General features: G+C 46.3%; 2 protein-coding genes and 1 pseudogene across 7 annotated transcripts in view; 2 read left to right on the top strand and 1 right to left on the bottom strand.

Annotated features, from left to right (window-relative positions):
* The window catches only part of LOC308528457 (vacuolar protein sorting-associated protein 4A-like), a 1,309-nt pseudogene extending 692 nt beyond the window's left edge, over positions 1 to 617 (bottom strand). Inside the window, exon 1 of the transcript in view lies at positions 1 to 617. This exon is cut by the window's left edge and continues 692 nt beyond it. The product of the transcript in view is annotated as a vacuolar protein sorting-associated protein 4A-like (transcript).
* Positions 618 to 31,126: 30,509 nt separating this feature from the next.
* PRXL2C (peroxiredoxin like 2C) lies at positions 31,127 to 69,062 on the top strand. Of its 5 annotated transcripts, none has more exons than XM_081103521.1 (6): positions 31,127 to 31,415; positions 31,830 to 31,898; positions 33,446 to 33,499; positions 33,675 to 33,780; positions 39,226 to 39,357; positions 67,246 to 69,062. In XM_081103521.1, the coding sequence occupies exons 1-6, from the start codon at positions 31,188 to 31,190 to the stop codon at positions 67,266 to 67,268; spliced, it is 612 nt and encodes a 203-aa protein (XP_080959647.1). In that variant the 5' UTR covers positions 31,127 to 31,187; the 3' UTR covers positions 67,269 to 69,062. The 5 variants fall into 5 exon arrangements, with proteins under 5 accessions (XP_080959647.1, XP_080959643.1, XP_080959645.1 ...); XM_081103517.1 differs by lacking the exon at positions 67,246 to 69,062 and adding an exon at positions 45,268 to 46,842; XM_081103519.1 differs by lacking the exon at positions 67,246 to 69,062 and adding an exon at positions 42,169 to 43,171.
* LOC308528039 (uncharacterized protein) lies at positions 46,980 to 49,838 on the top strand. Its single transcript, XM_081103516.1, has 2 exons — positions 46,980 to 49,250; positions 49,562 to 49,838. Exon 1 carries the CDS (start codon positions 47,552 to 47,554, stop codon positions 48,353 to 48,355), a length of 804 nt encoding a protein of 267 aa, XP_080959642.1. The 5' UTR covers positions 46,980 to 47,551; the 3' UTR covers positions 48,356 to 49,250; positions 49,562 to 49,838.
* Positions 69,063 to 71,929: the final 2,867 nt, after the last annotated feature.

Below are 71,929 nucleotides of genomic sequence, written 5' to 3'. Positions count from 1 at the left end.
CTCTCCCCCAACCACTTAGACATCAAGTCTGAGGAGGACACAGAGAAGAAGGTGGAGTTGTTGCCCTCTGTTGCCACCGCTTTGGCCAGATAGGATTTCCTGGTACCTGGGGTCCAAAGAGCAGTATCCCTCGCCAAGGGTACGCTTGCCTGTGAACAAGTGTGGGAATTTAATTGGCAAAATGACAGCTTCTTCGAGGGCCTCCTTGGCCAACTCCAGCCTGGCCCTGTCACTCCACCGAATGTTGGGCTTCTCCATCATGATGGCACCTGTCAGTTGTTCTTGCAATTTCTTCTTCTCTGGATTACCCCCTGCACTGTCACTATCACTGCCCTTGCTCTCACTCTGGTTCTCTGTGACTGGCTTCTTGCTGTGCTTCTCTTTGTTCCATAGGTAACCCTTCAGCTTCTCTGCCCGGTCTAGGCACTGCTTGCACTTGGCTCGAATGCTCTCCTTGGCCTCGTCGCTGTGTGCCTCATATTTGATCGCGTATAGGAAACACTCCACCACGCGCTGGTGGGGCGGAGCGCCTCCTCGTAATTCTTGGCTTTATCCTCTTCTGTGGCTTTTGTCACCAGATCAATGGCTTTCTGGAGGGCTGACCTTGTCATTTCATCTCCTGGGTCCCCCTCACACCCCACAGCGCTGCTTGGGGCCTCAGTCTGGCCTGGGAGAGCCGAGGTGCTGGGTCCGGCGCAGGGAGCCCCATGGGTCCGCACTGGGCGCAGAGAAGGATGGGCACAGAGAAGGATGGCCGCTGGCAGCCCCAAGACATGGACTTTTATTCCAACAGGTGGATGCTTCATCTAGAGACTCTGCCCGCCTGCCCGCCTGCGAAGGGACTTCAAGCTAATAATGAAAAGTCTCCGTGAGGGCAGGGATTTTTATCTGTTTTGTTCATAATGTATCCCAAGTGTATGAAACGGTCCCTGTATATGCTGGGCACTCAGAAATATTTCTTAAAGATAGGATTATCAAAGTGATATCTGAACTCTTATTTTCCTTTTGATGCTGCAAATTCTCTTTTGAGATTATTCATCATTTATTGTAGTTAAAGAAAATTATTGCTGTAGCTCCCACTCAAAGACTTTTGTTTTGGACAATTTTCTAAAATTATTAAAAGATACTTAACTTGCTTTTAATATTCAGATGTGTACACTACTATCTTTCAGATCTTTGTCAGACAATTATTTTCAATAAACTGGTATACCCAATTCAAAATTTGATCTACATATCTGTCCATTTTTTATTAGCATTTTAAGAGTTCAGGCTTTCATTGTAAGCACCAAGTCAAGCAATATTGTAAACCAACAGTAATGGTAAATCAGATTTTCAATGTCAACCAAATGGAAGACAAAAGAATTGGTTTTCAGGACCATCCATTTAATCCACTGTACCAGTAGTTACATTCATTTTTTTACTTCCAAATCGTCATGCTGGCAACTCCAAGAAGTCTTTTATTTTTTCAGGTTCAAGAATCTATCTCCTGGGAGAGATTTCTGACCCCCAAAGGAGGGGCATAACACCTGTTCTGACCTGCCCCCTTGTTTGTCTTTCCTTGCCAGGTTCATAATATCTTCTCTCTCATAGGTCTCCCTGGAAGCCCAGCAGAAATCATATAGTCTGTCCTAGTAGGGAAGCTCCACACTGTAATGAGGGGGAAACACATTTGTTTTCTTGTTGGAGACTGGACAGTTTCCAGACACCGTTAAACTGCCTGGCCACATGGCTGTGTGAGTGATCTTCTGGTGTCTGTGGATCGCACTGCACAACTGACAGAAAAATGTAATTAGCTTAACTATCCGCTGACTGACTCTTGATACATAATTAATAAAATAAACTATGTGGCCTGACGTCGTGGCAATTCTCCTATACATATACCCAAAAGATTTGAAAACGAAGTAAAAAACTTGTACATGAATGTCACAGCAGCACTGTTCACAATATCCAAAAGATATAAACAATCCAAATTGTCCATCAACAGATTAATGGATAAATAAAATGTACTATATTTGTCAAATAAAATGTTATTCAGTTATAAAAAGAAAAGAAGTACTGATACATACTACAAAACAGACCAACCTCAAAACATACAAAAGTGAAAGAAGCCAAACGCTGAAGGCAGACTTCACAGCAAAGGATATTTCTAAGGTAGAAAGTGACATTACATGATAAAAAGCTCTATCCACCAAAAACACAACAATCCTCTGTGTATAAAACAAGATATCACCACATGTGAAACCAAACAGAACTAGACAAATCCATTATGGTTGTTAAATTCAACATTCCTCTTCCAGCAATTGGCAATACCACTAAATAGGAAATCAGCAAGGATAGAAAGGAATTGAACAGTACCTAAACCAAATGAATATAATTTCCATTATAGGACACCCAGCAATAGCAGAATACACATTTCAAGAACAAATGAAACATTCACTAAGATAGGCTATATATTACAATATAAAACAAATTGTAAATTTTTAAAAATATACAGATTATGTCCTGTGACTATAATGAAATCAAACTAGAAATGAATAACAAAAAGATAACAGGCAAATATAACATTTGGAAATGAGTCAAGACACTTATCAATATTACACGGGACAAAAAGAAAGTTATAAAGGAGAATGAAAAAATAATTTGAATTGAATGTGTGTGGTGAGGGAGCTTGTGCAGATTTGTGCCTTGGAGTTAAAGCAGTGCTGATGGGAAATTTATACCACCAAATGCTTACATTAGAAAAGAAGAAAGGTCAGTAAGTCTAAGAGCTCATCTAAGGAAACAAACAAACAAAAAGAGTAAAATAAACAAAGCAAGCAGAAGCAAAGAATAACATAAGAGCAAGATTCAATGATGCTGAAAACATAAAAAGAGAAAACCCGCCCTAGCCGGTTTGGCTCAGGGGATAGAGTGTCAGCCTATGGATTGAAGGTTCCCAGGTTCAATTCCAGCCAAGGGCACATGCCCGGGTTGCAGGCTTGATCCTAATAGGGGGCATGCAAGAGGCAGCCGATCAATGGTTCTCTCTCATCATTGATGTTTCTATCTCTCTCCCTCTCCCTTCCTCTCTGAAATCAATAAGGAAATATATTTATTTTAAAAAAAAAGAAAACCCATTAAACCTAAAATTGATCATTTGAAAATAAAATTAATAAAACTCTACTATGACAACAAAAAAAGAAGATACAAGTTACCAAATTCAGGAATAAAAATAATCATATAAAAATGTTACAATTGATACCACAGAAATACAAAGGCTCATGAGAGACACTATGAAATATTATATTCCAATATGTTGGATAACCTAGAAGAAATGTCTGAATTCCTAGAGACATACAACTTACTATGACTGAATTATGATAAAATAGAAAACCTGAAAACAATTACTAGTAAGGAAATTAAATCAGCAACAAAGTCCAGAACCAGACAGCTTCACTAGTAAATTCTACCAAACATTCAAAGAAAAATTAATACCTCTCACTAAACGGCCCCAGGCCTGACACTAGCAGCAGCTGGCCTCTCCTGGCACCTGCAAGACCAGCACAAGTAGCAACATCTGAAGATTTCTCTGTCACTCATGTGGGGTGGCCCTGGGCAGAACACAGGCTGACCTTGGCCTGCACCTCCTAGGAGGCCCTGGAGCCAGCACACCCTGTGAACAGCTTCAGACCACACTGAAGCATCACCACCCAACCACCTCCACAAGGGACACACTCAAGGGGTGGACTCAGCAGACTCCAGAGCCTCACTGAAGTAAGTCCTGCTCTGTGCGGTGGTCCCCTGCACAGCTGATCCTTCACCATGGTCAGAGGTTGGTGGTCAGTGGTTGCAGTCAGCCCTTGCAGCTGATCAGCCTGGGGGTAAATCCCTCCTGGGGATGTCCCAACAGCAATCAAGGCTCAACTCCAATAGGACGGTGTACACAGTCCACAAGGGGGAGGCAGGGAAAGGGGGTCCACCTCAAGTGCCCAGCTTGGGTGAGCGAGAGACTCTGCCACTGGAGCCTACAGATCACCTACTACAGGAGGCCACTCTACCAAGCCCAGGAAACATAAGAGCTCTACCTAATACATAGAAACAAACACAAGGAGGCTGCCCAAATGAGAAGACAAAGAAACATCTCCCAAATGAAAGAATAGAACAAAACTCCTGAAACAGAACTAGACAAAATGGAGACAAGCAATCTACTAGGTGCAGAGTTCAAAACACTGGTTATAAGGATGCTCAATGAACTTAGTGAGAACCTCAATAGCACATAAAAGGATCAGTCAGAAATGAAGGATACGCTAACTGACATGATGAGTAATTTACAGGGAATAATAATAATAGAGGAGATGAAGCTGAGAATCAAATCAGTGATTTGGAATATAAGGAAGTGAAAAACACCAAATCAGAATAGCAAAAAGAAAAAGAATTTAAAAAAATGGGGATAGTGTAAGGAGTCTCTGGGACAACTTCAAGTGTACCAACATTCAAATGGTGGGGGGCTGGATACCAACATTCAAATGGTGGGGGGCTGGAAGGAGAAGAGGGAGAGAGCAAGAACCCAAAGAAGCACTCACCAAGAAACATCATAACTAAAATGCCAAGGGTTCAAGACAAAGAGAGAATCTTAAAAGCAGCAAGAGAAAAGCGGTTAGTTACCTACAAGGGAGGGCCCATATGACTGTCAGCTGATTTCTCAACAGAAACTTTGCAGGCCAGAAGCGATTGGCAAGAAATATTCAAAGTGATGAAAAGCAAGGGCCTACAATCAAGATTCCTCTACCCAGCAAAGCTATCCAGAATAAAAAGGCAGATAAAGAGCTTCCCAGACAAGAAAAAGCTAAAGGAGTTAATCACCACCAAACTAGTATTACATGAAATGCTAAAGGGTCTTTCTTTTTAAAAATATGCTTTTATTGATTTCAGAGAGAAAAAAGGGAGAGCGATAGAAACATCAATCAGCTGCCTTCCGCATGCCCCCTGCTGGAGATAGAACCCACAACCCTGGCATGTGTCCAAACCGGAATCAACTGGCAGCCTCATGGGACGACACTCAACCAATGGAACAGCAGCAGTTGGGCTAAAGGGTCTCCTTTAAGAAGAGGAGGAAAAGGGTCCCACAGCGCACCAGAGGAGGAATTGGTGCTGTTACTCCCTCCCCTCCCTGGGCTGGCTCCCAGGGCACACAGGGCTGCAGTTCCTGGCTGCTTGGCACTGCCCTGCTGTTCTCTGTTTGCTTTGCACCCTTGCTCCCCTCCTGGGGCCGCCTCTTACTCTAGGTCTGAGGAAGGACTGGGACGACCCCTAACCTGCTCATCACCAGAGCAGATGAGAAGATCGTTTATTAGCCGCAGGGAAATACAAGGAGGCTATTTCTTGTCACAAAAAGTGCTGGAAGCCGGTCCATCCTTGCTGCTTGACACAGTTGCTGCAGGAAAGCAAGGGACCTGGCGTATATAGCATACTGTTCTTAATATGTTTGCTCCCCTTAGCGCTGTGTGTTTTAACCAAGGTCACCTCTCCGAGAAAGGTTGTTTCCCCAGGTAGGAATTTTTCCCTGAAGTCAGGGAGGGGATGCCTCTCCTAGGAAGGTTGTTTCCCCAGGTAGGAATTTTTCCCTGAAGTCAGGGAGGGGATGAAACTCCTTAACTAAGTGCCAGGCGGGTAGTTAATCATTACAAACAATCATGCTTAAGCTACATAATCTTTACTCCCTGGAATCGAGAAACGCCCTAACCTTTGTAATAGAGATTGACAAGATTAAAATCAACTGGGATAAATACGGATGTAACAAGACAATAAACAGCAGAACCTCTCTGGAGATCGAGACCAGAACTTGGCTGGAGATCCTGGCTAGGCTGCTGATCAACTGAACGCTGTCTCCGTGTCATTCCTTCTTCGCCGACTCAGTCTACGCCTTTGGGAACCCCTGGACCTGCTGGGGTTGGACCCCGGCAAAAAAGGCCACAGCACATCTCCATGAAGCCAGGAAGCTGACGCAGTCTGAGCAGCTCATTCACTAGTGGAGCTGCCATGAAACAGGCCCTCCTCATTCAGGAAGGTGACAGAGGGCACAGCAGGAGGAAGGGGGAAAGCCCCGCAGAGCACAGAGGGCTGCCGCCGCCCGGCTTCTCCCAGGCCTCTGCTGAGGGTGCAGAAGGCGGTCTTCTCTCCCTCGGAAGCACAGCCCTTCTGAGAAACACCTGCCGGGAACTCAGGGCGTCTTTGCCAGGGACCCCGCCACGCTGTGACTTTCCCTTCAGCTAAAGCGTGAGCCCCCAGAACCGTGCACTGAAGCAAAGCCCAGGGGACGATGGACAATTCTGGGGGCAGGCCTTCAGAACTCCGGTGGGAAGAGGCGCGTGGCCGTCCTGGTGGTGAGATGAGAGGTTAAGGAGAGAAAAGACACAGCGCAGGCTGAACAGGCCGGCCTCCGAAAGGGCCCAGAGGAAAGGCGCGAGCGGTAGGTGCTGATTTCGTGGAAAAGTCAGCATCATGGAGCCGCCACAGTCGGAACTGCCGGGCCTCTTCACCTGGCAGGAGTCTGCAGAGGCGCTGGGCCAGCCAGGGAGCGTCCAGCACCCAGTCTTCCTCCCGTGGGTCTCCCGTCTCCAGATCTCCCCTGTGGAGCGGCCTGAGGATATTCTGAAAGGAGCATGACCAAAGGAAATGGAAGGCCATAGGAGAGGCGAGAAGAGGAAATGACACGGCGAATCCAGAGGAAACGCAAAAGGGGAAGGCACCTGCCAGGGCCATCCCAGAGCCGCTCCAGCGCCCTGCGGAGAGGGGGTTCGGGGACTCCGGAAGTGGCCACACGGAGGACTTGCGTGTCTGACTCACTGACCGAGCTGGTGATCCCGACTCGGCAGACACTAAACTCTCGGAGGTTCCCTTTCTCCTGATACAAACCAAATGGCTACCTGGAGTCATGTTTTCAAGCAACAACTTCTTTTTTTATCTTCAGGGTTAAAACGTGTGCTGGTGTGTATGTGTCATGAACCTGTAATGCTAACCCTACACAATACGGCGGCCAGAGGGCGGCTTCCTGCCGTGCACTGCCCGCTGCACCTTGCTCTGCACATTTCACTTGTTGATCAGGTGTGTAGGCTCCACCTTTGTGGATGGAGCTCTGTGGGCCACACTTCACACTGCTCACAACACAGCAACAACCACAAGACTATCGGGGGAAATACTTACATTTCCATTTTATGAAGAACCAAGGTATTAGTTATGCTTTTGAAAAAAAAAGACACACACACACACACACAAACCCAGGTTACACAATTAGGGTGCATGCTATGCTGCCTGTTGATATTACTGTCTGTGGTCACTGTGATTAGATTGTGAGATGTGGAGACGAAGCTGGGTTGGCCGGGTGACCCCAATGCAGCCACAGAGGTCCTTACCAGGGAAGGCAGGAGGTCAGAGTGAGTGGGAATTTGAGGATGGACAGAGAGGTGCAGTGCTGTGTGGAAGGGGTCAAGAGCGGGGTGCAGGCGGCCGCGAGGAGCTGAAAAGGCACGGAGTGGATTCCCCCACAGAGCCCGCGGGGTGCAGAGCCCACCGGGAGGCTGAGCCCGTGGGGGTGGGGGTGGGGGGGCAGAGCCCGTGGAGGCAGCAGCCCGGCTGGCACCTGGGCTTCGGTCCAGGGACACGGGCGGTGAGCTTCTGACCCGCAGAACTAAAGGAATAAATGCGTGTTGTGTTAAGCCGCTGAGTGTGCAGTGCGTTGTCACCGCAGCAATAGGCCACGAGTACACCGTCTTCGGGAAAGGACAGAACTGACCTAAACTCCGCCACAACAGGAAGGGAGCCGAGGGCTGCGTGGGGCTTGGCCTAGAGCCAGGAGACTCCCCGGCAGGGATGGCAGTGCCAAGGGGCGAGCAGAGGGGCTCCGACAAAAGACAGCAGATCAGAAGACGCAGGTGCCCTGCTTTCCTGGCGGCCCACGCCTGGGATCCCAGCCTGCCAGGACCCACTCCGGAGCCTTCTGTCCCTGCGCAGCTGACAGGGCAAGGATGCCTTCATCAGTGAAAATGCAAACGTTTTGAGTGCAGGGCCCCCCCCCCCCCCCCCCCCCGTGCTCACCACAAGAGGGCGACGTTCCCGCTCGTGCACAGGAAGGCCTCTGCTTCCCACTGACCCGTGACATTGAAACAGGGGAACCTTCAAAGCGGGATTTACTACAGGCAGAGAGAAGGGAAGGGAAATAAATGGCTGGTGTCACAACCCATGATTCCCATGTCAATCTCCTCACCTTCAGCGAACACCACCGTAAACAGGGACGCCTCTGAGCCTGTCCTGGGGCTGCCCTGAGAGAGGGGGTGCTGTTACCCCACAAGCAGAGGCTTCCTGGTGGCCACTCTGCTCCCATCTTCTCCCCTCCCCGCTCAGGAGGTCACCTGTCCGAGGGGCAGACCGTTCAGGGGCAGCCTGAGCACGCTCCCCGGCAGCATCTCCCGCGTGGAAGGGCCCATGGTGTTCAGATGTGGCGAGCCACACTGTTCTGAGCAAATGTGGTTTCCAAGAGGAATGCACGTCTATCGGGGAGGTTTCTAACGACAATCGGGCCTGGAGTGACTGAGGTGCACGCGCATGTGTCAGAGGCATGATGCCTGGGAGTGATGGCTGACCGCCCCGCGCTCTCAAATATGGGGAAACTCTTACAGGCCGTTTTGCTCCCAGGCCTGAGTGAAGGTTTAGGTGGTCCATGTTTTCCAAAATGGGAATAATGAACAGAACGAAGAAGTAGATCTCCTCCAAGGTCCACTCTAGTCCACTCGTAGATTTCCTTCTGCTGAAAACGACATGCAAAGAAATGTACTGTTTTAGTGTATATAAGCAAACGGCACCATCCAGTTACTCCTCTGGTGACTTCATCGAACAAGATTATTACTTGCCAAATATGTATTGGCCTGCTCTTCTTGATCAGGGGTAGGGAAACCTTTTTTTCTGCCCAGAGCCATTTGGATATTTATATTCACTCATGGGCCATACAAAATTATCAACTTAAAAATTAGCCTGCTATATTTGGTCAAACATTTCATTAACTCACCCTTAGTGTCTTGGCAGGGCCAGGCCAAATGGTTTCGCGGGCATTATATGCCCCATGGCCAGACGTTCCTCACCCCTCTTCTAGATAAAGGTTGATTCTTTACCACTTTTCCCTTTTACTTTCTTGTCTAATTAACCAATCTGACACATAACACACAATAAGAATTCTAATTCATTTTTTCTTTTTTTTTCTTTTCTTAAATTAAATCTTTATTGTTCAGATTATTACATTTGTTCCTCTTTTTTCCCCCCCATAACTCCCCTCCTCCCAGTTCCCGCCCCACCCTCCGCCCTCACTCCCCACCCACTGTCCTCATCCATAGGTGCACGATTTTTGTCCAGTCTCTTCCCACATCTCCCACACGCCTTTCCCCCCCAAGAATAGTCAGTCCACTCCCTTTCTATGTCCCTGATTCTATTATAATCACCAGTTCATTCTGTTCATCGGATTATTTATTCACTTGATTCTTAGATTCACTTGTTGATAGATGCATATTTGTTGTTCATAATTTGTATCTTTACCTTTTTCTTCCTCTTCCTCTTCTTAAAGGATACCTTTCAGCATTTCATATAATCCTGGTTTGGTGGTGATGAACTCCTTTAGCTTTTCCTTATCTGTGAAGCTCTTTATCTGACCTTCAATTCTGAATGATAGCTTTGCTGGATAAAGTAATCTTGGTTGTAGGTTCTTGGTATTCATCACTTTGAATATTTCTTGCCACTCCCTTCTGGCCTGCAAAGTTTCTGTTGAGAAATCAGCTGACAGTCTTATGGGTATTCCCTTGTAGGTAACTGAGTTTCTTTCTCTTGCTGTTTTTAAGATTCTCTCTTTATCTTTTGCTCTTGGCATTTTAATTATGATGTGTCTTGGTGTGGTCCTCTTTGGATTCCTTTTGTTTGGGGTTCTCCGCGCTTCTTGGACCTGTAAGTCCATTTCTTTCACCAGGTGAGGGAAGTTTTCTGTCATTATTTCTTCAAATAGGTTTTCAATATCTTGCTCTCTCTCATTTTCTGGCACCCCTATAATTCTGATGTTGGTATGCTTGAAGCTGTCCCAGAGGCTCCTTACACTATCCTCGAATTTTTGGATTCTTTTTTCATTTTGCTTTTCCGGTTGGGTGTTTTTTGCTTCCTCGCATTTCAAATCATTGACTTGATTCTTGGGCTCCTCTGGTCTGCTGTCGGGAGTCTGTATAATATTCGTTATTTCAGTCCGTGTATGCTTAATTTCTAGTTGGTTCCCCAATATAACATCGAGGGTCTCATTAGTTTTCTTGTAGATCTCATTAAGTTTATCGGCGGCTTCTAAACAGTTCTTGAGAGACCTTAAAAGTGTGGTTCTGAACTCTATATCTTCCATTGACAATTTTGTCCTGTTTCTTTGTCTCCGCATTTTGTTATGCTTCCTTGGTGCACTCCCTAGTGGTCTTTGTTCACAGTCCTATAGTTAAATCTTGATTGTTGTAGCTAATTCCAGGGAGGGTTTGACCTCCAGGCCAAGTGGCTATGAGAATCAGCTGTGTCAGCAGTGAGAGAACTTCTGTCCTCTAGGGAGGTGCTAATCTAGCCTTTGCCTGAGGCTATCCGGCAAATGCCTCTGTGCAGGGCTTGGGCGGGGCAGGTCGCACAGGATCAACAGGGTGGGCCGGAGAGAGCAGTTATGGTGGCTCTCAGTCCTGTTCCCAGGGGCTCTGCCTCTCTGAGTCCCAGCAATGGCTGCAAACCTCGGAGAGAAAGCTGCACTCGCTCTGACCGAAGTCAGACAGTCCCGCTTCTCCCGTTTGAGTCTGGGTCCCTAAAGACTCGCCTGTATCTGGAGCTCAGAGTCTGCGACTCCCTCCCGATTGAAAACGCCAACCGCGCCCTAAGCCGCCAGCCCGCTCCACGCACTCCGCACCTCAGAATTTGACTTCAGCACTGCGCCTCCTCTGAGTGTCCGTATGTGTTTCTCTTTCCTCCTAGTTGAAGGACTTCCACTCAGCCAGCGTTCCTGTGGTTCTGGGTGATGTCCCTTCCGTCTTTTAGTTTCACTTTTGAAGTAGTTGTTCAAAGCAGCAAACTCCGGCGTTAACCTATGCCACCATCTTGGTTCTCTGAAATCATTGATGTTTCTATCTCTCTCCCTTCCTTTCATGTGCTGAACATTGTGTCCGACCTGCACAGGCTTCATCTGTAGGTGTCACCATTATTGTCTCTGTGATACAGCAATCAGCATTTCTCCTTTGCTTCAGCACATAAGCTTCTTCTGAAAGTGGTGGAACGGCTGAGGGCCTCAAGTGACCCGCGCGGCGCCCACGTGACTGGCGTCGCACCCGGTGAGCGTCACGTGACGGACTCAGCTTTCCTCCAATCGTTGTGCATGTTGTGGAGATTCCACCCAGGACCCGGCCCGAGATTTAAAACACCCGATTCTCCTGTCAGCCAAACGGGCCGTCCTCCTGCTCCCAGCTGGGCAGTGGGGTCTTTCAAAGGTCCTACTCTGGCTTGGCACCGGGAAGCCCGGGCCTCCATTTTTTCAATTCAGATAAATTCAACTTCAGAAAAGTTCATCAAAACTTAGGTTTGATTTTACTTTTGAGCAGTTTCCATTCTGTTTTCAACAACAAGCAAAAGTTGCCCTGGCCAGCATGCTCAGTGGTTAGAGCGTCAGCTTGTGCACTGAAGGGTCTTGGGTTTGGTTCCCGGTCAAGGGTATGTATCTGGGTTGCAGGTTCGGTCCCTGGCCCCACTAGGGCATGTGCAAGAGGCAACCAATTGATGTGTCTCTCTCACATCAGTTTCTCTCTGCCCCTCCATCTCTCTCCCCTTCCCCTTCCTTCCCACTCTCTGAAAATCAATGCAAAAAAATATCCTCAGGTGAGGATCAGAAACAACAACAAAAAAACAGGCAAAAGAGACAGTGAGTGGTAACTTCACTTCATCCTAACATATGTCAGGTGTCTCTGTTCCAGGCGCTGGGTTACAGAGAACGACATAAGCGCTGAATCTCCTTGAGAATTAGCTCTAGGCGACCACCGTCACCATCATCCGTAGAATCAGTATGATTTCTACATTTCTTACAGCACTTTTGATGACATGTAGGAAAACAGCATAAATGGAAATGTGTTATCAGCATTTAAAGGCAACTCACAGAATCTAGGGGCAGAGGCACCGCCCAAGCTCAGGAATGAACTGGAACCAAAGCCTCCGTTGCCCTCGGCAGCCGGAAGCCGTTCTCCCTCACGCTCTGCAGGTGTGCTCCACTGTCTCCCCCAGCAGCCTGGACTTCCGTGCGGCCGGGGACAGAGCAGAACGCGTCTTCTCAAAGGTGCATTCACATCTGCCCTGTTTAGGGACCAGCCAGGCTGAGGGAGAGCAGAAGAGCCGATAGTCCACAGCATGATGGAGCAACAGAAATAACAACACATTACCACCGACTGTTCCTAATCAAAAAGTAATGAGAGTCAGGGTCCGGTGAGACCTTGTATTTGGTGCCTTAGAGCAGCCTGTAGAACCAGTGAGTATAATGAGGTTGGCTGCTCGCTCCCCATTGCACTGGACAAAATGGGGAAAGAAAAGGAAGAGCAGAGATGTGAGGCCCCAGCTGAATAAACAACGTGAAGTGTTCTGTGTCTGCCCCGAAAAATCTTTGTGTCCTGAAGCTGCAGAGCTGAACTGCTGAAAAACAAGCCTAGAGTTTTGTCCTGAGATAGGACAATTACACACAAGTGGAGCCCCAGTCACTGCCATTAAAGGGAAACACTGATTGGAAAGAAAGATGATCCTGAAAATTGATATGGGGGTACATGGGACGATCCTGAGGAAATGGAACACTGACCCCTAAATTCTGCTGAGTCTGTTTTGCCAGTAGAAGCAGCCAGCGCCCCCCCCTTCCCACCCCTCTTACCCCCCTGTCACACACACACACCCTGGAGATGAACCCTGCTTTGCCTCCCTTGAGGTAGCTGCCTTGAAAGGCAATGCTGATTCTCCTGAAACCCACCACCACTTGTCTCTGCTTCTAGACATGATTGGACTCAAGTCCCCGTAGGCCTTAACATTGAAGTAAGAGGTCTGACGCATGAGGGCATGCACCACACTCCAAAAGGAGTACCGGAGTGTTCTAATCTACACAGACAGGAATTCAAGAAGATGTGTGGGGGAGATACTCAGAGGGAGGGATAATGGGGGAAGGAACACAGGTTGGACCAGGCTGAATTTATTGATGTGGACCCAGTAAGCGAAGATTCTGGATTTAATGTTGCAGCTCAAGGACTGAGAAATGCCTCTAATGACATGCTCAGTTGTTTGGACCAAAAGGGAGGTTGAAATGCAGGGTTGCCTTGGTAGATTCGGAGGAAGGGATCCAGGCCTGAGGAGATGGGAGGGTTGGAGTGGATTTGTCCCTTCAGACCTGCTCACCCACCTGGGAGCTCCCAGAGGACATGGCTCACCCATCTGGGAGCTCCCAGAGGACACGGCTCACCCACTGGGAGCTCCCAGAGGACATAGCTCACCCACCTGGGAGCTCCCAGAGGACACGGCTCACCCATCTGGGAGCTCCCAGAGGACACGGCTCACCCACCTGGGAGCTCCCAGAGGACACGGCTCACCCACCTGGGAGCTCCCAGAGGACACGGCTCACCCATCTGGGAGCATCCAGAGGACACGGCTCACCCACCTGGGAGCTCCCAGAGGACACGGCTCACCCACCTGGGAGCATCCAGAGGACACGCTCACCCACCTGGGAGCTCCCAGGGGACACCCACCGTGACTGTGAGAAATAAATCCTCGAGAGCGTTCTCCTCTCTGTGTTGGAAATTACAGTGGAACTGCTGCCGCCAAATGGGGCAAACTAAATGTGAGGGGATATTGGATCCTGCTGGGGGCAGGGGTCAAGTGCTGGCCCTTACTCACGGGCGGCCAGGTGGGCACAGTCACCGTGATGGACAGCAGAATCGAAGCAGCAATTAGAACAGGCTGACTCACAGAGACCACGACCTTAGCTAGTTGGTCATGAACTCTTTAGACATGAAACGGAGGGGCAATCTACTAAATGGTTCCTTGATCTGTAAAAGCGGAAGAGTTCTAGGTCAGTGAACAAAGGTCTAATGAATTTTTTTAAATGGCCCCTGAAACAATTCTGAGATGTGAGCCAGTTTCCAACCCAGTCCACTGAATGAAGGGGCCAAATCCCTTTGAGGAAGGACCCTGCTACATTGTCAACAGTGTGCACTCTTTATCTTCCTCCCAGTGTTCCCTAAGCTGCAGCCTATTACCAGGGTGACTGTGCACTAGGAAACAGAAAATAATAGACTTTTTGTGGATTACAGACACTGGCTCTGAACTTAAATTATTCCAAGGGACCCAAAATATCACGGCGGTCTACCATTAGTAGGGGCTACTGTAGGTCAGGTGAAAGTGGAGTTTTAGCTCAATTCCATCTAACAGTGGGTCTAGAGCAGTGGTTCTCAAGCTTGGCTGCACATTAGAATCACCTGGGAATCTTTTTAAATCCTGGTTTCTGGGCCTCATCCTCCGGAAATTCTGTTTCTTTGTTACTAAAGTTGTGGCCCCACCCCATAACAAACAGAATTTCCAGAGGATGGGGCCCAGAAATCAGGATTTTAAAAAGGTTCCCAAATTGATTCTAACGTGCAGCCAAGGTTGAGAGCCACTGATCTAGTGGGTCGCCAAACCCATCTTGTAGTGACTTCCCCATTTCTAAACTTCCTAATTGGAACAGGCATACTCAGTGGTGGCAGAATTCCCACATTGGCTCCCAGGTCTGTGGAATGGGGCCACTGTGGTAGGAAGGCGAGCAGAAGCTACTAGAACTTGTCTCTACCAAGGAAAACAGTGAACCAAAAGCAAAGCTGCATCCCTGGAGGGACTGCAGAGATTAGAGCCCCCATCGAGGACATGAAAGATGCGGGGGTGGCGATTCCTACCACATCATTGTTCATCTTACCTATTTGGCCTGGCAGAAAACATGTGGGTCTTAGAGAATGACAATGGATTGTCGTAAACTTAATTAAAGGGTGACTCTAATTGCAGATGTGGTTTCATTGCTGGAGCAAAGTAATACATCCCTGTTACTTAGGAGCAGCTACTAATCTGGCAAATGCTTTCTTCTGAGTACTTATGAGATAAAACCACCAGAAGTAGTTTGCTTTTGGCTGGCAGAACCAAGAACACAACTTCACTCTCTTACCTCAGGGGTATGATAACTCTTCAGCTCTATATCATAATTTAGGTCACAAAAACCACGATTGCCTTTCCCTTCCACAAGACATCACAGTGGTCCATTACACTGACATTATGTTGATTGGACCTAGTGAGTATGGAGTAGCAACTACTTCTAGAGTTAATGGTAAGACGGTCGCATGTTGGGGAGTGGGAAATAAATCCAATAAACATTCAAGGGCCTTCTACCTCCATGAAATTCCTAGGGGCACAGTGATGGGGGCATGCCATAATATCTCTTCTAAGGTGAAGGATAAGTTGCTGCATCTGGCCCATCCCATGACCACAAAAGAGGCACAATGCCTGTGGGACTCAATGGATTTCAGACACAACATATTCCTCATTCTGGTGTGCTACTCTGGCCCATTTACCAAGTAACCCGAAAGCTACTGTTGTGAAGAGGGCCTGGACAAGAGAAGGCTTTGCAACAGGTCCAGGCTCTTGTGCAAGCTGCTCTGCCAGTTGGGCAAATGGTCCAGGAGATCCACTGATGCTTGAAGTGGCAGTGGCAGAGAGAGGTGCTGTTTGGAGCCTTTGGCAGAACCTTAATATTCTGTAGCAAGGTCATACCTTCCTATTGCTTCCTATTCCTACTATGGATAATTATTCTCATTTTGAGAAACGGCCTTTGGCCTGCTACTGGGCCTTCATAAAGACCAAACACTTAATTATGGGCCATCAAGTTGTCATGCACCTGGGCTGCCAATCATGAATGGGTGTTGTCTTTACCCAGCAGATAAAGTTGGGCACTCCATCATCACATGGAAGCAGCACATATGAGATTGGGCTTGCATGAGGACGTCGCCCAAATGCCCGTAGTCCCCATTCCTTCTACATTATCTCTGCCTCCCACCCTGCACATATGGCCTCCTGGGAAATTCCTTCAATAAGGTGGCAGAGATAGAGACTGCACAATATGCAGGCACCACCGAAAAGTGGACAGCTGCAGCACCTCAGCACCTTTCTGGGGTGCTCCTGGAGGAGAGTGATGAAGGGAAATCCTCCAGGGGGCAGAACTTCAAGTGTACCCGGTTTTTCACTTTGCTTGGAAGAAGAAGTGACCAGATGAACAATTAGATACAGATTCATGAACTATGGTCAATGGTTTGGCCGGATGGTCAGAAACGTGGAAGGAATATGATTAGAAAATTGGTGTCTAAAGGTCTAAGAAAGAGTAAGTGTACCCAGCTCTCTAAATGAGTGAAAAGAAAGTTATTGTGTCCCATGTGAACCCTCACCAAAGGATGGCCTCAGCAGAGGACAATTTTAACTAACCAAGTGGATATGATGACCAGTCCTGTGCATACTAGTCAGCCTCTCTCCTGCCACCACTGTCATCACTCAATGGGCTCATGAAAAGAATGGCTATGGTGGCAGAGATGGAGGTTGTGCATGGACTCAGTAACACCAAGGCTGACCGGGCTCCAGCCACACTGAGTGCTCAGTGTGCCAGCACCAGAGCCCAGCACTGAGCCCCCAGATAGCACCATTTCCAGGGTGATCAGCCGCCGCCTGGGCAGGTTGGTTACGTTTGTACCGCTCCCTCATGGACACAGCAGCATTTTGTCCTTCCTGAAGTAGACACTCTGGATACAGATTTGCCTTCCCTGCATGCAATGCTTCTGCCAATCCCCCACCTATTGTTGTGGAGCGCGAGCGACAGAATGAGAAAAACTCCAGACTGATTACGATTAGAGAGCCTTTACTGACTGGCCAGTGTCCGCTCCTCCGCTCAGGAAGCCCAAGAGAGAAGCGGCCACGACCATCTGCAGAGTCCAATGTTTAAAGGGGACAACTACATCGTGTTCAGATTCCCATAGCAAGCAAAGCCAAGTAACAAAAGCTCATGCTCATTGCATAGTTTTAGCCAAGCTACTCGTCATCCTCTTGTTACTCATTTCTGGGTAACTTAAAGGTCAGGACTGGTCTTAATTTTGATCTGTCTGTGCTTTGTGGGCCGTGGCTCAGGTGTGTGAGCTCAGTTCCTAGAGACTTTTCACAGGCTGTCAAGCTGCTGAGGTGGCTAGGCAATAAGCAGGCCTAAACATGTTCTACTCTGTAACACTATGGCCTTACAGAATACCTCACCTACCATCGCGGTATTCCACAGAGTACTGCTTCTGATCACGGAACTTGCTTTACAGCAAATGAAGGGTGGTGTAGTGCACACCCCTCCCGTTACCTCTCCTGGCACATCGCTCTCCCAGCACCTCAAAGCTCTCCAAACCCAGTCAGTGAGGGGCTTGGGGAGGTTCCATTACATAGACATGATTGTTTAAACCATTGGCCATTGGTGATTACCTGTCTCCAATTCCTATCCCTTCCCCAGAGGTCAGGGGTGGGACCAAAAGTTCCAACCTTCTAAGCACATGGTTGGTTCCTCTGGTAACCAGCCCCCATCCTCCAAGAGTCACTTCATTAGCATAAACGCAGTTATGCCTCATTAGCATAAACTCGGTATGTTTGCAAGGGGCTTACTATGAACAAAAAAAATGCTCTTCTCACTTCCATCACTTGGAATTACAAGGGTCTTAGCATTCTGTGACAGGAACCGGGATGAAGACCAAATATATATTCTTTTCTTGTATCACAGTGTCTCTCAGTACTACCATGCCTGTGATTAAAGTTAATGGAAAAGTCTAACAATCCAATTCACATATGACTACTAATGGCCCAAACTATTCAGAATGAAGGTTTGGTTCATCCCCCGATGAAGAGCCACAAGGAGCTGAGGTGCTTGCTGAGCATAGAAGGAATATGGAATATGTGGTGGAAGGAGGTAGTCATCAATACCAGCTAGAGACATGGAACAAGCTGCAGAAATGAGGACGGGAATTGTCATGAATGTGTCTTCCTTATGTTATTATGACTGTGTATTTATGTATGCACATGAGTTTCTGTATTATCTTTGTTTTCTCTTTATCACCTTGTCATAGGGCATGGCCTGCATTAACCTTAGATCATTGTATTCCAGCCACAGGATATCAAGAAGCGTGGCCAAAACCGGTTTGGCTCAGTGGATGGAGCATCGACCTGCGGACTGAAAGGTCCCAGGTTCGATTCCGGTCAAGGGCATGTACCTGGGTTGCGGGCACATCCCCAGTAGGAGATGTGCTGGAGGCAGCTGATCGATGTTTCTCTCTCATCGATGTTTCTAACTCTCTATCTCTCTCCCTTCCTCTTTGTAAAAAATCAATAAAATATATTTAAAAAAAAAAAGAAGGGTGAACATCACCCAAGTACTTTGCATAATTTCTGGGACAAGGTTGTGGGTGTTGTTGCTTTTTCAGTTTCAGGGGTTATGTATAGGTGCCAAGCTGACAAGAGGTAAACTGTCAATTTGGGGAGGCTATGGTGCCCAACAATTGGGTCACACACCAGTCTCAATGTTGTTTTAAAGGTATTTTTTAGATGTGACTCACACTGAAATCAGTAGACTTCGAGGAAAGCAGACACCCTCAACTGATTGGCCTCATCCAATCAGTTGAAGGTCTTAAGAGCCAAGGTTGGCTTTCTGAAGATGAAGAACTTCCCCTCAAGACTGCAGTATTGACACTCTGCCTGTGCTTCCAGCCTCCCATCCTGCGAAATTCTAGTTCAAATCTTACCTGCTAGCCTGACCTACAGATTTCAGACTTGTCAGCCCCACAATCATATGAGTGAATTCCTTACAATTGATTTTCTCCTCTCTCTCTCCCTCTCGCTCTCTCCCAATTTATAACATGTTGAGACTAATACAACATTAAAAAAAAATAATGGACTATACACCTATGTTCATAGCTGCATTATTTGTAATAACCAAAAAGTGGAAACAACCCAAATGTCCATCAACAGAGGAGTGGAAAATTATCATTCAGCCTTAAAAAGGCAGGAAATCAGTTATATGCTAGAAGAGGGATGAACCTTGAGGACATTATGCTAAGGGTAACAAGCCAGTCACAAAAGGACAAATACTGTGCGATTCCACTCACCTGAGGAACCTAGAGTAGTCAAATTCATAGAGACAGAAAGCAGAGTGGTCAGGGGGCTGGAGGTGGGGGGTTAGGGGGGGATTACTGATGCATGAGTATAGAACTTTGGTTTGGAAATATGAAAAGAAATCTGGACATGGATGCTGGTTATGGTGCACAGCAATGCAAGTATACTTAATGCCATTGAACCATACACTTAGAATAGCTAAAATGGTAAATTTTATATTAAGTATATTTTACCACAATTTTTTAAATGGGAAAGAAAGATTTTTAAAAATTCAGGAACTAAGAAATAACTTACACATCCTCTTTCTCATCCACTCAGGGCTTTATTCTTGGCAGTTGAATCTACTGTTGAACTTGTCAGAAGATATTTCGGGGCCGGAGGCTTTTCTTGGGCAACAAGGTGGTTCCTATAGGCAACTGCACTCCAGGTAGAGCTGTCTCTGTGTGCACATGGCTTTCAAAGCCTATCCTTTGTTTTTATTTTAAATCATGGACATAGGAGGAGCATTTTCCCTGGATAAACCACCAAATAGTAGCATGTCATCATCATAATAAAAGGCTAATATGCAAATAGTTGTCACTCCATCATGCCATCACAGCAGGGACCTGAGGCTGCGTGGTGCCAGGCTGGGGTGGGTGACATGAGGCTGCACCCCCCACCCTGGTGTTGGCCAGGGGACCTGAGTCTCTGCCCCCCTCCCGGTGTTAGCCGGGGGACCTGAGGCCATGCCCCCCACCCTGGTGCCAGGGCTGGGGGATCTGAGGCTGCGCCCCCTCCCCAGCACCTGGATGTGAGGCTGCATGCCCTGCCTGGCAGGGCTTGACGGGGGTGGGGCCGGCCGGGTCTTGGTGTCGCCCAATGGGGGTGGAGCCGGCCGGGCATTTCTATTATAAAGGGCACATAGCAATATTAAAATATTTCCTCTAATTAATTCCCTTTTAATGTGCATGAATTTCGTGCCACTAGTTGTTAAATAATAGCAGAATGGAAACAATAGTTCACATGGACACTCCCTTTAGCAGAGTCTCTAAGGCACTGTATTAGTCTGGGCCCAATATGGAGATTGAAAGTACAATTTAGATTAAATGGGGGAAGTTTAATATAAAGATTTATTAAACTTGGACTAAAGTATGGCTAGAAAATATAAGGAAACTAAGACTGAGGGAGTGTACTCAAGGAAGGCAACCTTAAATGGGTCCCTTCCCCAAAAGGTCTGGGGGGCAGACCTCATTGGAGAAGACGCAGTTAGACCTACTGGATAGCAGAGAAGTTTGCTGGCTCTCCCAAGATGGTCAATGTAAAAGGCATGCCATCAGCGTGCAAGCGGGAAGCAGCCCTCCAGAGTGCAGGTGAGGCACAGGGGGTCCGCCACCAGAGGCCTGAGTATGCAGGAGCAGCCAGGGTGCTGGGGAGCTGCTCAGAGTGCCACACAGGCCTGCAGAGAGAGTGCTGGATGGGTGGGAGCCCCTGTGGTGCAGGTACCACGGTGGAAGCAGGAGGGCTTCAGGACGCAAGAAAGTTACTGCTAGATCAGGTCCTGGCTGCAAGGTTGCTGAGGAAAAGTGTGTCCTGAGCACATGGCTGGGGAAGAGCTCCACCCAGGGAACCAACAGGCTTCAACTGGGAACAGGGGCGACCCCTTCCTCGTGCAGGCCCCCCAGGCATCCACCCCTGAAAATGCTTGAGCATCATGCTTACTGGAAAGGAGAGTCGCTTAAAGGAAATCTGTTTAGTAGCACAGAGTACATGCTGAAGGTTAATGTGAGCTGAGAGGCAATAAACTGATAACTGTTGCAGGCATTTACCTCTCAGATCCCCTCCCTGGCTCCGTCACATGCTGAGGCTCCCTACACAATCCCTCTAATTCCTGTGTTTGTAGTGGCTTCCATCCCTCCCACAAAATTGCTGTCTCATGATGTATGAGTTTATTGCTCTGCTAAAATTGCAATGAATAAGTTATATGGCTCTTTATATTTGAAAATGAAATAGTCTCATCTGTAATTTGTATTTCACGTGAAATATAGCTCTGAGAGCAGTAATATCAAAGGAAAGTTCATTCATTGATATTAACAATTAATTAGAGCTGTCAAAATACAAGCAGCTGTTTTCTTTTTTTAAATTTTATTTTCTTGTTGACAGTATTACAGATGTCTCCCATTTTCTCCCTTTTTTCCCCCCTCCACACAACTATTCAAAAAATTCAAAAAGAAGGAACACTTCCAAGCTCTTTGTATGAGGCCAATATTAGCCTAAACCCAATTCCAGATAAAGACACTAGAAAAAAAAAAAAAAAGAGAATTACAGGCCAATATCCCTGATGAACATAGACGCTAAAATCCTCAACAAAATTCTAGCATATCAGATCCAGCAATACATTAGAACAGTGGTTCTCAACCTTGGCTGCACATTAGAGTCACCTGAGAATCACGATTTTTAAAAGATTCCCAGGTGATTCTAACGTGCAGCCAAGGTTGAAAACCACTGCATTAGAAAGATCAGACACCATGACCAAGTAGGATTTATTCCAGGGATGCAAGGCTGGTACAATATCTGCAAATCAATAAATGTGATACATCACATAAGCAAACTGAAAAGTAAAAACCACATGATCATATCAATAGATACAGAAAATGCACTCAACAAAATCTAACACCCATTTTTGATAAAAACTCTCAACAAAGTGGGAATGGAGGGATCATATTTCAACATAATAAAAGCCTTATATGACAAACCTACACCCAACATCATACTCAAAGGGCTAAAACTAAAACCATTTTCCATAAGAACAGGAGCAAGACAGGGGTGCCCACCTTCACAACTCTAGTTCAACATGGTACTAGAAGTGTTAGCTGTAGCAATCAGGCAAGAAGAAGAAATAAAAGGCATCCAAATTGGAAAGGAGGAAATAAAACTGTCACTATTCGCAGACAACACAATACTGTACATAGAAAATCCTAAAGGCTCCATCAAAAAACTACTAGATTTAATAAATGAATTAGGCAATGTAGCAGGATATAAAATTAATACCTAGAAATCTATGGCATTTTTATACACCAATAATGAATTCTCTGAAAGAGAAACTAAACAAACAACCCATTTACCACTGCAACACAAAAATTAAGATACTTAGGAATAAACTTAACCAAGGAGGCAAAAGACTGTACTTGGAAAACTACAGGACATTGAAAAAGAGATAGAGGAAGATATATGCAAGTGGAAAATATACTGTGTTCATGGTTTGGTAGAATCAACATCATTAAAATGGCCATACTACCCAAAGCAATCTATAGATTCAATGTATTCCCTATCAAAATACCAACTACTTATTTCACAAACGTAGAACAAATATTCCAAAACTGTACATGGAATATCTACATTTAAAAAGACCCCAAATAATTGCAGCAATCTTGAGAAAGAAAAACAAAGTTAGAGGGATCACAATACCAGGCATCAAGTTATACTACAAAGCCACTGTACTCAAAACAGCCTGGTACAGGCCCAAGAACAGTCATATATATCAATGGAACAGAACAGAGAATCCAGAAATTGACCCAAGTCATTATGCTCAATTAATATTTTACAAAGAAGGCAAGAGCATACAATGGAGTCAAGACAGTCTCTTCAATAAATGGTGTTGGGAAAATTGGACAGATACATGCAAAAGAGTGAAATTAGAACACCAACTTACATCATACACAAAAATAAACTCAAATGGATAAAGGACTTAAACGTAAGATGTGAAACTATAAAAATCCTAGAAGAAACCATAGGCAGCAAAATCTCAGACATCTCTCGTAGCAATATGTTTACAGATACATCTCATAGGGCAAAGGAAACTAAGGGGAAAATGAACAAATGAGACGACATCAAAATAAAAAGCTTCTGCACAGCAAAAGCAACCATCAACGAAATAACATGAGCGCTCACTGCATGGGAGAACATATTTGCCAATGATAGATCCGATAAGGAATGAACCTCCAAAATTTATAGGGAACTCATAAAACTCAACAAAAGGAAGACAAACAATCCAATTTAAAAATGGGCAAAGGCAGTGGTGTGAGCAGCCCATACGAAGAACAGCATCGCCGCAAGCAGCCTGCTCCCATTCAAGAAGCAGTTGCAGCCCGAGCAGTCTCCCCAAGTCCGAAGAGCAGCAGCTACACGAGCAGACCACCCACGTCTGAGGAGCAGCAGCCCTGCACAGTCCACACTGGTCCGAGGAGCAGCAGCCACATGCAGCCTGCACCTGTCTGATGAGCAACAGCTGGGTGAGCGGCCTGCCCCCATCCAAGGAGCAGCAGCCACACGTGCAGCTCGCTCCCACCCGAAGAGAAGCAGCCACACAAGCAGGCCATCCCCCATCCGAGGAGCAGCAGCCACGTGAGCAGACAGCCCCCGTATGAGGAGCAGCAGCTGCACGTGCAGCTCGCCCCTGTCCGAGAAGTAGCAGCCACACGAACAGATAGACCGACCACATCTGAGGAGCGGCAGCCCTGTGCAGCCCACACTGGACCAAGGAGCAGCAGCCACATGTAGCCTGCACCTGTCCGATGAGCAACAGCTGGGTGAGCACCCCGCCCCCATCTGAGGAGCAGCAGCCACACGTGCAGCTCATTCCTGCCCGAGGAGCAACAGTCACGCAAGCAACCTGCCCCTGTCCAAAGAGCAGTAGCCTCACGAGCAGCCCGCCCCATCTGAGGAACAGCAGCAGCATGTAGCCATCCCTGATCCAAGGAGCAGCAGCCACGTGAGAAGTCCATGCCCATCCAACGAGCAGAAGCCACGTGAACAACCCACTCCTGTCCAAGGAGCAGCAGCCGTGCTCAACCCGCCCCCACCTGAAGAGCAGCAGCCTTGTGACCAGCCCACCCATGTCCAAGGAACAGCAGGTGGGTGAGCAGCCTCACCTACCAGCCAGAGGAGAAACCACTGCTGCAAACAGCACCCACCAGAGGAGCCGCTGCCAACTGAGGAGCAGCCACTACTGCGACAACTAGAGGGGCAACTGCAGCCCGATGAACCACTGCCACCCAAGGAGCAGCACCTGCACGACTCGACATCTAGATCAGTTGGTGAGACCAAAAGTGGTAGACAAAAACAACCCCCAAAGGAAAGAAAAGGATAAATGGCCAGAAGAGTGGCTAAGTGAAACAGAGGCATGCAATATGTCAGAAAAAGAATTCAGACTAAGGGTCCTAGAGTGCATAAACCAGATGGAGAAAAAATCAACAACTTATGCAAGAATCAAGAAGAAATGAAGAGTGGTATAGCTGCAATAAAAAACACCATGGAAAGTTTCAAAAGTAGAGTAGAAGAAGCGGAGGACCAAATTAGCGAATTAGAAGACAGCAAAGCAAAACACACCCAAACGGAACTGCAATTGGAGAAAAATTAAAAGACAGGAGGAGAGTCTAAGGGGGCTATGGGACAACATAAAACGAAGCAACATATGAATAACAGGTGTTTCAGAACAACAGGAAGAGGAACAAGGCTTAGAAAACCTATTCGAAGAAATATTGTCTGACTACTTCTCTGATGTGGGGAAGAAAAAACTCACATAAGCACAGAGAGTACCAAACAGGATGAACCCAAAAAGACCCACACCAAGACACATCATAATTATGATGGCAGATGTTCAGGACAAAGAGAGAATCTTAAAGGCTGCAAGAGAGAGACGGAAAGGTACGTACAAGGGATCTCCCATTACATTATCAAATGATTTTGCAACAGAAACACATCAGGCCAGAAAAGAATGGAAGGAAATTTACAAAGTGATGCAAAGCAAGGGACTGAATCCAAGAATACTCTATCCAGCAAGGCTATCATTCAAAATTGAATGGGAAATAAGGAGCTTCACAGACACAAAAAAGGCTAAGGGAGTTTATCACTACCAAACCAGCAATGCAAGAAATGCTAAAGGCATAATATTAGAAATGAACTACAATAAAAACAACCCAAAATACTCAAACACTTGGAAGCTGAATAAGATGTTATTAAATATTGATTGGTGTAAAAAGAAGAAATAAAGACGTAAGAAAGAACACAGGCACAAAAAATAAAAATGGCTACAAACAAATACTTTTCAATAATAACTTTAAACATAAATGGACTAAGTGCTCCAATCAAAAGACATCGAGTGGCTGAACAGATAAAAAAAAAAAAAAACAATATGACCCATACATTTGCTGTCTACAAGAGACCCACCTCAGAAGAAGGGACTCACACAGACTGAAAGTAAAGGGATGGAAAAATATCTTTCAGGCAAATGGAAATGAAAAAAAAAGCTGGGGTAGCAATACTTATATCAGACAAAATAGACCTCAAAGTGAAGGCCATAACAAGAGATAAGCAAGGCCACTTCATAGTACTAAAGGGATCAATACAACAAGAGAATATAACCCTGATAAACATATATGCACCCAATGTAGGAGCACCCAAATACATTAAAAAAAAACTCCTGGAAGATATCAAGGGAGAGATTGACAACAATACAATCATACTAGGGGACTTTAATACACCACTGACATCACTGGATAAATCCTCTAGACAAAAACTCAGCAAAGAAACAGCAATCCTAAATGACTCACTAGATCAGATGGACTTAATTGACATCTTCAGAACATTTCACACCAAAGCCCCAGAATATACGTTCTTCTCAAGTACACATGGGACATTTTCAAAAATAGACCACATATTGGGTCACAAACAAAGTCTCCCCAAATTCAAGAAGACTGAAATCATACCAAGCATCTTCTCAAGCCACAATGGCATAATATTAGAAATGAACTACAATAAAAAAAAAAACCCAAAATACTCAAAAACTTGGAAGCTGAATAACATGTTATTAAATATTGATTGGGTTACCAATGAGATCAAAGAAGAAATTAAAAACATCCTGGAAACTAATGACAATGAAAACACAACAATCCAAAACCTATGGGACACAATGAAAGCAGTCTTGAGAGGGAAGTTTATAGTTCTACAGGCCTACCTCAAAAAGCAAGAAAAAATGGTAGTAAATCATCTAACTCTACAACTCAAAGAATTAGAAAGAGAACAACAAGAAAATCCCAGAGTGAGGAGTGAGCAGAAGGAAGGAGATTATTAATAAAGATCAGAGCAGAAATAAATGACATAGAGACCAAAAAACAACAACACATGAGATCAATGAAACCAAGAGCTGGTTCTTTGAAAGGATAAACAAGACTGATGAACCTCTAGCCAGGCTCAGCAAGATGCAAAGAGAGAGGACCAAAATAAACAAAATCAGAAATGACAGAGGTGAAATAACAACAGACCCCACAGAAATACAAATGATTGTTAAAAAAAATACTATGAACAACTCTACTCCAACAAACTAGACAACCTGGAGGAAATGGACATATTCCTAGAAAAATACAACCTTCCAAAACTCAATCAGGAACAATCTACAAATCTCGATAGGCCAATAACTATGGAAGAAATTGAAGCAGTCATCAAAAGCTTCCAGCAAACAAAAGCCAGGGCTAGACGGCTTCATGGGGGAGTTTTACCAAACATTCAAGGAAGAACTAAAACCTATCCTTCCCAGACTATTCCAAAAAATTCAAGAGGAAGGAACACTTCCAAGCTCATTCTATGAAGCCAGCATCACCCTAATACCAAAACCAGATAAAGACAACACAATGAAAGAGAATTACAGGCCAATATCCCTCATGAACATAGATGCGAAAATCCTCAACAAAATCTTAGCAAATCAGAAATAGCAGTACATCAGAAAGATCACACACCATGACCAAGTAGGATTTATCCCAGGGATGCAAGGATGGTACAATATTCGCAAATCAATAAACGTGATTCATCACAAAACAAATTGAGAGAAAAAATCCACATAGTAGTATCAATTGATGCAGAAAAAGCATTTGACAAAATCCAACACCCATTTTTGATAAAAACTCTCAGCAAGGTGGGAATAGAAGGATCATACCTCAACATAATAAAAGCCATATATAACAAACCCACAGCCAACATCATACTCAATGGACAAAAACTAAAACCATTTCCCCTAAGAACAGGAACAAGACAGGGATGGCCACTCTCACCACGCCTGTTAGACATAGTACTAGAAGTATTAGCCATTGTGATTAGACAAGAAGAAGAAATAAAGGGCATTCAAATTGGAAAAGAAGAAGTAAAACTGTCCTTATTTGCAAATGACATGATATTGTATATAAAAAACCCTAAAGACTCCTTCAAAAAGCTATTAGACTTAATAAATGAATTCAGCAATGTAGCAGGATACAAAATCAACACCAAGAAATCTATGGCATTTCTATACACCAATAGTGAACTTAAAGAAAAAGAGACTAAAAAAGCAATCCCATTTACCATCACACCAAAAAAATTAAGATACCTAGGAATAAACCTAACTAAAGAGGTAAAAGACCTCTACTCAGAAAACTACAGGACGTTGAAAAAAGAGATAGAGGAAGACATAAACAGATGGAAGAACATACCATGTTCATGGATTGGTAGAATCAACATCATTAAAATGTCCATACTACCCAAAGCAATCTATAAATTCAACACACTTCCCATTAAAATACCAACGGCATATTTCACAGGCCTAGAACAAACTCTCCAAAAATTCATCTGGAATAAAAAAAGACCCCGAATAGCTGCAGCAATCCTGAGAAAGAAGGACAAAGTAGGTGGGATCTCAATACCAGATATCAAGCTGTATTACAAAGCCACTGTTCTCAAAACTGCCTGGTACTGGCACAAGAACGGACATATAGATCAATAGAACAGAATAGAGAGCCCAGAAATCGACCTGAACCAATATGCTAAATTAATATTTGACAAAGGCAAGAACATACAATGGAGTCAAGACAGTCTCTTCACAATAAATGGTGTTGGGAAAATTAGACAGATACATGCAAGAAAATGAAACTAGACCACCAACTTACACCATACACAAAAATAAACTCAAAATGGATAAAGGACTTAAATGTATGACAGGAAACCATAAAAATACTAGAAGAATCCAAAGGCAACAAAATCTCAGACATATGCCAAAGCAATTTCTTCACCGATACAGCTCCTGGGGCATTGGAAACTAAAGAGAAAGTAAACAAATGGGACTACATAAAAATAAAAAGCTTCTGCACAGCAAAAGAAACCATCAAGAACACAACAAGAAGACCCACTGCGTGGGAAAACATATTTGCCAATGTCATATCTGATAAGGGCCTAATCTCCAAAATTTATAGGGAACTCATACAACTTAACGAAAGGAAGATAAACAATCCAATCAAAAAATGGGCAAAGGACCTAAATAGACACCTTTCAAAAGAGGACATTCAGAAAGCCAAGAGACATATGAAAACTTGCTCAAAGTCACTAATCATCTGAGAGATGCAAATCAAAACAACAATGAGGTACCATCTCACACCTGTCAGAATGGCTATCATCAACAAATCCACAAACGACAAGTGCTGGAGAGGATGTGGAGAAAAAGGAACACTGGTGCACTGCTGGTGGGAATGCAGACTGGTGCAGCCACTATGGAAGACAGTATGGAGTTTCCTCAAAAAACTAAAAATGGAACTCCCATTTGACCCTGTGACCTCACTTCTAGGAATATATCCCAAGAAACTAGAAACACCAATCAGAAAGGATATATGCACCCCTATGTTCATAGCAGCACAATTCACCATAGCTAAGATCTGGAAACAGCCTAAGTGCCCATCAGTAGATGAATGAATTAGAAAACTGTGGTACATCTTCACGAGGGAATACTATGCTGCTATAAAAAAGAAGGAACTCTTACCATTTGCAACGGCATGGATGGAGCTGGAGAGCATTATGCTAAGTGAAATAAGCCAGTCAATGAAGGAAAAACACCACATGATCTCACTCACTCATGCATAATAAAGACCATTATAAACTTTTGAACAAAAATAGATACAGAGGCAGAGCTTCCTCGAACAGACTGTCAAACTACAGCGGAAAAGCCCGGGAGGATTGAGGGGCCAGGGGCGGGGCGGGGGCTGGGGGGCGTTTAAGAGATCAACCGAAGGACTTGTATGCATGCATATAACCAATGGACATAAGACACTGGGGGGTAGGGGAGGCTGGGGGATTGTTAAGGGCGGGAAAAAAGGAGACATATGTAATACTCTTTGTAATACTTTAAGCAATAAAACAATTTAAAAAAAGATTTCTTGGAGTTCTTTTTTTTTATTGAAATACCCTTCTAGGGATGTAGAGTAAAACATGCTATGTTTTAGAGTCATTTGAAATAGTTCTTCAATATGTGGATATGCCATCAGCTTGGAATACAGGTATGTTCATTTATGTTTATTTTTTCAATTAAGGGATTACATTACAATTGAACTAGCCAACAACAAGGCTCATACTAGAGTCAAAACTTACTTGCCTACTTAACTCTGTGGTTTTCTCTCAGTCCATCCAGTTTTTTTCAAACCGGAGAGTTCACTGCACCTAGGACATAGTAGGCGCTCAATAAATGCGTGCTGATTATTAAGTGGATGAATGAGTAAACAAATAGACTCACCATCATGACTTCTTTTCAGTGATGGCGTTTCCAACAACCCAAACAAGTAGATTGCAATTCAACATGAAATTAGAATGTTTCCTAAATCCAAGAATTCCTGCATCTCAAACTGGCTTTTACATAACGGGTGAAACATTATTTCTTCATCTGTTTACTAAGTTATTGTTTACTACTTACTAATTTCATAAAGAAACACTCAGTGACCTGGACTGGCAAGTTTTACAGAAAGAATAAAAAGGTTCTCTTTGCCCGGCTGATATGGCTCAGTGGTTGAGAGTCAAACTATAAACCCGGATGTCAAGATAGATTCTCCCTCAGGGTTGCTGGCTCAGATCCCCAGTAGGGGGCGTGCAGGAGGCAGCTGATCAATGATTCTCATCATTGATGTTTCTATGTCTCTTCCTCTCCCATTCTCTCTGAAATTATATATATATATATATATAAATGTAACTCTACACTTAAGTGTATATTACCCCGTTAATGATTACTTGGAAAAGAAAGTGACAGGGGCTGGGTTAGAAACGGAATATAAGCTAACACAATAGCAATGCTATTGGATCCCAGATATGTTGTCCTGGGTAAGAAAATCCTGGGCAACTGGTTCTCCTGAGTAAGAACTCAGGTCGGTCTGCCCAAGAGACTGCTTTCTTCCTAAATAACACTTTCCTCGCTCAGACCCATCCCACTTCCTATCAGGACTTTCTGTCAGCAACGCACACGCATCCAGACCTGCGGCCCCCACCCCGCCCCGCTGCGCCCTGCGCCTCCCGCGCCCCACTCCCCGCTGAGCCCCGCCTCCCCGGGTCCTGCGCCTCGCTGCGACCCGCCTCCCACGCACCGCCCCCCGCTGAGCCCCACCTCCCGTGCCCCGCGCCTCTGGCTGCACCCCGTGCCTCCCGCGCCCAGTCTCCCGCTGAGCCCCGCCTCCCGCGCCCCGTCTCCCGCTGAACCCCGCCTCCCGCTGAGTCCTGCGCCCCGCGCCCTGTCTCCCGCTGAACCCCGCCTCCCGCTGAGCCCCGCGCCCCGCGCCCCGCGCCTCTCGCTGCGCCCCGCGCCTCCCCACGCACCGCCCCCGGTAAGCCCCGCCTCCCGCGCACCGCCCCCGGTAAGCCCCGCCTCCCACGCACCGCCCACCTCCCGCGCCCTGCGCCTCTGGCTGCGCCCAGCGCCTCCCGCCCCCCACCCCCCACCCCCCCACCCCCCCACCCCGGTAAGCCCCGCCTCTCGCGCCCGCACCTCCCCGCGCACCGCCCCCGGTAAGCCCCGCCTCCCACGCACCGCCCCCCCCCCCCGCTTAGCCCCGCCTCCCGTGACCCTGGCGCCCACCTCGGGCCTATTTGTCCCACCCACTCGGGGCAAGAACGCGGGCCCTCAGACTCAGGACGCGATGGCCGCCCCGCCCCTGGCCCCGATCACGCGGCAGGTCAGCGGCCGCACCGCCGCAGTCCCTGTTCCGAGCGACCCCACCGCTGCCGCCCCGGTCCCGAACGGCCCCGAGCGCGGGCAGCCACTGGCCGCCTCCGTGGCCGAGCTCCCCGTGCTGGACGCGAATGGAAGGCCGGTGCCGTTCGGCGCGCTGTTCCGGGAGCGCCGAGCCATCGTGGTCTTCGTGCGGGTGAGCGCGGGCGGCGGGGCGACCGGAGCAGGGACCTCGCCAGCAGCCCGGGTGGAGGTGGCTTCCCCAGCCGCGGCGGGGAGACCCTTCAGGGCAGAGGGTCGGGTCGGAGGCGGCATCCGCCCGCCCTTCCCAGGGCCGCCCACTGGGGGCGTCGGGAGCGCGGGGGGGGGGGGGGGGGCCCTGGCTTCCCAGACGGGAAGGACCAGGAGCCGCCAGGCCCAGGCCCTTCCTCCGCCAGGGAGGAGGCCTCGCGGGGACGGGGCGCCCCGTTTTCAAGCCGATTGGGCGCCGCGATACCCTTTTCTACCCAACCTCGGTGCTGCTTAGCGTCCTGCGGACCGACGTGCTGTGTCCCGCTGCCCCCGGAGGGTGTGGGCTGCTGACTTGTTCTCTTTGCCGGTGGGGTTGCAGCATTTCCTGTGTTACACCTGTCAGGAGTACGTGGAAGATCTGGCCAAAATCCCCAGGAGTTTCTTACAAGTAAGTTTCCGAGAACAGCAGCGCGCCCTGCTCCCGGGCTGGGGCACATCCCCACATTTATCAGCAGGCGGTGGGGTGGGGGCGGGGGGAGCTCCTTACCCGGTTCTCACCTCCCGCCTCTCCAGCTCCTCCTAAGGGGCGCTTTAGAGACCATTCCGGCTCCATGTGTTGGTGCTGCGGCTTATGAACATGCCAACCACACTAATACTTTTGACGCTACCCAGTAACCTGCCTACTCACAAATGTTGGGTGATGAAGACCAAAAACACAAATGCTGGCAATTACTGATATTTCTTTCCTTAATTTTATAATAAAAACACTCCAGATAGTTGCTCATTACAGGGAAATACATATATCTTAAAGGTGAAAAATTGTGTGTGTAATGGGGTGCACATTCCACCTCCCTGTGACAACCAAACACATGTGTTTTTCGTCAGGCACATGCATAGAGATTTGTCCCCAGGTGAGCTTTCCAGTGAAGGCATTGGGCAGCCTTGGTAAAACTCAGGTCTGTTTTCCCCAGACCTTACCATTGGGATGTGAAAAATAAAACTGATAAAATAATACTACTTTAATCATTTTTTAAAAATATATTTTATTGATTTTTTACAGAGAGGAAGGGAGAGAGATAGAGAGTTAGAAACATCGATGAGAGAGAAACATCGATCAGCTGCCTCCTGCACATCTCCTACTGGGGACGTGCCCGCAACCCAGGTACATGCCCTTGACCGGAATCGAACCTGGGACCCCCGAGTCTGCAGGCCGACGCTCTATCCACTGAGCCAAACCGGTTTCGGCTGCTGAAGTATTTTTATTGATTCGTTTTTAGAGAGAGGACAAGGGAGAGGGAGAGAGAGAAACATCAGTGTGAGAGTGAAACATCAATCGGCTGCCTCCTGCCCACCCCCTAGTGGGGACTGAACCCACAGCCTTCTGTTGCACAGGACACCACCCTGCTCACTGGGCCACATCAGCCAGGGCTATTCTTCTTTAAAGTACACTTGGGGTGAGTGTAGAGAATTACTGACTACTAGAGGCCTGGTGCACGAAATTTGTGCACAGCTGGGGGGGGGGGGTTTGTCCCTCAGCCCGGCCTGCACCCTCTCCAATCCAGGACCCCTGCCCGCCTGATTGCCCCTAACCATCTCTGCCTGCCAGCCTGATCCCCCTTACTGCTCTCCCCTGCCGGCCTGATCCCCCTAACTGCTCTCCCCTGCCAGCCTGATTGCTCCTAACCACCTCTGCCTTGGCCCCCGCCACCATGGCTTTATCCGGAAGGATGTCTGGAAGGATATCCGGAAGATGTCTGGTCTAATTAGCATATTACCCTTTTTTTAGTATGGATATAAAAGTTCTTACTTAGCAAAAGATCATCAGACTGAAACATTTTACCGTACATTTCTTTGCTGTAACTCACATTTCCCATTTATTCCATTCTTCTAGAAGCCTATAATTAGCTTTGGAATGGAACAAAAGAGTTGCATAAGGGGAAGTTGTAGGGAACATAATTTCTAATAGTATGTACATGTGTGTTTTTTCTCCTGAAGGAGGCAAATGTCACCCTTATAGTGATTGGACAGTCATCCTACCATCATATTGAGGTAAATGTATAACAAATTGAAAAATTAACAGATTAAAACTAACAGACATAGCAAGTATATGATTTGAACCAATAAGTATAGGTTGTATTTACTGAAATTAAGTTAGATTATAATTACTTTTCTCTCTTATATAATTTTTTTTCTTGTAAAGGTCTCACATATTCTCTTTTTGCAGCCTTTTTGCAAACTGACTGGGTATTGTCATGAAATCTACGTTGATCCTGAGAGAGAAATTTATAAAAGATTGGGAATGAAAAGAGGTGAAGAAGTTACCTCCTCAGGTAACTTACACATGACATGTCTCAAATAGAAAACACTGATGATGTATTTTTACATTTGAATCTATATGCTTAGGGGAAGAAATGGTAAGTTAATAACTCAGACTGTTTCTTATGATTCCTGTAAGCATTCCATATCCACCAGACCCTAAAAGGTTCCTTTCTGGGGGTGTAATGACATGGAAAGCTGCAAAGTACTAAACATACTTCGTGTGTGTGTGTGTGTGTGTGTGTGTGTGTGTGTGTGTAATGGAAAAGATTTTAAAAGATATTGCAGTGCTAACCCCAATGAATAGAAGTGAGAAAAATGGCTTTTATGTGTTTTTAAAATGAGTACATTTTACCTTTATGATTAAAAGAAAATAATTGCTTAAGCTAATATACTAGTACTTTTACTAGGAGCCTAGTACACGAATTCATGCACCCTGAAAAGAACTGTGGGCCGCGAGGCTGCAGTGGGCACAGGGGCGGGTCTCGGCCCATCCTCCGCACCCCTGCCCAGCCCCTCCTGCCGCGGCCCCATTCCCTGTCTGCCAGCAGCCCTGCTCTCACCGCCACGCTCCTACATGCTGACAGCACCGGCTCCACTCGAACCTGCTGACTGTGCGGAGCCATTGGGGCTGGTGCCAGCAGTGGGTGCGAGTGGGGCTGGTGCCAGCAGTGGGTGTGAGTGGAGGCTGCTTCCCCAATCGCCCCTCAGGACCAGGGGGAGGTGGAGAAGCCCTTAGGGGCAATCGGGGTCAGCAGCCACCACACGCACCTGCTGACGATGCTGAGTGATTGGGGCCGGCGCTGGGTGCCGGCTGCGGATGCGAACAATGGCTCCGGTGCCAGTAGCCAGTGCAGGCGGAGCTGGCGCTGACAGCAGGTGCAAGCACCCAGTGGGACCATGGTGCGTAGAAGCAAAGAAATTTCAGTAACCACCAGAGGCTCACCCCAATGATAGCGACCAGCGCCCTATCTTGGTCTGGTGCCCCCACTCACCTACTCCACCATCCCGCCGCAGCCGATGCCTGCCATGTTCTGTGCGCACCCCCTGGTGGTCAGAGCATGTCATAGCGACTGGTTGTTTGGTTGTTCAATTGTTCTGCCGTCCAGTCTATTTGCATATTAGGGTTTTATATACTATACTAGAGGCCCGTTGCACGAAGTGATTCGTGCAATAGGCCTTCCCTTCCCCTGGCTGCCAGTACCGGTTTTCCTCCGGCACCCGGGACCCAGGCCTTTGCTGCTCCGGCCAGAGCCTTCAGTCTTTGCTCCGCTGCTTCATGCCTATGTATGCAAATTAACCACCATCTTTCTTAGGTTAATTTGCATACTCTCCTGATTGGCTGGTAAGCATAGCGGAGAGACGGTCAATTTACATGTTTGTCTATTATTAGGTAAGACTAGGGGCCTGGTGCACGAAATTTGTGTATTGGGGGGTGGAGGAGTGTCCCTCAGCCCAGCCTGCCCCCTCTCACATACTGGGAGCCCTCAGGGGATGTCCTATTGACGGCTTAGGCCCGCTCCCTGCTCCCCCTGGGGAGCGGGCCTAAGCCACAGTCTGGCCTCCCTTTGTGGGAGGTGACCGGGCTGATCAGGGGAAGGCACCAGCCCCATCACCCCGCTGCTGCAGCCACTGCCAGTCACCGCAGCCAGCAAGGTTTTTTCATCAACATGGACTCCAGTCCCGTCACCATGAAAAAATGACAACTTTCTTTAGGCATTTTCAAGATGTGTCTTTCATATAATAATGATTTCTTTATTATTTTTTTATCCTCACCTGAGGATATGTTTCCATGGATATTTAGAGAATGTGAAAGAGAAAGGGAAAGACAGAGAGAAACATCAAAATGAGAGGAACACTTTGATTGGTTGCCGCCTGCATGAGCCCTGACCTGGGCCCCGGCCAGGGAGGAGCCTGCAACCTAGGTACATGCCCTTGGTCAGAATTGAATCCAGACCCTGCCATCAGCAGGCCAAGGCATTATCCACTGAGCCAAACCGGCTAGGGCAGGATATGACATTTCTTAGCCCTCCAGCAGCGCACCTTCGTTTTTTTCACAGGGAGTGTGGTGAAAAACCCTAGATTACCATTTTGAATTCTTATTACCCAAGTTACTAAGAATATTACCAGTGGCATACAGGGAGCTTAACCAATAAGCAGTCAGAAAAGGTGCTTCCTCTGTAGTTCTCACCAATCAGTGGCTTGGCACCCCACCCACCCCTGCCCCAGGCTTGATGCCTCTGGCCCAGGCTTCAGGCCAGAGGCGTCGACCCCCATCACCCTCCAATCACCAGATTGGCCCCTTGCCCATCCCTGATGCCTCCGCCAGAGGTGTAAGGCCTGGGCAGGGGACCCCCATCTCCCTCCCATAGCTGGCTCCGCCCCCCGCCCAGGCCTGACGCCTCAGCCAAAGGCGTTGACCCCCATCACCCTCCAATTGCAGGATCAGCCCCTTTCCCAGGCCTGACGCCTCTCCCAGAGGCGTCAGGCCTGGGCAGGGGACCCTCATTTCCCCCCGATCACTGGCTCTGCCCCCTGCCCAGGCCTGATGCCTCTGGCCCAGGCATCAGGCCTGGACAGGGGACCCCCATCTCCCTCTGATCACCGGCTCCGCCCCCACCCAGGCCTGATGCCTCTGGCCCAGGCGTCAGGCCTGGGCATGGGACCCCCAGCCCCCTCCAATTGCTGGCTCCACCCCCTGCCCAGGCCTGACGCCTCGGCCAGAGGAGTCGACCGTCATCACCCTCTGATCACCGGATCGGCCCCTTGCCCAGGCCTGAGGCCTCCAGCAGAGCTGTCAGGCCTGGGCAGGGGACCCCCAGCTCCCACCATCCCCGACTCTGCCCCTGGTACCCACGATTTCTGGCACTTCCCCTGCCCAGACCTAAGGCCTCTGGTGGAGGCATTAGTCCTGGGCAGGAGACCCCCAGCTCCCCGCGATCTCCCGCTCTGCCCCTGCCCAGGCCTAATGCCTCTGGCCAAGGCATTAGGCCTGGGCAGGGGACCCCCAGCTGCCCAGGATTGCTGACTCCGCCCATGCTCCCCGCGATGGCTGGTTACGCCCCTGCCCAGGCCTAACTCCTCTGGCCTAACCCCCAGCTCCCTATGATTGCTGACTCCGCCCCTGCCTAGACCTAACGCCTCTGGCCAAGGCTAGGCCTGGGCAGGGGACCCCCAGCTGCCCAGGATCGCTGACTCCACCCCTGCTCCCCGCGATGGCTGGTTACGCCCCTGCCCAGGCCTAACGCCTCTGGCCTAACCCCCAGCTCCCTATGATTGCTGACTCCACCCCTGCCCAGGCCTAATACCTGTGGCCAAGGCGTTAGGCCTGGGCTGGGGACCCCCAGATGCTCACAATCACTGACTCCACCAATGCCTAGACCTAATGCCTCTGGCAAAGGCGTTAGGCCTGGGCAGGGGACCCCCAGCTCCCCACAGTTGCAGGCTCTGCCCCTGCCCAGGCCTAATGCCTCTGGCTGAGGCATTAGGCCTGGGCAGGGGACCCCTAGCTCCCCGCAATCTCACGCTCTGCCTCTGCCTAAACCTAATGCCTCTGACCGAGGCGTTAGGTCTGTTCAGGGGACCCCCAGATCCCCGCGATTGCAGGCTCCACCCCTGCCCAGGCCTAACGTCTTTGGCCAAGGCTTTAGGCCTGGGTAAGGGACCCCTAGCTCCCAGGACTGCCGGCTCCGCCCCTGCTTCCCGCTATCACTGTCCGGGGCAGCAAAGGCGCCCGGTTCTCCGATCACGGCTAGGGGGCAGGGCAAAGGCGGCCCCCAGGGCTGCCTTTGCCCTGCCCCCCGGCTCTTAGCTCCCCCCTGGGTTTCCGATCACCATCAGTGGCAGGGGGCTTCTTCCGTCCTTTCCCTTTTGCCTCCCAGCATTGTGCCTACATATGCAAATTAACCGCCATCTTTGTTGGCGGTTAACCGCCATCTTAGTTGGCAGTTAATTTGCATATCACCCTGATTAGCCAATGGGAAGGGTAGCAAAGTTACGGTTAATTACCATGTTTATTATTAGATAGGATAAATTCCTCATCTTCATGACTTAAAATACTTAATGTCCTTTCATTGATGAAATCTTGGTTTCATTTGAAGCCCAACTCAAAGGGGCTCTTAATAGTTCTTCAAGCAACTGCTTCCCTCGCTCTATTTTAACAGCACCTTGTACTTCCCTATATACTTAGTTACTGCGTGTGAAGTGGCTGGGAGTGTAGTTAGTTGAAGAGTTTGATGTTTTATTCACCATTATGTGGTCCACATTCCTGGCCCTTAGCACAATTCTTTATAAGTAATAGAGCTAAGTAAGCTTCAGGTGAACTGTTAAGATGTGTTTTAGGTAGGAAGAACTTGGCTTCTGAAATGCCAAGTAAGAAAACTCAGATCATTCATCTCAACAAACATTACTGAGCTCTCGTTAGTGACAGCCACTGTGTTGGGCGCTCCAGGAGGTGGTGATAGAAGACAACCTGCAACTTTGGCATATGGGGACGATGCCCCATCACATCATCTACTCTGAGAGCCAGAAGCAAAGAGCTCATTATGATCCAGTATAAGGGTTTGTAAGAGAGGAAAGCATGTGCTGGGAATGCCTGTGCCAGAAAAGTGAGGAGAGAGAGTCTGGGAAGGCTTCTCAGAGGAGGTGGCACTCTAAGTTCACTTTTTAAATACATTTTTATTGATTTTTTTTTTCTTTTAGAGATAGAGAGGAAAAGAGAGGGAGTGAGATATAGAATCCTATAAAACAGTAAAATTTAGTCTTTTCCCCATGTCTCCAAGCTAATGAGCCTGTGTTTTTTCTTGGTAAGATGACTGTCTATTCTCATGTAAACATGAAAGAAATAGAGGAGTTCAAGAGATGGGGGAAAATAACAGGTTTCTGGGAATATTAAGAAATCAGGCAGGTCACCCTGGCCAGGTAGCTCAGCTGGTGAGAGCATCGTCCCCATATGCCAAAGTTGCAGGTTCAATCTCCAGTCAAGGCACATACAAGAATCAACCAATGAATGCATAAATAAGTGGAACAATCTCTCTCGCTCGCTCTCTTGCTCTCTCGCTCCCCCTCCCTTTTCCTCTTCCTCCCTCCCTTCCTCTCCAAAATCAACAAATAAAAATTTTTTAAAAGATATCCTCAACCTGGGACAATTTTGCCCCCAGGGGACATTTGACATTGTCTGGAGAATGCTTAGTCCCTCATTTTGGTGGGTAGTGGGTGCCGTGTCATCTCATGGGTGTAGAGGGCAAGGGTGCTGCTCAGCACCTACATTGCACAGGACAAAGAATGCTCTCATCTAAAGCATCAGCAGTAGAGGCTGAGAAACCGTTCCTTGAAAGAAAAATAGACAAGTCGAAAGTTCGGATGACACACAAGAAAGAGAAGGCGTAACATCATCTTTTTAATATCTACTCATTGGAATATACAATGATAGCATCTAAAGACGCTTTTTAATATTGCAGGACCGAGCCCCCATGTAAAGTCAAACATCCTCTCAGGAAGCATGTGGAGCCTGTGGCGGGCGGTGACCGGCCCTCCTTTTGATTTTCAAGGAGACCCAGGTCAGCAAGGTGGGACCCTCATTGTAGGTCCAGGTAAGCATCCAGCCCAGACCCAAAGGACACTTGGTGCACTTCCGAAGTCCAGGGGCTACCTGCTTCTTCATAAAATAGTGGCCACGTGAAAGTGGGCAGCTGGGCATTGCGGCAGTCAGGATCTGTGCTTTCTCGGGGCACCTTGTGTTTTCAAAGGCGTGTGTGTATTTTGATGTCTGTCTATTGGATGTAATGTGCCCATCATTCCATGCCCGAGGGTTTTCAGGTATTTGGGACCGGAAAGGTCAGCGGTCGTTTGGTGAACTGTATGTGGCTGTAACACTTGGAAAAATTCAATGGAAGCCCTGGCCAGGTGGCTCAGTTGGTTGGAGCGTCATCCTGTACACCAACCAAAGGGTTGTGGGTTAGATATCTGGACAGGGCACATACCTAGTTGCAGGGTCAATCCCTCGTCTGTGAGTGTATGGGAGGCAACTGATGGATGTTTCCCTCTCACATTGATATTTCTCTCTCTCTCTCTCTCTCTCTCTCTCTCTCTCTCTCTCTCTCTCCTTCCTTCTCTCCCTCTCCCTCTCCCTCTCTCTCAAACCAATAAAAAAATATCCTTGGTCTCACCGATGTGGCTCAGTGGTTGAGCGTGGACCCATCCAGGAGGTCGTGGTTTGATTCCAGGTCATGGCACATGCCTGGGTTTTGAGCTCTATCCGCAGTGGGGGGTGTGCAGGAAGCAGCTGATTGATAATTTTCTCTCATCATTGCTGTTCCTATTTCTCTCCCTCTCCCTTCCTCTCTCTGAAAAATCAATAAAAACATTTTAAAAACATGTCCTTGAGTGAGGATTAAAAAAAAAAAAGGAAGTTCACTGGAGGTGAACATTCCAAATCAGAGAGTCATCAAGCACTGTTTTTGGGTCAATGGATGAGTCAATCTAGGTAGTTCTACCTACAAAACTAGGAGATGTGCTCAGTTCAGGAGGCAAGGCAGCCCCAGGGACCGCTCCTCCAATAACAGTTACTAAAGCCACATGCTTGCAATGGCTTTGTTGGTCAGTTTGGAAAACCTGGAATTCCTTGGCCCCACTCTGCTAAGTGGTTGAGTGTTGAATCTCTACCACCTTCAAGTACTGCAGTCAGGGACAAACACCCAACCTGACAGTGCCAAAAAGCAGTTGTAAACTGTCTTTCTTGGTTCTTCTTCCTTTTAAAATTGTCCACGTGAGTGAGTGTAGCTTCTAAGGGTTCTAAAATTTACATTTACTTTAATAAATTCCAGATAGCTAGAAGGCATTTAGAGAGAGGACTTTGAGCAAGCATTATGACGTTGGGGCTTTTTGCGTGTGGAACACTACAACAAGCTAAACCGTTATTTAAGCTCCCTTTCCCTCTCATGAGTTCACACCAGTTAGACCCGCGGAGAAGGAGCCATGTTTTATGACTGAGTCCTATGATTCGCCCAGAACAACATTAGCCACATTTCCCGTGGACTCGTTCCCATCCTCAGAGGGGACGGTGTTTTCTGAGCCCCTCAGCTCCACGTCGGGGTGTCACTGGGCCACATGTGCAGTTGTGTGAGGATGAAGAGCGCAGGGAGAGGGTCATTTGTGTCCAAGTTGGGAACATACTTTATAGGAGATTTTGATACACCTCCTGGGAGAAATAGAGCTCCTCTAAGGAGAAAGCGAGGTGTGCGTATTTACACAAATCTATCTCATGGCAAAACCAGTGTTTCATTTGCCTTATTTGTATTATTTGATAATAAGCCAGTTTGATATTAAATCTATAGTGATGACTAGAGACAGCAGATAAGTACAATGCAAAAAACATGCCTCTAATAATTTTTCCTTAATCTACTGTTTTAAGTTAAAATTCTCATCCTGAGCCCAAGAATATAAGTAAACAGAACTGGACTATAAATTATGACTTATTTATATTTGAGCAGTAAAAGAATTGTGGACATCTAAGTGTATCCTAAGTGATCGTCTTAATGTCCTTATTTTCAGCTTCTTTTGGTCTACAGTTATACTAGTAATGCAGATAGCCTTTTTTAAAAGATTTTTTTATTGGGGGGTGGGTGAAGATGTACAAAGGAGGGGAACACTTACGATAATGTCAACATTAAAAAATTTTAATAAATAAAAATAACAAAAAAAATGCTTGCAAAGTGAAAAGAAAAAAATCTTTCTTTTTTCTTTTTAGAGAGAGAGGAAGGGGGGAGAGAGAGAGAGAGAGAGAGAGAGAGAGAGAGAGAGAGAGAGAGAGAGAGATGTGATTGCAAAACATCCACGTGAGAGTGAAACATGAATGGCTACCTCCTGCACACCCACTACTGAGCTTGGGACCCTGGCATGTGCCCTGACCGGGAATAGTATGGGCAATCTTTCAGTGCACAGGACAACGCCCAACCAATTGAGCTACACCGGCCAGCGGGCAGATAGCCTATTAAATCAGTATCTAGGAGTGAATTTTTTTAAGCGAGTGATTTATTCCATTATTACATTTAAGAAACAGATGTGATTTTCCAGCTTGCTATCTATGTTAGTTCCACTTTCTGCCTGTGTGACAGGATATTTTATTTAATTATAACCTAATAGAAGGTCATCATTTAAGAATCATGCCCCTTGGACCTCATAAACATTAAGCATCACTCTTATTTAACCATGTCCTTGTCATGCTTTATTACCTTAATTTAGAATTACTATGGCGCTACACCAGAATATAATGTACTCTGAGTGAGTAATTTTTTCCTGGGGACTAATTAAAAGTTGACAAGCGTCCTTGATTCTAGGAAGCAATAAATCCAATAGGGAATAATAGATGCCAACCTCTGCCTTTTATTCTTATTGCCTTCTAGGCCACTACATCCATTTTATACACCATGACAGGAATAGACTGGATCACAAACCCATCAACTCTGTTTTACAGCTTGTAGGAGTCCAGCAGGTGGACTTCACAGGCAGACCTTCAGTCATCCATGTGTGACAGACAGACTGTCACTTTCCGATGGACCCTGAGACATGGCGCGAAATGTCAGAGTATATCCTTGTGCAGTGTCTACTCTGTCAGCCCTTGAGGAGTTCTGAAAACATAGAGACATGTACCCGTTGAACCGCATGCTGAGAGGCATTGATTGTCAAAAAATATGATGTATATTTATAATTTTATGGCTTTTAAAGTTTTAAACAAAATTTTATTTATACAAAGTAAACCTTTTGTGTGTTTTTTCTTTGTTACTCCTCACTCGAGAATATTTTCTCCATTCATTTACACAGAGTGGAATGGAGGAGGAAAGACAGAGAGAGAGAGAGACATCAATTGAGAGAGACACATCGATTGGTTTCTCCCGCATGGATCCTGACCCAGAGCTGGGATCAAGCCTGCAACTGAAGTATGTGCCCTTGACTGGAATTGAACCTGCAACCCTTCAATCTATGGGCCAGTTCTCTATCCATGGAGCCAAACTGGCTAGGGCCAAAATAAAACTTTAAAACCCATAAAATTGTAAATACTATTCTTATATTATGGTATATCCATTCAATATAAGGTTTTGGGGGGCCATAAAAAGCATAAATCCTTATGAAGAACATATAAGGGGAAAGTTAAGCAACTCGACATAATTTTATCCAGTGGAAAACAAGTTTAAAAAAGGATATTAAATTCTTATCTATTATTATATAATCACAGTTTTGTATGTATTTGTTTATATTTTTGTGTGTTTAGAAAAAAAGAAACAGAATCTTTTTTAAATTTATTATTTGTTTTAAGCCTGACCCAAGGGTATTTTTCCATTGCTTTTTTAGCTAGAGTGAAAGAAAGGGAGGAGGGGGAGAGAGAGAGAGAGAGAGAGAGAGAGAGAGAGAGAGAGAGAGAGAGAGAGAGAGAGAAAGATCAATGTGAGATAGACACATCGATTGGCCTGGGGAACAAACCTACAACACAGGATGTGTCCTTGCTTGGGAATCAAACCCAAGACCCTCTGGTGCCTGGGATGGCGCTCTAACCACTGAGCTATGCCAGCTAGGGCAACACCCCAGAATCTTGCTTGTAGGTATCTCTGTATGGCAGCATTTATTTTCTTTTTCACGCTGTTCTATATTTCCCAACTATTACATAGTAACCATTATTCATTTTTTGGTCAGGAAAAGGTCTTTAAAAATTATGTGAAGAATATATTCCTGTGCAACAAGCTCCAGGCCCTCAACAGTGCCATTATAGAGGCTGCACGGCCATATATTTCTATCGCAGTTGCTCTACTCGGAGGAAATGAGGCAAACCACACCTTCCTATAGTCTGTTCAAAGCACCCTGTCACCCACACCCACTATCCATTTCACTAGGACCTTTTTTGGGGGGTGGGGGGCAATTCTCTGATTATCAGTGGAGTTGAGCGTCTGTCCATAAGCTTTTGGATATCCAGGTCATTTCACTGTGAATCACCCATTCACATCCATTGCCAATTTTCTACTGGGTTGTACTGGGTTGTTTGATTTTTCCTTACTGGTCTGTAAATCTGTGCACATCCTGGACCCTAACTGTGTCAGTTACATGCACTGCAGACATCTCCACTCAGTCTACAGCTTGTCTTCTCACTTGGTTATAATGTGTTTTAGTATTTGCCAGGTTTAATTTTAATATCATGAAATTTTCCTTTATGATTTATGGGTATTTTTGTTTTATGTGAGAACTCTCTATGAACAAATATTCTTCTGTGTTCTTTTTAAAATTTTACACTTTTCTTCCACATTTGGTCTTTAATGCATATGAGATTTACTTTGTGTGTGCTATAAGATAGGGATTTAATTTTATTTTCTCTATTGTGAGCATTGGTCCAGAATACTTATTGAATAGTTCATTGTTCCCTATTATTCATAGTGCCTTGCCATTAAATTCAAGTTCCTATATATGAATGGAGACCTCAGAAATTCATTCCTCAGGATTTTTTGGGGGGAGGGCGGAGGAGAAAAATGTATTTTAGATATTTATGATACATATTTAAAATATGGTGGACATACTTTTTTTTTTTTAAGGGAATTTTAAGAATTGCTTAGCCCTGGCTGGTTTGAAGTGGTTAGAGCACAGAGGGTGACATGTTTGATTCCTGGTCAAGGGCACATACCTGGTATGCAGGTTCAATCCTTGGCCCCAGTCGGAATGCAAGAGGGAGGCAACCAACCAATGTGTGTCTCTCACATCGATGTCTCTCTCTCCCCCTCTCCCTCCCTTCCTCTCTCTCTTTCTCTCTAAAGCAAGGGAAAAAAGATCCTCGGGTAAGAATTAACAACAATGGGAAAAAAAAAACAGGAAAAAATTGTTTAAACTAAAAATACTTTATAACTTAAATTTATACTGTGATTTGTTTACTTTCTAGACAGCTTCCATTTCTTACCCCCAAATTGCTTTTATTTAGTGGATTGTCATCTTTTATTTTTTTCTAGAACCTTAATATGAAATATCCCAAAAATTTTGATAAAAATTATCTCAAAGTCAAAATGCAGGGTGGAGCAAAAGTAGGAGTTTATAGTTGTTCATATGGAAAAAATACAATAATTAACAAATAACAAACTCTGTTTTGTATACTCACAACTGTAAACCTACCTTGCCCAGCCCTGTATTGGTAATTATTAGCAAGTATAATACTGTCTTGAATTTACAATTTTTTAATATAAAGCATATGAAGTCAAACAAAAATATATATTTAAAGTATCTAAATATTTGAATGTATTGTCATGTACATATACATGCACAATCATGTTCTTAATAAAAAAATTGCTCATAAAATTGAATATTAAGCAATTTTGTGCTATGTTTTATAGTAAGGAAAGACCGATGGTAACACAGATCCCTTTGCTGATTTTAGACTTAAAACTGCTGAGTCATAGCTTACACAAAATTTATACACTTAGAAATGTACACATTTTTTCTAAAATATATAAATGTTCTTTATGTGACTGCAGGGAGGTACAGTTACATTTACAAGACAGTGGTAGAAAGAAACCAAGATGGCGGCATAGGTAAACACCAGAAATTGCTGCCTCGCACAACCACTTCAAAAATACAACTAAAAGACAAAACGGACATCATCCAGAACCACAGGAAGGCTGGCTGAGTGGAAATTCTACAACTAGAAGGAAAGAGAAAAGCACTGAGACTCAGAGGAGGTGCAGAAGTAAAGTGCAGAGGTACAGGGGCACACGCCTAAAGGGCTGGTGGCTGAGGACACAGTTGTCTTTTTCAATCGGGAGCGAGTCTCAAGCTCCTGACTGCTCTGAACTCCAGTTCCAGGTGAGTCTCTGGGGACCCAGACTCATATGGGGAGAAACTGGACTGTCTGGTATTGGGCAGAACTTGAGGGCAACTTTCTCTCAGAGGTGCTTACAGCGATTACTGGGACACTGAGACACAGGGCCTCTTAGGGTAGGACTGGGGAGCAGATGTAGCTGCTTGCTCCGAACTGTTGATCCCCTGAGATCCCGCCCCACCCAAGCTGTGCACAGAGGCTTTTGCATATGAATGCCCTGGCCCTTTACAACCTGAAAATTACCTAACAAACTGCAGCTGGGTCAGAGAGACCCAGAACTTCCAAAAGAAGGTCCAAGGCCCCACAGCAGCTTACATTGCTTCACAGCTGGGCCTCATCTGGGCACCTCCAAACCCCAAACAAAGAAGAGGAATCTCTCCATAGCTCCTGCTGGGTAGCCTCAGGCAGAGGCTAAATTAGCATCTCCTTAGAGATCCAAGTGCCAGTGTACCCAGTGGTCAGAGTGGGACCATCCAGATTACAACTCCTCAGATCCATAAGGGACACACTCAGGGGGCAGACTCAGTGAGCACCAAAGCCCCACTGAAGCAAGTCTTGCCCCAGAAAAGTGTCTCCAGCTCAGAAGTTCTCCCACTGCAGACAGCTGATTCTCACAGCCAGTTGGCCTGGAGGTCAATTCCTCCCAGTGATACCTACAACTATCAAGACTTAACTACAGCAAGACTGTGCACACAGCCCACAAAGGGGTGCACCAAGAGTGTCCACCTCAGGTAATTGGGGAGGCTGAGCCACTGGGCCCTAGAGGACACCTAGCATAGAAAGCCCCTCTATCAACACAGGGAAGCATAAAAAATGCAGAGACAAAGAAACAAGTCACAAATGACAGAAATGGAGGAAAGCAAACTACTGGATACAGAGTTCAAAACCACACTTTTAAGGTTTTTCAAGAATTTTCTAGAAACTGCCAATAAATTTAGTGAGACCCTCAAGAAATCTAATGAGACCCTCGAGGTTATGAAAAAGGACCAACTAGAAATTAAGCATACACTGACTGAAATAAAGGATATTATGCAGAGCTCCAACAGCAGACTAGAGGATCGTAAGAATCAAGTCAAAGATTTGAAATATGAAGAAGCAAAAATCACCCAACCGGAAAAACAAAAAGAAAAAAGAATCCAAAAATATGAAGATAGTGTAAGGAGCCTCTGGGACAGCTTCAGGCGTACCAACATCAGAATTATAGGGGTGCCAGAAGAAGAGAGAGAGCAAGATATTGAAAACCTATTTGAAGAAATAATGACAGAAAACTTCCCCTACCTGGTCAAAGAAATAGACTTACAAGTCCAGGAAGCGCAGAGAACCCCAAACAAAAGGAATCCAAAGAGGACCACACCAAGACACATCATAATCAAAATGCCAAGAGCAAAAGACAAAGAGAGAATCTTAAAAGCAGCAAGAGAAAGAAACTCAGTTACCTACAAGGGAACAGTGCAAGAATGGGCTACAACAGGGTAAGAATGGGCTACAACTGGGCAAGAATGGGCTACAACGGGGTAAGAATGGGCTAAAACGGGGCAAGAAAGGGCTACAACGGAGCAAGAATGGGCTACAACGGAGTAAGAATGGGCTACAACAGGGTAAGAATGGCCTACAACGGGGCAAGAATGGGCTACAACGGGGCAAGAATGGGCTAGAACGGGATAAGAATGGGCTACAACGAGGCAAGAATGGGCTACAACGGGATAAGAATGGGCTACAACGGGGCAAGAATGGGCCAAAACGGGGCAAGAATGGGCCAAAACGGGGTAAGAATGGGCTACAACGGGGTAAGAATGGGCTACAATGGGGCAAGAATGGGCTAAAACGGGGCAAGAATGGGCTACAACGGGGCAGGAATGGGTTACAATGGGGCAAGAATGGGCTAAAACGGGGCAAGAATGGGCTACAACGGGGCAAGAATGGGCTAGAACGGGGCAAGAATGGGCTACAACGGGGCAGGAATGGGCTACAACGGGGCAAGAATGGGCTACAACGGGGCAAGAATGGGCTACAACGGGGCAAGAATGGGCTACAACGGGATAAGAATGGGCTACAACGGGGCAAGAATGGGCTACAACGGGGCAAGAATGGGCTACAACGGGGCAAGAATGGGCTACAACGGGGCAAGAATGGGCTACAGCGGGATAAGAATGGGCTACAACGGGGCAAGAATGTGCTACAACGGGATAAGAATGGGCTACAACGGTGTAAGAATGGGCTACAGCGGGATAAGAATGGGCTACAACGGGGCAAGAATGGGCTACAACGGAGCAAGAATGGGCTACAACGGGGCAAGAATGGCCTACAACGGGGCAAGAATGGGCTACAACGGGGCAAGAATGGGCTACAACGGGATAAGAATGGGCTACAACGGGGCAAGAATGGGCTACAACGGAGTAAGAATGGGCTACAACGGTGTAAGAATGGGCTACAGCGGGATAAGAATGGGCTACAACGGGGCAAGAATGGGCTACAACGGGATAAGAATGGGCTACAACGGTGTAAGAATGGGCTACAGCGGGATAAGAATGGGCTACAGCGGGATAAGAATGGGCTACAACGGGGCAAGAATGGGCTACAACAGGGTAAGAATGGGCTACAATGGGGTAAGAATGGGCTACAACGGGATAAGAATGGGCTACAACGGGGCAAGAATGGGCTACAACAGGGTAAGAATGGGCTACAACAGGGTAAGAATGGGCTACAACGGGGCAAGAATGGGCTACCATCACATCCATCTATAGACCAAGGAACCCAGTGAGGACACACGTTGTAAGCCTTCTGTAATGAACAATTGGGGCAACAAAAATTACAATAAAATGAAAGTGCACGTTTAATTTTGAAAAATCAAATACTTTTTTTCTCAAGAAGATTAATGATGAGCTAGTAATTGAATAAAATATTAGTTTTTGTTACCATCTACTTTCTTGCTTTTTAAAATAAGTATGTGAAACTGAAAATTTTCCTCTAAGCACTGCCTTATCTGATAAAAAATATATATTTAAAAATGTGGTACAAGTTTTAAAATGACGTTGGTAAGAATTCTAAACACTTGACAGATGGCTCTTATTTGCGAGGTTGTGGGAAAGAACCTGGCACTCTAGATGGCTGGCTCTCCCGTATATAAAGGCAGAATCTAGGCGTTTCAAAGTAACGTTAGCACCCTGTGACCGTCATTTCCGCTAGGATGAGTGAAACAGACTCCTGTGTGCCCCAGCTCCACCCCTGCCCCGTTAGCGTCTGTCTTCAAGGACAGACAGGGTTATTCTTTTAAACTGTACGTCAGCACTACGCTTCAACCCAAATGGAGAAACCAAAACCCTCAAAACCCTCCAACCCACCTTCCTAAATGAAGACAGATACTGTGCTCATGAACTGGAACACTCAACATGACCAACCTGAGTCCTCCCTACACTGATGTAAACTACAGATGCTACAGACGCAGTGCAATCAAAAGGAAGGGCTCAGCAGGCCTTTTGACAGAAAAGACTTTCTACAAACAAAGGACTTAGAACATCCAAAACAACTTTCAAAAAGACAAAGTTGCAAGACTTACATACCTGTTTTCAAGACTGACTGTAAAGAGACACTCATCAAGACAACACGGTATTACCAAAGGGTTAGTACAGATCAGTGGGAGTGAACAGAGGCCAGAAACAGAGCCACACAGAGCTTACCAGCTGGTGTCCCTCAGAGTGCCAAGGCGATGCCATGTGGAAAGCATATCCTTGTCAACAAATGGGCTGACAGGCGGGTATGCAAAGGTGGAGTGGATAGACACGGCAAGTGTATGTTCCTCTACTCCAGTGGTTCTCAACCTTGGCTGCACATTAGAATCACCTTGGAATCTTTTTAAATCCTGATTTCTGGGCCTCATCCTCCGGAAATTCTGTTTCTTTGTGATGGGGTGGGGCCACAACATTAGTAATAAAGAAACAGAATTTCTGGAGGATGAGGCCCAGAAACCAGGATTTAAAAAGATTCCCAGGTGATTCTAATGTGCAGCCAAGGTTGAGAAGCACTGCTACTCCCAATATTGAGAGTCTACAGCCAGCACAACAGGGGAAGACTCTCAAACCCGGACTTCGAGGCTTCAGACGGGACGGATTTTGTCCTTTACTATTAGCAGTCCTTGCGCTAAATAAAATTCAAAACTAATCAAAGGAGGAAACCCTTGACACACAGTTAAAGACCTGGGGTTCCTAAGAGAATACTATCAGCTTTATGAAAATACATTTAAAAATGAAATAAAAATAAAAAGTTTCTATAAAAATGTAATGAGAAGCGTTATACTAAGAGAACATACAAATTCAGTATAGACTCACCACTAACAAACTAATTTATTAATCAAGCCCTGGCTGGTGCTGCTCAGTGGTTAGTGTTGGCCCATGCACTGAAGGGTCCTGGGATTGATTCCTGCTCAAGGGCACCTACCTAGTTGCTGTTTCTCCCCCCACTCGCCCAGCAGGGGTGCGTGCGGGAGGCAAGCAGTGGATGTGTCTCTTTCGCATGGATGTTTTTCTCTTTCTCCCAACCTTCACCCACGCTCCCTGAAAAGCAGTGGAAAAAATATCCTCATGTGAAGATTAACAAGAAGTTAGTACTAATCAAAATGTTCATGCAAAAAGTCCTCTCAAGGCCCAAATTTACAGGTGAGTTTCACAAAATCTACCCGTAACACGACCTTCTCGTCTGCGTGATCAGAAAAGAAAAGGAGAGGAAAGCGCCCGTTTCCTTTTATGAGGCTACGAACATGCTACACAATTGGGAAGGGAAGCAACAAGTATCGTCTAAAACTTGCAACTAGTGGATAAGCACGTTCTGGAGACCTAAGTCTCGACACAGTGATTATAGTCAACACTGTATTATAAACTTGAAGTTGCGAAGAAACTAATTCTTAACTGTCCTCAACACACAAAAATAGAAATATGTGACCCAGTAAAGGTGTGAGCTAATGCTACTGTAGTAATCATACACAATACGTAAATATATCAAGCCAACAGGTTGTGCGCCTTAAACTTAATGTCAATTATATCCCAAGTAAAAGAAGAAAGTACAGTCCAATCCAACTTGGATACAAAAAGAGAACATCCTAAATGCAAAAAGCTTTAGGAAAATTTGCAAAAGGCAACTTACCATCCTATTAGCAACTTGGGTCTATTTGGAATTCAAGTTAATATTAGAAAACACACTATATTGTTTTAAATATGTACACATTAAAGGAAATAAGTGTAGCTTTATGTCAATACGTACACAAGTGGTATTCAATATAGTTCCATGCACATTCATGACTAACATGCAATCTCAGCAAACTAGCCCCTGAAGGGGACCTGGTTACCCTGACAACGGTCACCTGCCAAGAGCTGACAGCAAACGTCACAGCTCACAGTAAAATATAAACTATTTTCCCTCAAGATTGACTTGATCTATTTCTATTTCTTTCTCCATGTAACGCAGAGCCCTCTAACCCTCATAAATCCATTACAAGAGACAGTGGGGAATGGATAAGGAGCTCACCTGAGGAACGTTCATTTTCTGTGGCTCTTGGGAGAGTGTGGAGAACTGGGGCTCAGCTGAGGGGACAGAAAGAAGGTGGGGGTCACAAGACCTGGCCTGCCTTCCAGCTCCTAGATGCACTCCCCAGGTCACACCCCGGCCTGTGCCTCACAGGAGTCACCACGTGAACACACACGTTCCTCCACTCACTATCAACAACGCACGTGTCCTCCTGACGAACAAAGAGATAAAAACTGAGGATTCATTGAATGAAATTGCACCAAAGGAAGGTCACTCAGATTAACATATCAGAAATACACTCAGTGACATTACTTTTTGCAGTAATATCATTTACACCTAATTAAAAAGATGGGTGCTGTAAGGCAATTTTTTTTTATTTGATTGTTTCAGCTTTGATGTGTCTCAAAAAGCCCTTTTGGTGGGATTTTTTGGGAACTTACTTGTGGGAGAGACAAGAACAATGTTTTCCTCCTGACTCACAAGCTAAATTTCCCTGGACCAGTCCCTGAAGGTTTGAAGATGAATCTTCAAAAAAGTCAGAAATTGATGACCTTGGAAGAGCCTTCCGGTCCTCAGTCTGGGGCCCTGTGAGCTCAGGATGTCAGCAGTGTCCCTGGTGATGGACAGCGTGCCCGCAGCACAGCATCTGTAAAGGGTGGAGGATGTTTAGGGAAAGTGGAGACCTTCGTCCCCCTGCCTGGTTACCCTCCCCCCAGGCTTCACTCACAAGCTGTCCAAGGACCTGGCCCTCCCTGAGCCCTGGCCCCTGGGTCACCCAGCTCACCTAGCTCCACCCACCCTCACCGGCCACCGTGTGGAGGCGCCTGGGGGTGGTGTCAGCACCAGGACTGGCCCATCCTGGCCAGAGCGATCAAGAGCTGCTTCTGTCCTTGCAGATGCACAGTCTGCTCCCCTGGGCTCCTCTGCCTCTGCTCTGAAGCTCCGCCCACAGGCCTGTGGTCAGAGGGTGCTCCTTCCAGGGGAGACTGCGCACAGAGCCCTGCTTCCTATGGGGCAGTGGTTCCCAAACTTATTTGGCCTACCGCCCCCTTTCCAGAAAAAATATTACTCAGCGCCCCCTGGAAATTAATTTTTTTAAAATTTTAATAGCAACTAAACAGAAAGATATATGTATTAATGTTTCTACCTTTTCCATAAAATATAGTAAAGAAAGGTGTAAATTAGAAACATTGAAGTTTGAAATTATAAAACTATTTATTGAACTCAGAATAGAAAGGTAATACAAAAAAAGTTAAAACAAATGCACCTGTGGCCATCACCGCCGCCCCCCCCCCACCCCCTCCCCCCCCGTCGCTGCAGCGCCCACCAGGGGGCGGTAGCGCCCACTTTGGGAATCACTGCTATAGGGGTTTCTTGTTTCCAGGGAACTGAAACATAGACCTGAGAAAGATGCATCTGAGGGGCCAAGCCCTGACTCTTAGAACTCATTGTACATCAGACCTAAGAGCCTGACCGAGCAGAAGAGCCAGAAACCTCTGCCTGCCCCTGGGATCGGAAGAGACACTGGAAACCCAGAGTCCATTTCACACGTGGTACAGCCCACCTGTGCGCTTTCCCTTCTGCCTCTGGCACTCAGGCAGGTCGCTGTGCCCTGCCTGTGAGGGCTGCGGGCTGGCGTGGGCAGGTGTGACGTCCACACAAAGCCTGAGGTTGCCAGCAGGGGCACACCTTGCTTCATGTGCTTCACCGGTGGGCGTGTTTTACACATCGAAGGCAGGAGGCTCCGCCAGCACAGAGATCCCCCCTTGCTGTGTTGCAGCAAAGCCTGTCTGTGCAGCCCCCCAGCCCTCCCGTCAGTGCGCAGGCGCGGGCCCAGCGCTCCCCCAGCCTGAGCTCGGGGTCCGCTGCGGGGGCTGCGAGGGGACGGAGGCCACACAAGGAAAAGGACAGAAGGGAACGGAGCAGCGCGTCCCCTAAGAGAACAGCGGCCACGTGGTGCTTCCTCCCTGGCACTTGCTCTGTATTTTACAAGTGACGGCCTGGATCTAGGTGTCAAAACAACCACGAAGGAGGCATTGACATCGTCATTTTCAGATGCGAAACTGACTCTCATGCCGGTCCCTCTGTCCCCCTGCAGACAGGGGCAGCGCTGGCCTTTCCTGGTCTTTCCTGCGGGAGCTGGGCTCTCGCTGCTGGCCCGCGGAGCTTGCTGCCCGCTCACCATCCACGCAGGCACGGGCTGCTCTCGGGTCCCTGCACCCGGGCCGCACTCAGCACCAGCTCCCCACGGGCTCAGCTCTGCACTGGGCTCAGCCCCACCCACGCCCGGGGTCCGAGGGCCCGGCAGCCCCGAGGGCTGTCAGGCCTGACACTTGGCTCTGAGGGCATGGGGAGGGGTCCAAGCGCCGCCAGCTCCCAAACCTTGTCTCGGATGCACCCCTCCCAGCGCTCATCCGGGTGCAGGCCCTTCATGTCCCCAGTAGACCCCGAGGTCCCTGAACGCTCCCCCCGTTGCACTTGCACAGAAAGAGCCCAGGATCCCCTCCCAGGAAGCTAGCAGGAGCCAGGAGCCTCAGGACTACACTTCCCACAGGCCTCCACGGCCCTCTGACGTCACTCCTGCCCCGCCTTTAGGCAGAAGAAAGCTGAGAACCAATTTCTTAAGTGTCCCGCCCAGGTTCTTTCAGAGCCCATGGAGGTTAAGGGTGTTTTTATTTTTTATTTATTTTTTATTTTTTAAAAAATATATTTTATTGATTTTTTACAGAGAGGAAGGCAGAGGGATAGAGAGTTAGAAACATCCATGAGAGAGAAACATCAATCAGCTGCCTCCTGCACACTCCCTACTGGGGATGTGCCCACAGCCAAGGTACATGCCCTTGACCAGAATCAAACCTGGGACCCTTGAGTCCGCAGGCCAACGCTCTATCCACTGAGCCAAACCTGTCAGGGCGTTTTTAATGTTCTTATTTATCTGTGACTCGGATAACCTCCTTTTTGACTGGACTCAGGAGTGGAAGCTCTGAGAGAGGACGGCTTGCACATGCTCCTCATAAAAGGGACAGATTGATTCTGAACATGGCGGCGATATAGGCAGAGGCGTCCCAGGTCGTGTCCCAGAACAAATGGAGTGAGCAGCTGAAACTAATAACACCCACCCCGAATTGGCGAAATTGCTCAGCTGGTGAGACCGTTTGCAGCCAGGAAGGGCAGAACTCCCCTGGAAAGGTAAAAAAAAAAAAAACCCCAGGGATTTGGGCAGGAAAGTTTGCCAGACCTCTGATCCCAGAGGGTCGGAGGGAGACCGCGTGGCACACAGCCGGTCCCTTGGGACAGGCACAGCCCCTGACTGGGGAAAGGAGATCCGCGGGATTCCTGGCGCTGCCAGGGGATTTGAGAGTGGGTTCTGTGATCACCGAGGACTGAGCCTAAAGGGGGCAGCCTGAAGAGCTGACCAGACCATGCAGTGCCGGTAAGAGAAGAGCTTACAGAAACCAAGCCTTCCCCGTTTCCGCGGCTGGCGTTTGTTTGTTTGTTTTCACTGAATCCTGTTCATAAGATATTTTGGATACAGACACTCACCTGTGCTGAAGAGAGGGAGAGGGTGCGGAGGAGTGGAATCTGGGGAGAGACTGAGGAGAGAAGGGGGGCTGGGAGAGGTGGCAGCTAATTGAGCGCTGAGACACCCCTGAGCCCAGGACTCGGGCAGCCATTCTCTCCGGAGAGTGAGACTCCTCCCCCCAGCCCCCAGGCAAGGAGCACAGCCACACCTAGATTCCACCCTGTACGAGATCAAGGATTAAAATAATCTGATCAGTCCCTGGAAGTTAACAGGGTCTGGCCTATAGAGGGATTTTCAATCCCAGCAACAACACAGAGCGGGTAACTATTAGGGAACCAGCTCTGGATAGTTGACCTCTCCAAATCAGTTTTAAATGCGATAAGAAGCCGTATAGCCTCAGAGGCCAACCCCAGAACACTGCCACCCAGAGGCTGAGCCACAAACTGACTCTTTGCTAAACACAAAATAAGGCAGTCTGGGAAACAAATATGACCTGCTTTAAAATAAGGACTGTGGTTTACAACACAGAGGAACAGTGTATCGCAGGGAAACTCAACACTCTCCTGAATATCTGGCAGGACTAAAGGCGAGCCAGACTGAAGAACAGAAGAACCGAAGGACCTTCACTACTGCAAATTTTTTTTTTCTTTTTTCACCTTTTAACTAAGAAACCAATTTCTTTCTTTCTTTCTTTCTTTTTTCTTCTTTTTCCATCACCTGATTTTACCCTTTTAATTACTACCTTCTTATTTTTAACCAGTATTATTACTGCTACCATTTTACCATTTTTTAAAGTGCCATTTTATTTTTTCTTTATTGTATTTTGGGATTAGTGTCCTACATTCTATTTTCATCGTTACATTGTTAGTTGTTTCTAGTTTGCATCCATCTCCAGGGAGCTGTTGCTGGAATTTGTTGGGATTAATGGCTGTTCTATAGGAGTATTCTCCGCACATAAAAAGTCTCTTCCCCTCTTCCACTTCACTCTCTCTTTTCGCTCCTTTTTTGTTTCTTTTCTTTTCTCGCTTTTATTCCCCACCCTCCTTTTTCCCAATTTCATTTTTGCACTCCTTTTTTTGGTCCCTACTTTTCTTTTCTTTATTCTATTTTATCTTTTTCTCTTCCTTATCCCCTAACTCTCTTAATTCGGGTGGTCACCTTTATTTGGGGTTATTAATATCGTGAATATATTTGTGTTTAGTGCCTGGTACGTGGTGCCTTGTTGTGTTGTATTTTGTGCCTTTAAATTAACGCAGCAGACCCAAGCAACAGCAGCCTCCTGAGCACCACACCCTCTGCTGAGGAACAGCAGCTGTACGTGAAGCCTCCCCCACCAGCCAGAAGAGCCACCACAGCTGTGAACAGCACCCACCAGAGGAGCTGCTGCCAACTGAGGAGCAGCTGCTACCGCAACCACCCGAAGAACAACCACAGACCAAGGAGTCACCGCCACCCAGGGAGCAGCCACTGAACGACTCAACGTCTAGATATGTCAGTGAGATCAAACATGGGTAGACAAAGAAACCCCCAAAAGAAAGAGAAGGAGGACTCTCCAGAAAAGCAGCTAAGTAATACAGAGGCATGCAACATGAGAGAAAAAGAATTCAGAATAAGGGTCCTAGAGTGCATAAACCAGATGGAGGAAAAAATCAACTACTTCTACAAGAAGCAAGAAGAAACAGATGAAAAAGTCAACTACCTATGCAAGAAGCAAGAAGAAACAGATGAAAAAATCAATAACATATGGAAGAAACTAGAAGAAACAGATGAAAAAATCAACAACTTAAGTAAGACCCAAGAAGAAATGAAGAGTGATATAGCTGCAATAAAAAACACCATTGAAAGTATCAACAGTAGACTAGGAGAAGCGGAGGACCAAATTAGTGAATTAGAAGACAAGGAAGTTAAACACACCCAAAATGTACTGCAATTGGAGAAAAAAATTAAAAGACAGGAGGAGAGCCTAAGGGAGCTTTGGGACAACATGAAACGAAACAACATACGAATAATAGGGGTGCCAAAACAACAGAAAGATGAACAAGGATTAGAAAACCTATTCGAAGAAATAATATCAGAAAACTTCCCTGAGGTGGGGAAGAAAAAAGTCACACAAGCCCAGAGAGTCCCAAACAAGGTGAACCCGAAAAGACCTACACCAAGACACATCATAATTACCATGGCAAATGTTCAGGACAAAGAGAGAATCTTACAGGCTGCAAGAGAGAGACGGAAAGTTACATACAAGGTATCTCCCTTAGATTATCAAATGATTTCTCAACAGAAACACATCAGGCCAGAAAAGAATCGACAGAAATTCACAAAGTGATGCAAAGCAAAGAACTGAATCCAAGAATACTCTATCCAGCAAGGCTATCATTCAAACTTGAAGGGGAAATAAGAAGCTTCACAGAAAAAAGAAAGGCTAAGGGAGTTTATCACCACCAAGCCAGCATTGCAAGGAATGCTAAAGGGACTGGTATAAAAAGAAGAAATAAAAAGCTCAGAAAGAAAACAGCCACACAAAAAAAGAAATGGCTACAAACAAGTACCTTTCAATAATAACTTTAAATGTAAATGGACTAAATGCTCCAACCAAAAGACATCAAGTGGCTGAATGGATAAAAAAATCTGACCCATACATCTGCTGTCTACAAGAAACCCACCTCATTAGAAGGGACTCACACAGACTGAAAGTGAAAGGATGGAAAAATATCTTTCAGGCAAATGGAAAGGAAAAGAAAGCTGGGGTAGACCTCAAAGTGATGGCCATAACAAGAGATAAGGAAGGCCACTTCATAATACTAAAGGGATCAACACAACAAGAAGATATAACCCTGGTAAACATATATGCACCCAATGCAGGAGCACCCAAATTCATAAAAAAACTCCTGGAAGATATCAAAGGAGAGATCGACAACAACACAATCATAGTAGGGGACTTTAATACACCACTGACAGCACTGGATAAGTCCTCTAGACAAACAATCAGCAAAGATACAGCAATCCTAAATGACTCACTAGATCAGATGGACTTAATTGACATCTTCAGAACACTTCACCCCAAAACCAGGGAATATACATTCTACTCATGTGCTCATAAGTCATATTCAAAAATAGACCATATATTGGGTCACAAGCAAAGTATCCCCAAATTCAAGAAGATTGAAATCATAAAAAGCATCTTCTCTGACCACAAGGCCATAATATTAGAAATAAACTACAACAAAAACAACCCAAAATACTCAAACACCTGGAAGCTGAATAGCATGCTATTAAATATTGATTGGGTTACCAATGAGATCAAAGAAGAAATTCAAAACATCCTGGAAACTAATGACAATGAAAACACAACAATCCAAAACCTATGGGACACAATGAAAGCAGTCCTGAGAGGGAAGTTTATAGCTCTACAGGCCTATCTCAAAAAACAAGAAAAAATGGTAGTAAATCAGCTAACTCTACAACTCAAAGAATTAGAAAGAGAGCAACAAGAAAACCCCAGAGTGAGCAGAAGGAAGGAGATAATAAAGATTAGAGCAGAAATAAATGACATAGAGACCAAAAAAACAATACAGAAAATCAATGAAACCAAGAGCTGGTTCTTTGAAAGGATAAACAAGATTGACAAACCTCTAGCCAGACTCACCAAGAAGCAAAGAGAGAGGACCCAAATAAACAAAATCAGAAACGATAGAGGTGAAATAACAACAGACCCCACAGAAATACAAATGATTGTTAAAATATACTATGGACAGCTCTACTCCAACAAACTAGACAACCTGGAGGAAATGGACAAATTCCTAGAAAAATACAACATTCCAACACTCAATCAGGAAGAATCTAAAAATCTCAACAGGCCAATAACTATGGAAGAAATTGAAGCAGTCATCAAAAAGCTTCCATCAAACAAAAGCCCAGGACCAGACGGCCTCACAGGGGAGTTTTACCAAACATTCAAGGAAGAACTAAAACCTATCCTCCTCAGACTACTACAAAAAAATTAAAGAGGAAGGAACACTTCCAAGTTCATTCTATGAAGCCAGCATCACCCTAATACCAAAACCAGGTAAAGACAACACAATGAAAGAGAATTACAGGCCAATATCCCTCATGAACATAGATGCCAAAATCCTCAACAAAATCTTAGCAAATCGGATCCAGCAGTACATCAGAAAGATCATACACCATGACCAAGTAGGATTTATCCCAGGGATGCAAGGATGGTACAATATCCGCAAATCAATAAACGTGATACATCACATAAACAAATTGAAAGAAAAAAACCACATGGTCATATCAAATGATGCAGAAAAAGCATTTGACAAAATTCAACACCCATTTTTGATAAAAACTCTCAGTAAGGCGGGAGTAGAAGGATCATACCTCAACATAATAAAAGCCATATATGACAGGCCCACAGCCAACATCATACTCAATGGACAAAAACTAACACCATTTCCCCTAAGAACAGGAACAAGACAGGGATGCCCCCTCTCACCACTCCTGTTCAACATAGTACTGGAAGTGTTAGCCATTGCAGTTAGGCAAGAAGAAGAAATAAAAGGCATCCAAATTGGAAAAGAGGAAGTAAAACTGTCCTTATTTGCAGACGACATGATACTATACATACAAAACCCTAGAGACTCCATCAAAAAGCTACTAGACTTAATACATGAATTTGGCAATGTAGCAGGATACAAAATTAACCCCAAGAAATCTGAGGCATTTCTATACACCAATAGTGAACTTTCAGAAAGAGAGATTATAAAAACAATCCCGTTTACCATCGCACCAAAAAAATTAAGCTACCTAGGAATAAACTTAACTAAAGAGGTAAAGGACCTCTACTCAGAAAACTACAGGACGTTGAAAAAAGATATAGAGGAAGACATAAACAGATGGAAGAACATACCGTGTTCATGGATTGGTAGAATCAACATCATTAAAATGTCCATACTACCCAAAAGAATCTATAAATTCAACGCACTTCCCATTAAAATACCAATGGCATACCTCATAGATCTAGAACGAACTCTCCAAAATTTCATCAGGAATAAAAAAAAGACCCCAAATAGCTGCAGCAATCCTGAAAAAGAACAAAGTAGGTGGGATCTCAATACCAGATATCAAGATGTATTACAAAGCCACTTTTCTCAAAACTGCCTGGTACTGGCTCAAGAACAGGCATATAGATCAATGGAATAGAATAGAGAGCCCAGAAATTGGCCTGAACCAATATGCTCAATTAATATTTGACAAAGGAGGCAAGAACATACAATGGAGCCAAGATAGTCTCTTCAATAAATGGTGTTGGGAAAATTGGACAGATATATGCAAGAAAATGAAACTAGACCACCAACTTACACCATACACAAAAATAAACTCAAAATGGATAAAGGACTTAAATATACAACGGGAAACCATATAAATACTAGAAGAATCCAAAGGCAACAAAATCTCAGACATATGCCAAAGCAATTTCTTCACCTATACAGCTCCTAGGGCATTGGAAACTAAAGAGAAAATAAACAAATGGGACTACATCAAAATAAAAAGCTTCTGCACAGCAAAAGAAACCATCAACAAAACAACAAGAAAACCCACTGCGTGGGAAAACATATTTGCCAATGTCATATCTGATAAGGGCCTAATCTCCAAAATCTATAGGGAACTCATACAACTTAACAAAAGGAAGATAAACAATCCAATCAAAAAATGGGCAAAGGACCTAAATAGACACCTTTCAAAAGAGGACATTCAGAAAGCCAAGAGACATATGAAAGCATGCTCAAAGTCACTAATCATCCGAGAGATGCAAATCAAAACAACAATGAGGTACCATCTCACACCTGTCAGACTGGCTATCATCAACAAATCAACAAACGACAAGTGCTGGAGAGGATGTGGAGAAAAAGGAACACTTGTGCACTGCTGGTGGGAATGCAGACTGGTGCAGCCACTATGGAAGACAGTATGGAGTTTCCTCAAAAAACTGAAAATGGAACTCCCATTTGACCCTGTGATCCCTCTTCTAGGAATATATCCCAAGAAACCAGAAACACCAATCAGAAAGGATATATGCACCCCTATGTTCATAGCAGCACAATTCACCATAGCTAAGATCTGGAAACAGCCTAAGTGCCCATCAGTAGATGAATGGATTAGAAAACTGTGGTACATCTACACGATGGAATACTATGCTGCTCTAAAAAGGAAGGAACTCTTATCATTTGCAACGGCATGGATGGAACTGGAGAGCATTATGCTAAGTGAAATAAGCCAGTCAATGAAAGAAAAATACCACATGATCTCACTCATTCATGGATAATAGAGACCATTATAAACTTTTGAACAATAATAGATACAGAGGCAGAGCTGCCTCAAACAGATTGTCAAACTGCAGTGGGAAGGCCGGGGCGGGTTCGGGGACAGGAGGTAGGGGGGTAAGAGATCAACAAAAGGACTTGTATGCATGCATATAAGCATAACCAATAGACATAAGACACTGGGGGATAGGGGAGGCTAGGGGACTGTCTAGGGTGGAGGGGGAAAAAACGTACACATATGTAATACCCTTTGTATTACTTTAAGCAAAAAAAAAAAAAAGGGATAGGTTTACACCCATCATCCGCTCAATGAGTTTCTGTCGCTACTGGCTGGGCAGGGGGTGGTCAGCTCCATCCTGAAGCAGCCACTGCCTCCCAGTAGCCAGGAAACAGCAAGAGGTCAAGGTGTGAATTTGGACTCTTCTGGCAAATGCCAGGGGTGGTGGTCTATTGGCTCCCAAGGGGAATAACCGCGTTTTCCCACAATTCATTTGGGGAAGTTCTAATTTGGATTGGATATTGAAAATATTAAAGAAAATTATCTTTACTTAAGTATGAAAAATTCTGAAGTGTTTTAGAAATTGTATCTATTTATATGAGGTTTTTGCAAGAAAAAAAATGGCATCATGTCTTTCAGGTGCTCAGCATTCGCACTTGGCACATTCCGTTAACTCAGTGCTGACTGTTGGTTACATGTGTTTAGAAACACAGCCATGGGGCTGGGACTTGAGCATTCCCTACAGAAGTGAACGTGAACGCAGCTTCCCCAGTGAACTCCGAGGTCACCTCCTGCTGCTTTCTGTTCCTAGTCCCCAGGAGATCTGCCTTTGCCTCTTGGGGGTGTGTGTGTGTGTTTGTGTGTGTGTGTGTGTGTCCTCCCACACCACGCCCCCATCCCAGACAGAGGAGGTGGGAGGAAGGGAGGGAGGGTCACGGAAGGAGGGGAGGCTGCGGTTATGAATCCAGTTGGGTCGAGGGAGGGGGGGCTGTATTATCTGAACCTGTTCCCTGTGTTAGACCCAAGAATTGCTACAAAGAAGAGAGGAGGTGGTGTCCCTCCACCACCTAAGGAATATGAAGTTCAGCTCCTGCTGGAGGCGGGGCCATTTCTGGGCTTAGCTGTGTGTTCAAGAGAATCGCATGTCTTTGGAACTGGGTTTTAGGTTGTGGTGTGTGTGTGTGTTTTGGGGGGTGTTGAGAACACACGGCTCCAGTTCTGTGGGTGCTGCAGTTTTGTCAGCAGCAGCAGGAGCCCTGCATGAGCCCTGGTGCTCTGAGTGGCTGAGGCCATTATTCTCCAAATGCTCCCGTTCCACTTCGCCAGGCTGGCTCCTGCCTGAGCCCTGCCCCCTGGATGACTGTTGGGACTTAGCCCAAGTTCCTCCTCTCTCCTCTGCTCACAGTAACAGGTGTCGGGTCCGGCCTCTGCCTGGGGCGGGACCTCCCTGCACCCTGGGTCTTAGACAGAGAAGCCATGAGAGGTTGTGGGTGTATAAGGATGAGTCTTTATTGCTGAAGCCAGTGGCCACACAGCCTTCAGACAAGACAGTCCTCACAGCAAAGTCCACACAGGCAGGCAGCCGGACACCGGCTGGTGAACATGCATCTTTCCCATCAAGCAGCATCCGTCTCTGTACCCACAGCTGTTCTCTGAGCAGCCGCACGCTGCCCCCTGGACTCACCGCCTCTCATCATAGCGGTACCTGAGCTCTCCGCTCAGCAGCGTCTCCTTTCTCTCCTGCCCAGCTGCTCTCTCCAGCAGACTTCTTCACCCACTCCAGCCTCCTCCAGCCAGCCAGCTGGTCAGTCACCTGCTTTTACACCATTTAGACAAAGAAGGCTTCATGCCAATAGTTACATCAATCATATTGGCTACTGAAGGGCAAAGTCTACCCTGTGTCCTTGCACCCGCTCATGGGATCTTGGCCTGGTTAGGATTCCCAGGCTCAGAGTCCTTGGACATCCCGTTTAGGCACATGCCCAGAGCGGCCTTTGGCCATTCTGGTGTACTGATAACAAGGCCTTTGTGATTCCATTGGCCTTGACTATCCAGCCCCCTCAAGGTTTTTCTTTGGCTTTGGAGAGAATAAATGCTATGGGCTTTGGCTTGGGTTGGGGCTAATGTTGTCTCTTTTTCAACAAAAATGATGGAACTAACAAACAACTAGAAGGAGCTCATACAGTCCTTCACTGAAATGCTGATCATCGAGGTTGGCCCTGACCATCGGCACAGGCATTGCTGTGTGCAGCCCTCTCTGCCTGCCCCTCTCCTCCCTAAAGCCTTCTTGGCTGCACTCCCTGCCCTCTGCTTTGTTCTTTTGGTCTGTGGTGTTGTGAGTTGCCCTATGAAGTTCCATCTTGGGTAGCAAGTGCCTGTGTGCCTCCAGGTTTGGACAAACCTTCCTCTTCTATATGGAAGGCCAGAGGTTGCAGTCTGATAGATCCAAAACGTATTCCATGCCAATTTGGCTAAAAGCTAGCAGTAGTTGGTACAGCACTTCTGGAAGGAGTGACATCGATATTTGTTAATCCTCACTGGTGGATATTTTCCCATTGATTTTTTAGAGAGACTGAGGGAGAGGCGAGTGGCAGAAGATTGTGAGAAAGAGAGAGGGAGGGAAACATTGATGTGAGAGCGACACATGGATTCATTGCCTCCCACACCGGCCCCCACTGGAGCCTGGGACAGAACCTGCAACCCAGGTATGTGCTCTTGACCGTGAATCACACCCAATCCCGGAGTCAAGCTCTAACCATGGAGCTATACCTGCCAGGGAAGGTGGTATATTTTGATGCCAACCTTAAACATAAACGATAAGGTTTAACATCCAAATGATCCAGAAAATTATCATCTGAGAGAGATGACATTTGACTTGCAAATGTACATAGCAATAGGAAGAGGGATCAAGTACTGTACGATATTTATGCATTAAAAATCTCTATAAAATTTAAAGTGAGCTTCTGGTGAGCATATCATGACCGAATAAATGAGTGTAATTTTGCAAACTGAAATAGCATTTAGAAAGCTGGTGTGTAGAGTTGTATGTTTCTTTGTTCCCCTCACATCCTGCGTGGTTCAGGGTTCAGGATTTGGGAGAGGGCGGCAGGCAAATGAAAGAGACAAGACAAGAAATAATAATTTGGAAATATTGGGGGGCTTGGCGGGCAAGTCCAACTCAAGGAGAAGGACTTCCACTGGTGCTCAGGCCTCACCAACCTTTTATTGGTTTGGGATCCACCCAGAGCCCTTAGGCAGGCAATTTCCAGGAACAGGCAGACTAGCCCCTCAGCAAGGATTTCCATAATAAGAAATGGGGAAGTTGCTTCAGCTACCATTGTCTGAACTAACAGTGGGTGCACAGCCCTGACCTTTGCCAGGGCATCAAGGGTCACCAGCCTTCCGGTTCCTTGTCCACACCTCTCTGCTACTGAAGACAATAGGGGGCTTCCCACAGCTGGTTGGGACAGTTTAAACCAGCTGGTTTAATAGAATAGGACAGCGATTTCTAACCTTTTTCTTCCCATGCTGCACATAAATTAAGTACGAAAGTTCTGTGGCACAACAGATATATATATATTTTTTGCAGATCAGACAAAAACGTTGGTATAATTTTGATTCATTCACACCAGATGACTTTTGAGTTGACTGCTGTCCTTGTTTTTATTTGAACTTCTAAGGGAAGAGAGGGCAGTGACCTGACTAAATAGTCACGTGGTGGGTGTTTTAGGAATTCTTGGGCACCACAGGGTGCCTGCTGTGGACGCTGGTTGAAAACTTCTGAAATCGGAGGGTGTGCTATGGAAGGGAACCCCGGGAAAGGGAACAGCATGTTTGGAGTAACAAAATGGTCAGATGGGGTGAGGCTGGGGTCCCAGGTGGGTCAGGGGGTGCTTTATGGCTGTGCTTCTCAAGCTTTTCACACCTTGTGGTGATGGAACATGTTTGTTTTGTTCTCTTAAATTTATAATCTGCAGAGAACAGTCCTAACAAATATAAAAAGGCAGGAGGCGCCACAACCAAAACAAAAGGATGGATGACCGAAGATCAGGCTGCGTGGGGCGACCAGGCTGGCAGGGGGGTCAGTGAGGAACGACCGTATGACCGAACAGCAGGCTGCGGGGGGTGACCAGGCCGGCAGGGCGGTAGTGAGGGATGACCGAATGACCGAACAGCAGGCTGCGGGGGGGCGACCAGGCCGGCAGGGTGGTCAGTGAGGGACGACCATATGACTGAACAGCAAGCTGCGGGGGGCGACCAGGCCAGCAGGGGGGTCAGTGAAGAACGACCGTATGACCGAAGAGCAGGCTGCGGGGGCCGACCAGGCAAACAGGGGGTCAGTGAGGGACAAACATATGACTGAACAGCAGGCTGCGTGGGGCGACCAGGCCGGCAGGGGGGTCAGTGAGGGACGACCACATGACCGAACAGCAGGCTGCGTGGGGCGACCAGGCCGGCAGGGGAGTCAGTGATGGATGACCACATGACGGAACAGCAGGCTGCGTGGGGCGACCAGGCAAACAGGGGGTCAGTGAGGGACGACCATATGACTGAACAGCAGGCTGCGTGGGGCGTCCAGGCCGGCAGGGGTGTCAGTGAGGGACGACCATATGACTGAACAGCAGGCTGCGTGGGGCGACCAGGCTGGGAGGGAGAGGCAGATGGGTGTGACCAAGCCAGCAGCGGATAGGGTTAGTTGGGGGCATCAAGGCTAGTAGGGATCCAGTTGCGGGTGACCAAGCCAGTGGGGAGACAGTTGGTGGTGACTGTGCCAGTGGGTCGGCAGAAATGGAAGGCCAGGCCACCAGGGGGAAGTTAGGGGCAACCAGGCCAGCAGGGGGGACAGTCAGGGGTGACTAGGCTTGTGACGGGGGTGCGGGGGATGGATAGTTGGGGTGACCAGGCTGGTGGGGTGGGGCAGTTGGGGGCACCCAGGCAGCCAGGCAGGTGAGCAGTTAGGAGCCAGCGGTCCCAGATTGTGATAGGGATGTCCGACTGCTGGTTTAGACCCAGAGGGGTTCTGTATTGGAGAGGGTGCAGGCTAGACTGAGGGAAACCCTCACATGTATGAATTTCATGCACCAGGCCTCTACTCTCTCTATATATATGAAAGGCTAATATGCTAAGTGTCCCTCCTGCCATCCGACCAGTCGTTATACGCTCACTGACCACCAGGAGACAGACACACAATGTAGGAGCTGCCCTGATGTGCACTGGTCAGCACCGCGGACCCGGCCCTGACAAACCAACACTCAGCTTCCCCCAAGTGGGACACAGGCCTCACCACCACCCCAGAGCGACACCCCACCAAATCGCAGCCAATGCTGCCAAAACCCCATGGCACAAAATGCGACCCATAGGCAAATCCAGCTAGGAAACGGTTGCTGTGGGCTCCAGGTAATGACATCAAGTAGCAACGCCCAGCTTCCTCTCCCTACCGACTAGCCTTGTTGGAGTTTCTTTAGCCCAGGATCATGACTTGCTTTATGGCCAGGTGCAAACATTTCACACTTTAACCAAATGCCTGTGAAGCGTTTGCCTGTGAACATTTCATTTGATCCTCACAGAAGTCCTGGAATAGGTAGGTAGGACACTTGGTGGAATTCTATTCTCTTTTCATTAGCCAGAAAATGGAGATTTAGAAAGCTTAGAAACTTGACCCCACTGAAAAATAGTAAGAAATGAAGGACCTGGAAAATGACTTCACACTTTCTCACTGCACAGAATATAGTCAAACACTAATGCAGTTAAATATTTTAACCTTCATTCTCCCTGCATAATCTACAATCATAATCTGCTTCCTGTTGATATTTACTGCTGTGTTGCTGACAATTACCTGAAAGAGAAGTTGGGGTGCTTTACGGGGCTGGAAAAATGTTTACCTAAATCAGAAAGAAGGTCTAACTAAACAAGTTTATTCTATATCTATAAAAGGCTAAGTTGACTCGCGCATGCGCAATACATATAGAGCTCTCTGGAGCCAATTAAATGCATGTGTTTCTATCGGTCATTGTCTATCATGAATTTGGTTGAAACTGCTCTTATCAATAAAGGGGAAGTAGCAATATTAAAATATTTCACCTAATTAATTTCCTTTCAATGTGCATGAATTCATGCACTAGGCCACTAGTACTTTTATCAAATCCAACAACAATGATTTACTAGAAAAATAATCATGTTATATACAGGTCTATAAGTGCTAATTTTCTATTTCTTTTTTCTTCATTAATTGGATTTATTGGGATGACATTGGTTTGCGAACCCGTACAGCATTCAAGTATACAATTCAATGAAACATCACCTGCTCACTGCACCTTGAGTCATCGCCCCAAGCAACCTCTATTTCCATCCTCCAGACTCCTGCAGCCACAGTAGAAAATAGCATGGAGTTTCCTCAACAAGATAACAATGGAACTGGCTTTTGATCCAGCGATTCCATTTCTGGGCATATCAGGGGTGGGCAAACTTTTTGACTCGAGGGCACCAGTGGGTTCTTAAACTGGACCGGAGGGCCGGAACAAAAGCATGGATGGAGTGTTTGTGTGAACTAATATCAATTCAAAGTAAACATCATTACATAACAGGGTGCGGTCTTTTTTTTTTTTTTTAGTTTTATTCATTTCAAACGGGCTGGATCCAGCCCGTGCGCCGCAGTTTGCCCACGGCTGGCATAGGTCCTAAGAATGCTGAAACACTAATTCAAAAGAATATGTACACCCTCTGTACATTGCAGTGTTATTTACAACTGGACGCCCAGTGCAGAAAATCGGTTCATGGGGGGATCCCCTCAACCCAGCCTGCACCCACTCCAATCCTGGACCCCTCGGGGGATTTTCGGCTGCCAGTTTAGACCCGATCCGGGGGATTGGGCCTAAACTGGCAGTCAGACATCCCTCTCTCAATCTGGGACTGCTGGTTCCTAACTGCTTACCTGCCTGCCTGCCTGATATCCCCTAACTGCCCCCCTGCCAAGCTGATCACCCGTAACTGCCTCTGTCTCACAGCCTGATCGCCCCTAACTGCCACACCCCACCAGCCAGGAAACCCCCAACTGCCTCTCCTCTGGCCTGGTCACCCCTCATTGCCCCCCACCCCCTGGCAGCCTGGTTGCCCCTTACTGCACCTCCTGCCAGCCTGGTTGCCTTCACCTACCAACCCTCCTCCCCCACCAGCCTGGTGGCCCTTTATGGCCACCCCCACCAGCCTGGTCGCCCCACGCAGCCTGCTGTTCAGTCATTTGGTCGTCCCTCACTAACCCCCCAGCTGGCCTGGTCGCCCCACGCAGCCTGCTGTTCAGTCATTTGGTCTTCCCTCACTAACACCCCTGCCAGCCTGGTCGTCCCACGCAGCCTGCTGATTGGTCATTACTATTGCTGTGAAGGCATCCAGGACAATTTGCACATTCCTCTATTATTAGTATAGATGGCCAAGATCTGGAAGCAGTCCAAGTGCCCATCAATAGAAGAGTGGATAAAGACGCTGTAGTGCCGTACATTTACACAATGGAATACTATGTGGCCATTACAAAGAAAGAAATCTTACTTTTGTGCAACATGGATGGCCCTGGAGAGTATACACTGCAATAAAGTCAGATAAAGGAAAAAAGACTCGATGGGAATAAATGATAACATCACAATTTTCAAATAACATGACTGTGCCTGTAAAATATTGAAAAAAATTACCACCTCTTGGCAGTGTGATTGTGATGAGTAAACAGGAACACACACCACTGCTCCTGCCACCGTCTGACAAACCCAAGGACCGTCCTCAGAAAGCTGTGGAGAGGCCTCTTTCATGCGTTGCCACACACACTCCCTGCTGATTTGGACACAGGACTGAGGAAGCTCATGTTCCAAGGTGACCTGAAGGGTGGAATGCAGAGGACTGTGAGCAGCATGCTGACTGTTCCCATTGCTGCTGCTGGACTGAGTCCCAGGAGACGGGATGTGGGTCACAGTCACACCGAGAAGCCTAGAATGTGCCATTGCCAGGCCTTCCTCCAGGGCTCCCATATATTTCTGATTTTACTCACCGTGGGGGAGATTTAAAATGCAGTCATTAAAAATAATCTTTCTTAGATTTTAGGCAACATACACATCTGTTAAGTATATAGTTGTTGCTTTATGTCTCTTTATTTTCCTTTTAATCTGAATACTCCCCCAATCCCTCATGTTATGTCTCATTTCATTTTTCAATTAGTTTACATTCAGTATCATTTTGGGTGAGTTTCAGCTGTATTGCGATGTGTTCCCTCAATTTCAGGTACGCACCAGGCACATATATACTTATCACAGGCTTATAGACTGTGCTCCCCACACTATCATCTACTACCAATAGATCCTGTGCACACCCTTCGGGGTTTTCCTGGTAAAATAAAAGGCCAGTGGTGTCTTAGAGAGCTTATACTGGCTACATATTTTGTCTGCATTAGACAAGTTTTTATATCACTCCTTTTGAATTTGTTCAACTAATATGTTGACAAAATTTCAATGAATTGGAATTGCTTGGGCTAAGGATAGTCCAAATTTATAATTTGATTCAAAACCATCTTTCCCCCTAATTGTTGATACTCATCAATGTTTTGTGAGACTTCAAACTACACAACACTGTTCAGCTGAAGAACATTAGATGTCAGTGTCTTTATTCCGTTCAGTGTGAAGCACTGGCTCCATCACACCAGCGGGAAGAGGGCCCCAGAGGGAAGAATGGGTGAGTGAACCCAGGGAACGCCTTGAGGTCCTCTTCCAAAGGCAGCATTCACTGTAATAGGGCTCTTGACCACTGACCACTGTTTGTCTTGCTGAAGGACAACTAATTCAATCCAGAAGGGATGAAAATACTTGGGTGTATTTACCAAAAAAATGTTCTTAATAACTCTTCCTCCTGCCTTTCAGGAGGAACATACGTAGAACAGGCCTTTATATAGTGCCTAGTAGCAGGTGGGACACGTAGTGCTAATATATGGATTATAGACAAAAATGATGGATAAGTTGTTCTTTAGTGTGCAATGTGTCAGTCATCAAGTGTGAAAAGTGAGAGATTGCTCCTTTCTGCTTTTGGAACAGCTGGTTTTTGTAATTTTGTAACAACTCATATGCATCCAAATCTGGAGGGACGTTTCTACAAATAGCTTGCTTACCGAGGTGACTACCTTTCCCGACTCCATCAAGAATAGCTTTGTAATCCAAATTTCCTTCTATTCCAACCTGTGAAAGAAGAATGACATTTTAAAAATGGGATAAAATATGCAATTAAGTGTTCAATGAAATGTAAAGATTGGGGATTTCCACTGTAATCATTTAACAGTAATGCCCTCCAAATGGTCACTTATTCCATTTTTAAATTTCCCACCGAGAAAAGAACATTTTAATGTCACGATGCACAGTCACTGCTGTGTCATTGTGACGCTCGGCCGATTTAATGGGAAGGTGGGCGCACACAGAAGGGCCAGCAAACAAATGCAAGAGTCCCTTCCTGCTTCCCAGCCAAGGGCTTGTTGTCTTTGAAAACGACCAGCAGTGACCATTCTCCTTGAGAGCTCTCCTATTTGTTCCAAAGCTTGTTTAGATATTTCACATCAATACTTCGTGTGATTAAAGAAGAACTAAGTTGGTGTTTAATTTGTTTGTAATGATTACCTCAAATGCAATGGGTAACGCTCTTATCTTCCCTTTTCCTTTAACTGCTTCCTTAAACCTTGAACATTGGTCCACATCAACGCAGTAGATTTGCATCTATCAATGTAACAATGTTGGTTTTATTACCTACAAAGGCTGCACAAAGTCGGCAAAGACAGTAAAGTAATTTACCAGTTCAATCAATTCTATCTGCAGAACTCTTCAAATTGTATAATTCTATATACTGCATATTTTGAGAACATTTTATCAATTACATGTATACACAACTGCATTTTCTATCATTTTTCATCCTGCAATGACGAAGGAAACACTGTAGACACACCTAGAACAGAAATGACCACTTTGAGATTACCAGGTGACACTGAAGTCATGATAATTTACTAAAGCAATTATCAAATGTAATAAATGATCAAATGTTATTTCAACTATTTTGCTGGTATTTCAAATACAGTTTCATTCTATTTGACTTGACATGCCTCTCTCTGAGATACTGTTTTTGGACATGGTCTTGAACTCTATTAATGAAACTTTCAAGGACTTTCCTTCTGTCTAAAAGGTACCAAGGCTTTTCAGTTCCTTATGGTGTCTCCTCTCTAGCTTGTTCATTTCTACTTTGGTCAGTGTATATGTCAATAACGGCTTTTACTCTCACTTATAATTGGTGCTCCTCACATGGTGCTTGGAAAGGAAGTGGCTCAGCTACTTTAGGAGTAACTAGTATAATCAAGGGAAGAGCAGGCAGCCTCTGAGAAGACTGTGCAGTCAGGGCTGGGATCCGAGGACCAGCGGGTGTGAAGCAGAGGATGGCATCAGGGGCTCCGGCCTTGGGTGATCAGCAAAGCCTCTCCAAGAAGGTGTCTACTCTGAGCCCCAAAGGATGAGCAGCTTGAAGCTCACAGGTGAAAAGGAGAAGAGCCGAGTGTGTGTGCAAGTCAGAGGTCCGTGTTGGGAAAGGCCAATGGGCAAGCAAATGTGAGGAATGTAGGCAGCGGGAAGGAGTGTGTGCTGTGATCTCAGCTGAGCATAAGTGACAGCGAGGAGAGATGCAGCTGCAGAAGCAGGCAGGGACCACACAGGAAGGCCAGGGAGGCAGCCCCTGCCTGCAGTTTGGTCTGCAGAGCAATGGCAAGTCTTGATGCATTTCAGCTAAAGGGTATAAAGGGGGGCGGGATGGGGACAAGGGGGTGACATGAAAGGGATGGAGACTAGAGAGGAGGAGACCAGTTCAGGAACATCCAATAAGCCAGTAAGACACAAAGGTGGTTTGAATTTCCCTCTGACCCCCCACACCACCCAGGGACAGCCTGGGGCAACGT

The sequence above is a fragment of the Myotis nattereri genome (genome assembly GCF_964212035.1).
Source record: "Myotis nattereri genome assembly, chromosome: 12".
NCBI classification, from domain to species: Eukaryota; Metazoa; Chordata; class Mammalia; order Chiroptera; family Vespertilionidae; genus Myotis; species Myotis nattereri.
This window is presented reverse-complemented; position numbering and strand designations above follow the sequence as displayed.

Coding starts and splice junctions, on each gene's coding strand:
- PRXL2C (XM_081103517.1), top strand. CDS start 31,188: ATGGCCGCCCCGCCCCTGGCCCCGATCACGCGGCAGGTCAGCGGCCGC. Junction 31,416..31,829: donor CCATCGTGGTCTTCGTGCGG/GTGAGCGCGGGC, acceptor GTGGGGTTGCAG/CATTTCCTGTGTTACACCTG. Junction 31,899..33,445: donor TCCCCAGGAGTTTCTTACAA/GTAAGTTTCCGA, acceptor TTTCTCCTGAAG/GAGGCAAATGTCACCCTTAT.
- LOC308528039 (XM_081103516.1), top strand. CDS start 47,552: ATGGGCTACAACGGGGCAGGAATGGGCTACAACGGGGCAAGAATGGGC.